Raw genomic sequence first — 72,089 nt, 5'->3', positions numbered from 1 at the left:
GAATTCCTGGAGTGACCTCTCCTACTCTACACCACTGATGTACCAAGAGTAGCACACAACATTTGATTGAGTTTAACAAATGTTTATAATCTCCTAATCAAGGGCTTAATGGCTCCAGGATGAAATACAACAATCTTCACACACTTTCCTCTAAGGAAATTTTATTGGACCATTTTTAGCAGATTATTCATAACAAGCAATACAAAATTAATTGTTTTGGTTCTGCTTTGGGGGGTATAGTTTGAGATTTGGAGTGGAAACATTTGAAATATGGTGGTGAAAAGGTGAAATGGTGGTGGGATTGGTGTTTAAATATTGAATGTAATTAATTATTGTGTACAACTTCATAAAAATAAAATAAAAAATAAAAATGTAAAAAGCGCATCTTCTTCCTCCTCTTGTAATCAGCAAATCAACATCACCAAGTAGAGCATGCTGTGATGGAAATGTTGGAAATGTTCTAGAATCAAAGCTGTTCAACACAGTCGTTCTGAGCAACACCTTACCGCACCCTTAAAATATGCTTACTGCAGCTCACAAACTAACTTTCCATTTTATGTCATTTCAATTATTCTAATATAGAGTCCTATGCAGATAGAGGCTACCCTATGGAATGAAACATCAGCCTATTTTATTTTTCTCAGAGTGCTGACAACTCACTGAAGTTATTGTGCTCATTTCTTCCACAAGTTTTTTAAGAGATCTGATCTACCAATAAAAAGTGCTAGACACACAAAATGTATTATATAGATTATCTATGGCTGCTTACCAGTTTATCACTCAACAGCTTAGCACAACATTTGTTTATTATATTACAGGTCCTGTGAGTTAAGAACCCTGGGCGTGACTTAATTGGGTTACTGCCTCAAGGTCTCTCCCAGGTCTACAATCAAAGTATTGGCCAAGACTAGCGTGTCATCTGAGCACTTGACTGGGGAAAGCTATGCTTTCGGTTCATGTAGTGACTGGCAGGGTTCAAAGTTCTTCGAGGGCTTCCAGAGGGTAGCCTGTTCCTTGCTAGCTGTTACCTTCAGTTTCTAATTATGCAACATTTCCAACATGGCAGCTCACTGCATACCCATTTACTTTTTCCAAGCCTTCAAGTCAGGAAGGGAATAAAACTGGCTATCAGGACAAGATTCAACCTGAAGTAAGCTAATCTCAGAAGTAATATTTCATCACTTTGCCATATCCTATTGATTCAAAATAAGTCACAAGGTCAACATACATGCAGAGGAGAGGATCACTCAAGGGTATGAATACCAGAAGCCTAGATCATTAGGATCCATTTTTAGGAGTCTGCCTACCAGAGTAGGTTAATAAATGTTCTCTGAGTGGATGCTGAATGAATAATGACCCTCTTCAGGCTACTTTTATTGGTTGTAGCATTTTGGTTATTTAATACAAAAAGGAGTGTAAAAGTGTCCTCACTGCTCTCCTTTTTCATTAGAAATTATCAAGGGAAAATACAAGATATTTCTCTGAAGAGACCTAAGAGATAAAAAGAGCAATAGAACAGGAAACTTCTTGGCAAATTAGGCAGATCTCAGAGGCCCTGGAATCCAATTGCTCAGACTCAAAGCAATTTGTTCTTTTGTTGTTGTAGTTCTGCATGAAACTGCTGTCAGGAATCAATGAGTTAATAAAGTTAGCAAACTTAGGACAATGGGGACAAACACTCAAAAAATATTAGCTAGTATTGTTATTACTGCAGTTGAATTCTGTGTTGAAAACAAAATTTCTGCTTCTATTGCTAAAGTTAATAATCATATCACTTGGGGTTCTTAGTTAAAGGCAATAAAAACCAACTCCAACTAACCTAAGCAGAAATTATATTGATTTAAAACAGAGCCTGCACGACCAGGGGTATGGCTTACAGGGCTGGGATGCAGACTTTGCCCTTGGTTCAGTCTCTGGCATTATATGGTATCCCAAGCACCACGAAAAGCAACCTCCACACTAAACCAGGAGTAGTTCCCAAGCACCAAAAGATGTGGCTCAAAAACGAATTAAAAATATAACAAGTAACTCTCAGGATCACTAGGGAACTGGTGTGGGACTGTGTAGCTGATAACAATAGCCCCAAATCACAAAGGTAGAAAGTATCTGGCAAGGCCCTCCTTTGATCTCTGTCTTTTGCTACTGTCACCTCTGAAGCCTGCCCGCCTTGAATACACCACCAACAGTTCTTGTTCCAGATATATATGACTAACAATTTAAAGAAACCTGGTCTTCTTTCACCTGTACAACCACAGTTGCAAGCCCAAAAGCTACCCCCATCACTGGACCACTTAATCGGTACCAGCCAACTGATAGAGATAAATCTCAAAGAGATATGGAAGAGTAAAAATTTGACATTTTTCTCCTATGGTGAAAGAGATGTCTTATTAATCCCAAGATTCATTAAAGAGGGAATTTTTCAAAACATAAAATAAATATTCCAATACTGAATGGCCAAAACAGTTCTTAGGGGCAAGTGTCCACTAAAGTAGTCATTAATTATTTTTCCAAACACTAAATGCATAATTTTAAGCCAGATATTAAAAATTCAATACAATGCTGCCAGCAAGGTCACTCACATATTTACGGTCTCGTTACATTTTCACCTACATCAAAATGGTAAGCCCAGAGAGATAATGAACATAGTCAAACAATTAGTAGTTTGGTTTGTTACGATTTACTGTTTTGTTTTTCCTAGTAGATTTTTCTTCACCATAAAATAATTGATTGTAGATTATATTTATTCAGAAGCTGTGATGTTACAAGATATATGTATATCTGTAAAAAATGTATATTTCCCTCTGTGCGGTGATCTTGGAGTATGAGTAGTGGTTTGAAGTGTCCAGGAATAGATTCGTTCATGGGTGATGCTCGGCTGAGCATTGTGTAGAGTGGCTGTGACTGGGGGCTGGAAGTTTTGGGCTGCCAGGGCTGAGTCCCTTAGGGCATAGTTATGGCGAGCATCATGTTCTGCTCCCTTCTGGGAGAGAAAGACGTGCAATCTCTGGGGCTGTACTTTAACAAACTCCGTGTTCTACTACACTGGATGTCTGAGGCCCCAGTTCTTCCACAGTCCTAAAATCCATGAACATGCAGTTTCTCTCCCTAGAGCCAACTCAGCTTTTGAAAATCTTGAATCTAATCCCCAATTCAGTTCCACACATAATAAAACTACTTTTCAGGGCAAAGTAGTTTGACCATCAGAACAAATAATGCCACTTTTAAATAAAGCATTTGATGATGTACAAAATAATAGAATGGTTATTCTTACCTTATTATTCTTTTTCTTCCCAATTTCTTTCTGTGGTTAAAATGGTTGGGCCTCAAGGTGGGAGAAAATACAGCAGATAAAACACTTGCTTTGCTATTCCAGGTTTGATCCCAGGTATCAAATATTGTCCCCCAAACCCACCAGAAGTGGTCCCTGAGCACAGAGCCAGGAGTAAACCCTGAGCACCACTGGATGAGGCCCCCAAAAAACAAAATAAATAAATTGTTGAACCCCTCCTGATCAGGATGTCACATAGCACTGCATATATTAGGCATTTGCTACAACATGTATTGTGTGTTACACTTGCTCCTACATGCATAAACAGTAAATCTACAGAGACATTTCTGAGGAGTAGAGATGGGTTATACTACAATTGGACTCTCCCCAAATTTAATAGGAAAAGAATTATTACAGATGATTCATTTCATTACAAGAGTCCTGGATTTAGAAAATAAAACGAATCATCATGAAATACTATATTTTTCTCATAATAACATTGTATTTGGTTGAAAGAAATATGACATCAAACCAACCAAAGCATAAACACTAATCAACAAACCTCTATTATCTTAAAACTTCAAAACACACTCCAACCCCATGTAAGATAAATATTAATGTGTTGTACTTATTAATACATTTTTGTTAGTCTTAACATTTAGACTAATTTTTCTATTGATGATTTCGTTGGTCTGTTTTATGAAAACACTGCTCGTGAAAATTTGAATTGTGGTTGTCTTTTTTTCCCTTAATAGACTTCCCTAAACTTAGCAAAAATAACCAAACTCTTTACCTCTGCTTTGGACAGCCTTGCAGCACTGAGATCATTATTCACAGTCCTCGCCGGACCTAAACACTTCAAGTGTTCCCAAAGAACAACATTTCTTCCTCACCTCTATGCTCTAGTCTTGGATAAGAAGACAAACCACAGAGAGAAGGCTAAAAAAATGAGTGGCACTCGTGTGTGGTCTATAGAGAAAACAAACAGATGAACTAAATATGGCAAAAAGACTTTGAGACTGTTAAGACCAATTAATAGTTACCAGAAGGGAAAGAGGAGAGGAGTGGGTAGATGAACAAAAAGAGGTCTATTGTACGATGAAAGATAAAACTGAACTTCTAGGGCCGGAGCGATAGCACAGCGGGTAGGGCGTTTGCCTTGCACGCAGCCGACCTGGGTTCAATCCCCAGCATCCCATATGGTCCCCCAAGCACTGCCAGGAGTAATTCCTGAGTGCAAAGCCAGCAGTAACCCCTGAGCATCGCTGGGTGTGACCCAAAAAGCAAAAAAAAAAAAACCTGAACTTCTAGTGGTAAACGTAAAATAGCATATACACCCCACATCCCACAACCACCACTATGTAAGTGTATCCCCTCTTTACAGACTCACAATTAAATCTTTTAAATTTTTTTTATTTTATGTTAGTTCATAATATTTTATTGGTGTTTAATATTCAAACACCAATCCCACCACCATTACACCTTCCCACCACCAAATTCGGGAATGTTTCCATCCCAAGCCCCAATTCCTGTCCCAAAACACAACCGATATAATATATTTCATATTGTCTGTTGTGAAGAACTGCTGAACATGCTTACAAAAAAGTGTTCATATGGGAAACAGTGTGAAGACTGTTCTACTTTGGCAGGAGCCATTAAGACATTCTATAGGATATCACTAACATATTGTTAAAGCTTGGGTGATGTAAGCTTTTGTATATGTATCTGGAAATATGTCTATTTGCATATGTATGTATTTCCGTCTATGATTTGTTGCCTACTATCTGAACCCCATTAAATGTGGTGTGGTAATTATGGAGAATGGGTAGGGAGTGTCTTATGATGTGTCCAGGAATATGTTTACTCATGTGTGAGGCTCGGCCAGAGCATGTGGGGAATGGCCTTGAGTGTGGTGGCAGTCGGGTTGTGGAGTTTTTTGACTGCCGGATCTGGGTCCCTTGGGGCGGGGAGAGTTCTCACCTGCCCCCCTCTGGGGCACCCTGTGTGAAACAGCCTGGTGTGGAGTTTGATGGCATGGCTATGGGAGCCTCTTGTTATGCTCTCTTCCAGGACAAGTAGCCATGGGATCTGGTGGTCACCAATGACAAGATTATTTGTTGCTGGCAGGAGGTGGCTTATGGGTGTGACCCCTGGGTCGCCGGACACTAGGAGAAGTGGGCAGAGGATCTCTGCTCCTGGTCCCGTTGAGCCCAGAGTCCAAGGTCACAAAGTTCTACCTTACCTGGATTCCATAAGACTTCACTCATGCATGAGGCTCGGCCCGAGCATGTGGGGAACAGCCTTGAATGTGGCGGCAGTTGGATTGTGGAGTTTCTTGGTTGCCAGAGCTGGGTCCCTTGGGGCAGGGTGGGCTTTCACCCACACCCCTCTTGGGCGCCCTGTGTGAAACAGCCTGGCGCAGAGTCCAGTGGCACAGCTATGGGGGCCTCATGTTATGCTCCCTTCCGGGAGAAGTAGCCGTGGGATCTCATCATTAAATCTTGAATAGATGGATCAGCCAGAAAAAAAAATTCATGAGCACATCTGTCTGCCAGCTGAAAACACTGGGATACCGTCAGGAAAGGTGTTGCCCAGTCCCTGCCCTACCAAAACAAGGGCAGACACACTCACACTTTATTGCTGCCACTATGCCAATGGCCCAACTCAACTGCCTCAAGACTGAGCTCCTCAGAGATGTTGAACTGCCAAAATTCCCAGCTACACCACTCTTCTGGCTGAGAATTCTGGGGTCTTTTCAGAGTATGGTCACGCAGCCTCCCTCCAGACCCTGTACTTCTGGAATTCCTGGCTGCTACACCCCATACCCAAAAACTGCCCATATAGACTCAAGACCCAGTTAAATAGTCTGGTGTTTCTGGAGTATGGCCATTGCACCTCCAAATTCTACAATACTGGCATTCTGGTAGGAGCATGCCAAATTATATGGGAAAGTAACATAGAAGCCAACTAAACTCAACTAAAAAAAATTCTATAGAAGTCTCAACTAGCAACAACAGCTTAGTAAACCCTCAGACAAAGAGTTAATGGCCCTATTGTGAGATATAACAATTTTCACAATTTTTTCTTTACTGAAGAAATTTCATTAGCCAGTAAAGTAAAAATTCTTTACTGAAGAATTTTCTGATAATTCCATTAGCCATTTAGTTGTAACAAATAATATAAAATAAATTATTTTATACCTGCTAAGTGGGCAAGCTTGGAAAGTGGTTGGGAAAATGATTAGGGACAATGGTAGAGGGAAGGTAACAGTGGGAGTGGGATTGGTGTTGGAACATTGAATGCCTGCAATAAATGCATCACGAGCAACTTTGTAAAGCACCATTTTTAAATAAAGGGAAAATAAATTAACTTAAATAGCATACACCTATTGCCTTTCAATGATTCATACCTAAAATCTACATAACAGTACCACTCAATGCTTTTGTTTTCTTTGTTTTTGGCTTGGGGGCCACACCTGGCAATTGTTCAAGATTAATTCTGACTCTGCACTCAAAAATTACTCTTGGCAGTTCTTGGGAAATCATATGGGATCCTAGGTATCAAGCATGGGTCAGACACATGCAAGGCAAGCACCCTACCTGCTTACTATCTCTCAAGCCCCAGAAATGTGACTTCAATAAAAATTACATAGAAATATATGGAAAATATGTAACTATGTAAATCTACTTAATATATAAAATTATGTTTGTAGACATCTATATATGTGTACATACATATATAGATATTTTATCAGTAGATATGTTATCAGTAACCCCAATCAGAGGTTTTATCCAACAGAAATAAAAGCATGGTTTGTCAAAAAAAAGAATGAAAAATAAATGAGTGGCACAAAATACTCAGAGTCCTTTAGCACAGACTCTTTTTATGAGGGCATGGAGCATACCCCCTGATCTCCTTACACTGCTGCTCCGAGTGACTGTGCAGGGCTCACACTATTTTCAGTGTAATGGTGCAATGAAATAGAGGGATCCTCCACAATGAAGCGGAATAGAGTTATTAGTTGCCCAGTGATACACATTAGTATTTGTCTTTACTTACTAGTCACCCACCTTTTTATTTCACAAAGTATGCCTTCCCTCTTCATGTTCTTTAGTGGGTATATAAAAAAGCAAGGTATTTTAGAACAGTTACAGTCAGGAATACTCCGAATGAGACATGTCTGATGTGTACATCATGAGTACACAATCAATCCCCATTATAGTTTGTTTTCAGAAGTTGTTCCTGATGGTATGATCAGATTCCTTACTGTCTCCATCTTGCTAATGCACTCAGCACTGTTCATTTACAAAAGCCTGTTCTTGAACAGATGGTGGTTAAATAGTCCAGTGAGATGTTTGTTCTTCCTTTAAGAGGACTTTGGTTGTGTTAGGAACTCTACTCAATAGGGCAGACTTTCAGGTTAAATAAACCCATTTTTGCAGGGGTCCTGGCATACATAGCAGTGCTCAGGGGCCACTCTAGGCTTTGTGCTCTAGCTTGGGGAATAATTTCTGATGCTATAGCCTGGGTAAGTCCTAGATGCCACACCCACATCCCACATCTGCCCCTATAAACTCATGACCCAGTTAGATATTCTGGTATTTCTGGAGCACAGCCATTATATCTCCAAATTATAGAGGGATTTCAGTCAAGATTAGGGGATCAAACCCAGATTGCCTGCAAGCCAAAGCATGCTCTCCTGTTCAGTAAGCTATCTCTCCAGCACCCAAATCTGTCTTATAATCTATATGGCATAATATTAATTCTCAAGGGAACTTTTCAGCAATTGCTGTCATTTTCTGCCATGAGACTTTTGCCTTTTCTCTGATTGGTTAACTCTTCTGTGACGATTCATCTCAACTCAGAAATGTGCCCTAAAATTCAGGTACTATCAAATACTATGAGGAGAACCCACATAGATATGGGTTCACAAAAAGTCAAAATGAATAGCATACTTTCCAGTTGACACATTGGTTTTCTTCAACCACAGCAGTAACTTGAACCTGCCTCCTGGTCATTAAGTATAATAATGACACATAATTCAGACATTTCCGTCAACTCTGCTCCCAAATAAACAGTTTTTAAAAGTCATGCAATACTCTACCTTGCAACATGCATACATGACATGCATAGTCTCTTAGACTATTACTTAGTAACTCAGAGCAGTCACTGCCCAGAACTCAGTGCTGACACCATGTATTACTTTAGAATTTTCACCAGGGCCTGAGGAAGAAAACAATTCCTCAAATCATCCTCTTTAAATTCATTGTAAGGGTCTTATTCATTCCTGACACTGAGTCGACCTGAGCTGCATAATCTGAACCAGAACCTAGGAGAAGCAAATGAAACAGGATACAGAATTTTATGTTCATGCATCTCTCTATTCTTTTCCATTTAGTGCTGCATTGTTCTTACCATACTTGAAAAGTTTGTCAGTGGTAGTTCACACTTTATTCTCACCCAAAAATATCTCTATAACACATTTAACGGAGAGACCTCACTGTCAGGTTTCGTTCTGACTTTTCATTTACTCTTTCCTACTTGCAAAGTATAACTAAACCCTGGTTCCACCAAACCTGTAACTCCTTTGGCCATTGTAATTCTTATTTCTTCTGCCTGGAATGCTGTGCCCCTTAAAAAGGTTAAGACTGGTTTGTTCTCATTCAAGTCTCAGCTCAAACATTCTGCTCTCAGAGAAGCTGCCTTTCAACCACACTAGGTAGTTCTCAGAGCTCACTCATGGCTCAACACCATATATGGGACCGTATGGGATGCTGAAGATTGAACCTGGGTTGGGTGCATGCAAGGCAAACTCCCTAACCACTGTACTATCTCCAGACCCAAATAAAATCCTCATCTCTGTCTACACGCTGAGAATTCTGGGAGAGTCCCTGAGTGCAATTGCATAACCTGGCAATTTTCTTTATCTATGATAGGGGAAACATCAAATATCTGCTGATTTTTGCAAACAATGAGATCAAACCGGGGTTGGCAACATGCAACGTAAGAGCTTTTAACCCTATTCTGTCTCTCAACCCTTCTGGTCATTTTGATCATAGTCATCCTAATAGGTGTGAGGGAATATCCTTTTGTAGTTTCGTTCTTTTGCATGTGGTTGTCTATTCAACATAATTTAGGAAAGAAATTTCCCTTTCTTCACAACTGACTGCTCAGAAGTATGCTGTTTAATTTTTATATATTTGTGAATTTCCTAACTTCCTTATCTTTCTTCCTTCATACCTCTGTGGTTAGAAAAAATATATGATATAATTTATAGCTTATTGAATTTGGACTAGAGCAATAGCACAGCGGGTAGGGGTTTGCCTTGCACGGGTTTGATTCCTTCATCCCTCTGGGAGAGCCCGGCAAGCTACCAAGAGTATCCTATCCACTGCAGAGCCTGGCAAGCTACCTGTGGCATATTTGATATGCCAAATACAGTAACAACCAGTCTCATTATGGAGACGTTACTGGTGCCCGCTTGAGCAAATCGATGAACAACGGGACAACAATGCTACAGTGCAGTGCTATTGAATTTAATGTTTTGTGGCCTGACTTATAAACTATTCTTTAATACATTTGTGTGTTCTTGAGAAGAATACTATTGCTAGTGGACAGAATATTCTGATAGGAGCACAGTGGGTAGTGGTAACTATTGATTATGTACAACAGAAAAAGATACATCAGAAATGATTTGTGGCACCACATATGGTCTACCACAAGGAGTGACCCCTGAGCACAACTGGGTGTGGCCCAAACCACACTCTCAAAGAAGACAAGAGGTAAAAGGATCAAGAGCAAAAAGGAACGATGTGTGCTATTGGTAAGGGTGCCTTGACTACTATGAAAAACAGTATAAGGTTCCTCAGAACAATTAACACAAGATGATGCAGTAATCCTCCTCTGGGTATCTAAATAAAGCAAGGAAAATACCACATACAAGCTACGACTGTATAAACCAATGCAGCATTATTTACAATATCCAAGTCACAGAAACAACCTGTGTGCCTATTACCAACTGAATGGATAAAGAAAAATTGTGTAGATGATTATATGTAGATATACATGTACACACACAAAGTAAATATTATTCGTCCTTAGAAGAAGAATTTCTTGTCAATTGTGGCAACCTGGATGGACAGTAAGGCAATTGATTCTCAGTGAAATAAATCAGGAAAGATATGATGTGGAATCAGAAAAAAAAATCAAACTCATAGAAACAGAGAGTGGATTGGTGAGAAGTAGGGAAGGATGAAGGTGGGTGAAGAGTGCAAAATTCTACTAAAAGGTGAAAACTTCAAGGGATCTAATGTCCAGTATAGTGACCAAGCTTACTAATACTTGAAATATTCAGGCACAGCATAGTTTGTTCTATAAAAGACTGAATTTATGTATGTACAAAATATGTACATGGCTGCAAATCCATATGGATGAGACAAACCAGGAACCTAACAGGATAGGAATCTGGGGTTTGAAGGAGAGAGGAAGGTTCTCATGTGACAAGGAGGGGATGCCTGCGTATGACAAAGCCTTACCTCTGGATGTTGGCCCCACTTCAAGAGAGTCTCTTCATAAAAAATTTATTTCTGGAGATGTGAATTAAGGTAATCTGCATTCCTTAAGATTATAGTTATAGTTTCCCCTGAGGTCTAGAAAGCTTCAATTAGCATTAGCTCCATACACCTGTATCACTGTCATCCCGTTGCTCATCGATTTTTTTCGAGCGGGCACCAGTAACATCTCCATTGTGAGACTTGTTACTGTTTTTGGCATATCCAATGCCACAGGTAGCTTGCCAGGCTCTGTCGTGCGGGTGAGATACTCTCAGTAGTTTGCTGGGCTCTCCGAGAGGGGTGGAGGAATCGAACCTGGGTCGGCCGCATGCAGGGCAAACGCCCTACCCCCTGTGCTATCGCTCCAGCCCAACGTGGCATATACTAGACAAAGCCTGCTTTGGGGTTTGCCTTGCACAAGGTCAACTCGGGTTCTATCACTGGCACCACATACAATCCCGACTACTGCCAGGAGTGTTCCATGACACAGAGCCAGGAGAAAGCACTGCCCATCACCAGGTGTGGCTTAAAGCAGAAAAAGAGAAAAAAATAAAAAGCCTCACCAGACAGTATGGAGGAGACCAGCCCTAAGGATACAGATTCAGTTTTGATTTTTGCTTTAGGTTTACAGCAGCTCCCATAAAAAGCAACTGTGTGAGGTGACAAATGTGCTTACTAACCTGATAGAGGTAATCACATCACTCTATACATATATCAGATCTTCACTGTGTAAAACCTGACGTCTACCAGTGCTCTATTTCAGTGACATAAAGCTGAGGAAAAGTAAAAACCTGTCGTTTGTTATAGGGTAGGTGACGTGGATGAGCAGGAAGTGAGGGAGGAACTGGCTTTGAGAGAGAGAATGTGTCCATCTCACTGCCCAGCCCGTATGGTCTACCTTGGGAGTTCCGAAGGGAGTTCAGATTGCCAAGTGCTTCCGTGTGATGTGGGTATCCCTCCAACCCCACTGGGCAGCATCAAGTTGCACCTGAGATCCCCTAGGTCTTCACCGTGTGGGAAAGTGTCGGACATGGAGAGAGGCAGGAGAGACTCCATCTCGCCTGACTCCTGCTCCACGTCTTGTTTTACTTAAACCTTTTTGTTTTTCTTAAAATCCCAGTTCTCCCCCCCCCTCCCCACTCCCCTGCCATCTGTGAGGGAAGGTCATTTGGGCTGAAAATCGGCCTTGGCACATAGTTTCATAACCGATCTTCACTGTCTATAGAAGCCACCCAGACACAAGCAGGGTGGGTAGCTGCCAGAATGTTCTGAAAACATGTCTAGATCACCTGTCTGTAACTGCTTGTTTGTACTATTTGAAAGTATGCTTTTCTCTGAATTATGAAACTTGCATTTTCACTTACGCTTTTGTTAAAATTCATAAGCGCAAGCTATGATGTAAGCACTGACTATAAAAATTGCAGCTTTTTTCTTGTTCGGGGTCTTGCTGGGGTCTGCGTACCTAGAAGCTTGACCCCAGCTAGCTGGCTTAATAAACTCCACTTGTGTATTACATTACTGGTTGAACTCTTTGTGCGGGTTAGGAGAGGGGGGAAATTATCGACACCGGACCCTAACAAAAGTAGTTTCCACCATCTAAGATCTCACAAGTAGCCGTCTCAGGTGAGAGGAGGAAAAGAAAAATCAGTCTTTGCTCCAAACAGGTTTCTGGGTCTGCCTTTTGTCCTCACAGAATTTCACAGAAAAAAAATATATTTCAGGAGGAGATGAATAGTAAATTTCTTGAAATAAAGTATTTTTATTTGGAGACTATGAGGAGATAGGCAGAGAGAACGCTTCTCCAGAGGAGGCTTCTCTGAGGGGAGAGTGCCCAGAGCACATAACCCAAGTTGAGGTGTGGGAGATGAAACTGAGAGAGGGCGTGTGCCCACTTGCCTCTGTAAAGTTGGGTTTATAGTTTTATTCCAAAATGCCCCCACTTGGGGCTTTCTGTGTAGATGAGAATCTGTTGCTAGGGTGTTGTCAAGAGGAGGAGCTTGAAACTTTTGGTGGTCCTCCACCATATCCTTTTGTTCCTGCTGAAGCTTCTCCGCTCAGGGGAACCAGCCTTTTCTAGGCTAATGCTGACTTTATATCTTAGAGGGTTTCTGACCCTCATGCTTTAGGGAATGATGCCAGAGTAGCACTGTATATAGAGCACTGTCGTCCCATTGTTCATCGATTTGCTCAAGCGGGCACCAGTAAAGTCTCCATTGTGAGACTTGTTGTTACTGTTTTTGGCATATCAAATATGCCACAAGTAGCTTGCCAGGCTCTGCCATGCAGGCGGGATACTCTCGGTAGCTTGACGGGGTCTCTGAGAGGGACAGAGGAATTGAACCCAGTCGGCCGCATGCAAGGCAAATGCCCTACCCACTGTGCTATCACTCCAGCCCAGAGTAACTTTATTTTATTTTATTTTATTTTATTTTATTTCTATTGAGTCACCATGAGATACACAGTTACAGAGTTGTTCATGACTAGGTTTCAGTAGTCATAAGATGTTCTACCATCTATCCCTTCACCAGTGCACATTTCCCACCACCAGTGTCCCAGTTTCCCTCCCACCACCACCTCCCTCAGCCTGCACCTTCCTCCTCCTCTTTCTGTTTCTCTGTCTCTGTCTTTGTCTCTTTCTCTGTCTCTGTCTCTCTCTGTCTCTTTCTCTCTTTCTCTCTCTGTCTCTGTTGTCTCTGTCTCTCTGTCTCATTCTGTCTCTCTGTTTGTCTCTGTCTCCCTGTCTCTGTTTCTCTGTTTCTGTCTATCTGTCTGTCTGTATCAGTCTCTCTATCTGTCTCTGTCTCTCTATCTCTCTGTATCTTTCTCTATCTCTGTCTCTTTCTCTCTCTCCTTCTTGTTATTATGTTTTGCAATACAGGTACCAAAAAGTTATTATGTATAGCCCTTTACCTCCTTTCAGCACTCAGTTCTTTTCCAGAATGATCATTTCCTTTTTTTGGTGGGGGGTGTCACACCTGGAAATGCACAGGGATTACTCCTGGCTCTGCACTCAGGAACTACTCCTAGCTGTGTTCAGGGGACCATATAGGATGCTGGGAATTGAACCTGGGTCGGCCGCCTACAAGGCAAATGCCCTACCCGCTGTGCTATTGCTCCAGCCCCCAGAATGATCATTTCCAATGATCATTGTCATAGTGGTCCCTTCTCTGTTCTAACTGTCCTCCACCTTCACCTGTGCTCCCACCTACACCTGTGGCAAGTTTCTAACCATGGACCAGTCCTCCTGGCTCACCAGGTAACTTTCATCCAGATAGATCTTGGAACTCATTTCCAGGGCCCGTCCAATCTACTTGCCTGCTTCAGTGCCTTCTCTCCAAAAATAGTTACCAATACATGCCACCAGATTGCCATTTTTTCCAGCCCTTTCCACTAGAGCTACAAGTTTACAGGGTGTTATCTGCTTTCCTGATGTCATCTCAATGTCATCATGTCATAGGAGTGATTTCACCCAGTGACTCACTCCTATGAATATGAATCACCATAGTTTTAGTTTTGCAATGCTTCCTTGCACCTGAGCCAATGCCATCTACTGCTGACTTTTGTCTAGTTCCATGTCCCTTCTGACAACAATTACCGTATTAGTCACAACTAGCTTGGTGTGGCTGCAGTAAGGAGCACCAACGACTCAGAGAAACAACAACAGTTTAATTTTTATGTACCCTGCAAGTTAATCAGGGGATGGCAGGTCAGTCACTGTAGTTCCTAAGGATCCCAGACTCTCTATGTAGCCACAGTCTCACTAGTTTCTGGAGCAAAGGAAACAACACACTCTGAGAAGTCTCACACTGGGAAGCTTAGAAGTGAGTCATATTACTTCTTAATACTAATAGGCCAAAATTAGTTCATGACATTACTCAACCACAAGGAAGCCAGGAAGAGCAGTTCTTTCTTGTGTTCAGGAGGGCAGAAAAGCAAAAGAGAGAAATGTTTATTGAACCACACTGAATATCTGCCACCAGAGGCAAAGAAGGAAAAGGATTAATAATTCAAATATCTGTGAAAAGTAGGATGAAAAAAAGCCAGACTTCATGGTCACTGCAACCGAGAGGTCTATTTTAAATGCAGGTTGGTCTGGGAAGTCTGTTGGAGGAAGTAACATTTGCATTGAGATCTCAGAGATCAGAAGGTGTTAGCAAGAGTTGAAAATATATTTCAGATAGTAAACAATAAGCATAAGGAGGGTGGAACAAACCTGGGTTTTCCTGAAACCACAGACTTTGGAAACTAAAAAAGATCAGGGGTGGGAGTTGGGGGAGACAGTGGGATTGAGGAGGTGCTGTGCATGGGGGATACGATCGGGCTCATCACCCATTACAGGTGGGTGAAAGTCTTAGCAAACAATTAGAATTTTATTTTAAAAGCAATAGGAGTCATTGAAAGATCTGTAGACAAGAAACGTATGCTTGATTTACGTTTTTGAAGACCCATATCGTTCCTTGTATGGAATGGACTAATGGCGAAGGGTGAGAGTGAACATGAAGAGGCCAGTTGGGTAGCAATTAAAGTAATGCAGATAAAGATGACAAAGGTTGAAAACAGGTGTTACCAAAGGGTTGTGTATTTAAGGGGTGATGGATTTAGTAATGAGGATGACAAAAAGTAAATCAGATCTATTCTGAAGGTGTTATTCTATAGTAAGAGAGCAGCAGTCAGTTAACCGTAAGTCAAAAGCCTTTGTTTGAGAGTGGCAAAGAACTGAGCCTTAGGAGCACAAGTTCAGGTTTGATACCCAAAATGGCTCTCAAGGAGAGTGTGGTGGACAAAGTACTGCTGGGGACTAAGACAGATGATGGAGAAGGGCAGGATGGGCATTTATGGGCCACTCAGCCCAGAATGTTGGCATCTGAGGTGTGATTCTGCCATGGCAAGGGTCCTATGACAGTTTCATCTCTGCTCTTTCTCTGAGAACAATCTCCCCTTGAGGAAACCCATGACAAAGATGTTTGTCTATAAATACAAATGGTTGCCCTTGTGTTTGTAAAAGTCTAGCCCATATAAATTAAGATAGACGTCTGATCAAAGAATGCTGATGATTACTTCTTCTAAGAAGTAAGTTACACAGAGGATAGTTGGGGCTTTCAGTCTATTAGCAGACCCCATGACTTTTCTCTCACATTTCTGTGTCTTTTCTTTTTTTGCTTTTTTTGGGTCACACCCAGCGATTCTCGGGGGTTACTCCTGGCTTTGCACTCAGGAATTACTCCTGGCGTGCTTGGGGGACCATATGGGATGTCGGGGATCAAACCAGGGTCGGCCGCGTGCAAGGCAAACACCCTACCCGCTGTGCTATTGCTCCGGCCCCTGTGTCTTTTCTTCTTCCTCTTGACATCCCTACTTCAGACCTACTCACCCAATGCCAATCCCTGGCAAAGTACAGCATGAAATAATGAGGGGCAGGTCAGGTATAACCAAAAGACAGCCATGGGATTTTTAATAAAAATTAACAAAAACATATTTTAAAAAAAGGAGAGCGTGGTGGAGGAGGAGAGTGTTCTTACAGAAAGGGGGAAATGGAGGAAGTAATGGGATATGACTAATGGATGAGATAATGATCAGATAAAGGAGTTACAAGTTGAAAATGGTCAGGTAGAAGGTTCACAGGGCAAAGTAGGCAAAGGTTCTTTTTATCAGGCCTATCATACAGGACATTACTATTGGCTTCTTAGAATGTGGTGGTTGTGCTCTGTGTAAGAGTTCGATTCAGTTTAAAGAGGACAGTAAAAAGGCACTTTTCTCTGATGGCTGTCTCCCAACCCTATTTTAATATGCTCCATGATGTCATGTTTTGCAGACAACCTACTGAAGAATGGCATTAGAGAGACAGGTTAGGAAAGGTAAGAGTTAATTATGACTCCCCATTAAGAAAGATAAACAAAGTGAGTTAAAATGAAATACTAAAGTGGTGAGGAAAACTTTTGGTCAGTAATAACTACTAGAATAGCAAAATTGTCCAGCATGTATAAATTCAACTTGGATTTAGACAAGGTGAGTGATGGTCTTTAGACAAGGAAGAACGGGTACCTAGGGAAGGGATGCAAGGGTGTCCCTATAGAGTCAGGGAAGTGAAAAATTACATTTTTGGCAAGCGGTGTGTGTGGGTTAGTCAGTAGAAATGTGATTGGACCAGCAGGGTCTGCTGACTGGCGATGATCTAAGTTAGGACTCTAGCCTCCCACAGGAAAATGGACACGATCATCCGAAGATGAAAGAAAATGCGAGAAACGAGAAGTCTTGGTTTTTCTCAAGCAAGCATATTAAGTGAGGCTAGGATCATCTTAGCAATGTGACCTTCAGTGGTGAGAACTAAGTTGGTGTTTGCTCTGTAGACGGAGACAGAGGCCTAGTCAAGACAAGGAGTCAGAGAAGCCTGGCCAGCTTTGGGCCAAGCACATTTGGCTCTGTCACCACATTTCTGGTTTTAGACCCAGGGTGGTTGCTGGTGTCATTCGCTGAGAGAGAGTGGGGGTGTCTAGGAGACAACTAGGTTTAGAATCCAGAGGAACACGGATCCTATTTTAGACATGGTACTTTTGAAACACTCAAATTGGATAGAACTTAAATATAGGAGTGGATCACATAAGAGAAATTTGGGGTAAGAGATAAATCAGGAGCTGTCAGTGTGACGTTACTTCAAGATCACACAAGTGCAAGTGGGAGTTAGACAAGAAACAGGGCTCCAAGATTTGGGTAATGAATTCCTCCTGGAGATTTTCTCAGAAATGTCTTTGCTAGAAATATGGATTGCATTTCCAGTGGCCCAAAAGTAAATTGAACAGACAACAATTGGAGTAGCTGTCAAGTATTTGAATGCTATTTTCTTTTAATTTGAAAACCTCTATTTTCTATTGCTAATGATACTATTTGCATGTCTCAAATTATATTTCTTGAACACGATTTTGTTCCAATTTAACTCTCAGAAAACTGAGGAGAGGGGGTGTAACAATCCATGGTGACAAAATTAGTGTTGGGTCCTCTTTTCAAAATTAAACAACCTGGTTGTATAGTCTCTGTTCTGAACCTCTAAACTGAATGGCAGGAATCATTAGCTTGCCTTGTTTTCTTATTGTGTGCCAAAGTTAGGTACATATTAGGTACATATGGTAGTTCTAATAAGAGTTCTTACTGAACTTCTCTACCTCATGTGTGCATGTTTGAATCATTAAGCTTGGGGCACCAGGTAGCAATGCCCCAAGACATTATAGAAAAGTCCTAGGAAGGGCAGAATTCGCTTTGTTAGAATGATCATAAAACTGCAAACCATTTAAAAGAATGAACACAAAATTTAATACAAGCACATTGGATAGGACAGTTAGCTTTGCATTGCCCCATGGCATCAAATTCAATGATCAGCTTGGAACATCATGTGGCAGTCAGTGAGATGTGCTCAAAACTTTCCGCCCACCAACTCAAGTTGTTCCCTACAAAATATCAGACTGAGGCACTAAGTCCACACGGGAGTCTTTGGAAAGAACACTTGGGAAACAGGAACTGTTTTGTTATTTTTTCTTTTTCTTTATTTTAATTATATATATCCTCAGTTTCTAGCAGAATCTGGTAGGTACAAGACAACTCTCGAAAAAAGAAGGGAAGGGCGGGAGGGCGGTGGGACAAGGAGGGAGAGTGGGAGCTGTCAGAGAGGACCAAAGAGAGGAGAAGGAAGCCAGAAGGAAGGGGAAAGGAAGAAATTCACATCAAACACTCTTACGGGACAAACTTTCATCAGAAAAAACAAATGCCGATTCTGCTTTAAAGAAAAGAAGAGGCTCGTGTTTGGGGAAGATGTGCAGAAAAGCCCTCATCCCACTTTCCACGCCCGTGCGGCTCAGCCCCCTCTAAATCACTCGCCCATCATCCCCCCGCCGGAGCCTCCGGGTCCCGCCCCCTCTCCCCCACCCCGCCCACCCAGCCCTCCGCGCCTGCGCACAGCAGGCCCCGGGGGAAGAGGAAGAGGAAGTCGGGGGCGGGGCCTGGCGGGGAGTGAACCGGAAGTGCAAGCGCTCCGGCTTCTCCTCGCCCAGGCGGAACCCGCTCTCCCGGCCCGCTCGAGAACTTTTCTCCCCGCTGCCGCCCCGACGGCGCTCGCGGCGGCCCCGAGCCTCGCCCCGCGGCCTCCTCCGCCTCCGCCTCCGCCCGCCCCGCCCCGCCCCGCCGCGGCGTCGTCGTCGCCGTCGTCTCCGGCCCGGTTCGGCGCGGCCCGGTCTCCCTCGCGGCCCCGCGCTGCCCGCCCGCCCCGCTGCAGAGATGTGCGACAAGGAGTTCATGTGGGCCCTGAAGAACGGAGACCTGGACGAGGTGAAGGACTACGTGGCCAAGGTGAGCGGGGCGGGGGGCGGGGCGGGGAGGGGGCGGCCCGCTCCCCACCTCCTCTTTGGGGGGAGGGGAGGGCCCCTTCTGCGCTTCTCTGGTCACCTGGAGCCGGGGACCCCCCTCCCCCCACCTCCACGTGGAGGCCGGGGATGCGGAGAGCTTTGAATCCGGCACGTCTCCATCCCCGGGTTATTCTGAGCCGGGGGAGTGGGGGGTAGGGGGTGGGGGGAGGTGATTTCCAGTCCAGAAAGCGTTTTCTGGAGCCTTGGGATCTGCCTGCTGTGCGTTTGGGGCCTGCACGGATCGTGGGAGCGAAAGCAAATTGGAGCCCCTTTTCCCTCCCCCACCCCTCCCCAACCTCCAAAATGAAATGAAATAAGCAAGAGTTTGGAAAATCATCTCCCCGTCCTTGAAATACTGAAACTTGGTAGCACTTGGCCCGGGAAGTTGTTGCTTGTGTCGCTTTGGGTGTGGCTCTTGCCTTCCCCTCCACTGGCCTGGAGCCCGCTGCTGGTGTGGACCAGCCTGGGGGTATGGGGTGGGGGGCGTGTGTCTCAGATGCCCACCCCCACCCCCGCGAGCCTGCACACGCCGCCGCTGGTGAGCTTCCTCCTTGGGTTGATATACCCTGGTCGGGGGTGGGGGGGGGGAGAGCAATAATAAACAGTAATGCGTTTGGGGGTAAAATCCTGGTGGAAGACAGGGCGTCTCGGACGTGAGCCCAGAATACAAATCTCAGCCCAAGCGGTGGCGGAGCGTTAAACTTGACATTCCAAGCTGGCCCTGCTTTTGGACATGGATTCAGGGCCTTCTGTGAAATACAGGAGAGCACTGGGGTTGTGGTGATGGCGATGCTCTCTTAAAAAGTGTGTGTGTGTGTTTTTTTCGGGGGGGGGGCTGTCTTTGAAACTAAAAGGACAACTTTTTTTTTTATTTAAAGAACTGTCCGTGATTTACAAAATTATTGACGGTTGAGTGTTAGGCATAGAATATTTCAACACCAAACCCACCACCAGTGTCAGCTTCCCTCCACCAGTGCTCCCATACAAAGGCTGCTGGTTGCTGCCTAGATCTTTGGTATTGCTGAGTGTGTGTTGAATATGTAACTAGACCACTCTCCGGTATCCTCAGTATAGCCAGGGCCGCGACTCTGCTCCCCCATAACTTCCCTCTCTCATCTTGCTTTCTTGCATTCATTCCTTCATTCCTTCACTGAAAAGGACAACTTTTTGAGGACTCTGGAGGGCATCTTGCATCTCAGTTGATTAAATTTGACTTAACCGTGGCGGGCACCTTGCTCTTAATTCTGAAAGCTAGAGGGCTGGAACTGGATTTTAGTGTTGTAAAAGGTAGAACCGCTGCTGTGGTGTTTTTTGCCTCAGATCTGTGTTAGCAGATGAAGAGTTTCTGGGCTTTTTGAGCGGGAGAAGGGGGAGCCACGCCCTGCAGTGTCCAAGAGCTATTCCTGGTTTTGTACTGGAGTCACTCCTGGCAGCGCCCAGAATCAAACCTGGTCCACTGCCTGCAAGGCAGCAATAGAAATGCCCTATCCATTGTTCTCTCTCTCTCTCCCTCCCTCTCCCTCTCCCTCTCCCCCTCCCCCATTGATGCAGAGTTTCTTAATGCAGGACCCATGAGAGGCAAGTTCCTGGTAGTTTTTGCTCTGATTATACCAGAACACTGTAGGCTTACTAGATGCAGATTATCTGCTTAGCTGTTGGCAATGGATTTTCCAGACACCATTCACTGCCTTGTCCGCGAGTGGCACTCAGAATCCTGACTGCACTCTATGTTCCGTGGAAGATTGAAGGGAAGACATAGCTCACTCGGGACCCTTCCATCTAGGATACGCTTACTTCTCTGAAAGTGAGCCCCTTAGGATTTTGTGTCCTGGTGGAACCTGGGTTTTTCTAAACTTGAAATAGAAGAAGTGGGCCGGAAAGGTAATACAGCAGGTAAGGCCCCCCGAGCCCTGCTTGTAGGCCCTGAGCACCGCCAGGTGTGGACCAGAAACCAAAAAAAGAAAAGAAACAAAATGCAGAAAGAAGCAGTAAGTATGAAGCTTACAGCTACAAAAATAACAATGTGTGCGAATATTTCATATTCTTGTCAGTCTTGTGAGATACTTCATTAGTCCCATTTTACAGATAAGATTACTGAGATGCTTGCTACTTGAGAACAAATTCCAGTTATAGAGATAGCAAATGATGTTGAAGCTAGAACTGTTGATCTCCAGACTCCAGACTGTTGCTCTGCATAGGTCTGAGGATCTAAAAGTCATTGTGAAACGCACAGTACAGGATTTCTGGTGTTGAGTGTTCCCGGAGTCACTTGCACCGAGTTCTAAGTCTCACAAAAGGTTTATATACAGATCTGCGCCTGTAATGATGGATGTATTTATTTTCAGATGTCATTTCAATCAGGTTATGTTGTGACTGCTGAACTGTTTCCTTGCCTTTTGCTTTATTGGTAAAAAGTAATAAACCAAAATAACCCAAGACCGACACTCCAGCTCTCACTGATGGGGCTCCTGCACTGTACCTGTTGGTGCTCTTTAGGGCCTCAGCAGTGTCTTTACTCAGCAGCCATCTTCCTGCTTACTCTTGGGCTTCTCTCATTTTCAGTTAGTAGCTGAACTTTTCTACCTGTTCCTAACCGTCTCTACAGAAGTCTAAGGCGTGGATAGGAATGCATTGTCGCTGGAATAGGAATGCAAGTTGCTGAAAACCTCATATAGTTCTCAGGATCACTGAAATTGTAGTTTTCTAAATAAATTACCTTTGTCATAAATTTTTTACATTTGTCAAATTACATTAAAATATCACAAACTGTTTGGTTTATTGACCTAAAAATCATTTTTATTTAATCCATCCATTTTCAGTAGGCAGCTTTTAGACCCTAAGCATTTTGCTAACGCCTAGCACGACCACATATTGGATACGACATTTACAAAGCTCAGGCATCTCTGTTGAGCAGAACTGTATGAAAACACTTCCATACTTTTAAATAGTATGCAAATTATAAGTAGCTTCCACTTGCATAAAGTTTGGTGTGTCCAATTGGAAAATAAATGAAATCCAGAAAGTAAGATACTCGTGAGCAATGATCCTGGATGGTCTTAACTCAGTTTTCCATCACTTTGCTTCCTCTGGATAACACTGTTTTTGCTGGCATCTTCCAATTCTACCTTTATGTTACTTTCTCCCGTTGGGTTAATTTTATACTATTTTATCCTCAGCTGAACCTTCTACTTAGTAAAATTCCAGTTGAGCTCTCCATTTTCTTCTCAAGAACAGTCTTCTTTCTGTTGTCTCCGGTGGGGTGGAGGTAGGGTGGGGAGGGGGGTGCATACAGAGAGGACACGCAGAGGTTGGGGCCAGCTAGGAACGCTGGGGGACTTCTGCCCACCAGCCCTTTGAGCATTCCTGGCCCTGTTGTCCTCCTTTGGATGAAGGATCTGACTCAGTCATTTGCCAAGACTAGAAAAGGGGGATGGGGAAGGTGTCCCTGGATTTCTCAGTATAATCAAGACTTCCTTTTAGGTCTTTCATTCTTTTTTCTCCAATCTAACCATTTGCTGATTTAAATTAGCTGCTCATTCTTTCTTGTCTGCACTGTATCTGTGTGTCTTTCTGGTCAACTTGGACTCTTTCACTAGAGGAATCGTTCTCTAATGCGGGTCATAATCTGAGCATGCTGTCTTTTCCAGCTAACCTCCTTCAGTGTCCTTAAAATACACTTGTGATTTCCATTATTTACTTTTAAAAATGATCATTCATCCTTGGTTGGACAGACTAGGCCATTAGGCCTACCTTCTATATTCAGCTCTCTCCAACCTCTGATCCTGACCCTGCGGTGCTCTTTCTTATAGAACTATATGTACTCTTTAATCTGCTTGGCCAAATTTGCTTACCTCATTCCATCCCTGATTTCCTGCTTACTCTCTTAGCTTAAATAGCTCCTCTTCTAGAAAGATTCTGATTTCAAGTGAAGTGCTGCTTTTAATGTTTCACTTATCAGGGGTTACGGCACAGTTTATTCCCTCAAGCACTTCCAGATGTCCCTAAGCACCACAGAATGTGGCTCCCCCAAAAAACAGAACCAGAAAGAAAAAAAAATACATTGAATTTCATTTTACTGTTAACTCTACTTGGAAATAACATCTCTCTCAATATGTTGGAAGAGTAATATTCACGGCCAGGGAAAACAGGCTAGCAGGACTGGTTAATGTTAGAACCAACCACAAGTGTGTGGGGGGTTGAGGGTAGTTTAGATAGAGAAGGGAACAGCACAGCAGTGAGAGCTGAAAGTGAGCACGTTGGACAAGAACTGAGTGTTGGAAGTCAGTAAAGGGATATACACAACCTTTCAGTGTGTGTATTGCAAACCCCAGTGCCTAAAAGGGAGGGAGAGAGGGAGGGGGTGGGGGGAGGGAGGGAGAGAGGCAGGGTTGGGGGCATGATAGGGCACCTGGGGACAGTGGTGCTGGGAAATGTATACTGGGGGAGAGATGAGTGTTGGAACACTGTATGACTGAAACCTAATCATGAACAGCTTTGTAAGGGTCTGTGTCTCCGTGACATAAATTTTTTTTAATTAAATAAATAAAAAATTGATCCCTCTTTTCTCATGTTGTGTCCATAAAGGAATTAATAGTTTGTGGGAACTTTTTTTATAATTGTAGTTGTATTTAATCATGTATAACTTATATTTGTAATTATGATTCTATACAGTACAGATAAAAGTTAAATTTGTTAGTATGCCTTAAGATACTAAAGTAGCCATTCTATTCAGATCAGTGGTTATTTCTATTCGGAATGGTTTCAGATGGCGTGTACAGGTGTAATTACTAGCTCTATCAACCCTGGAGCTATGGTCAGTCCCATTTTAGATAATTTAGGAATACTGAGGCTAAGACCAAATAGCTTGCCTGAGGTCAGAGATACGGAGATTTTTATCTCAGTTTCTTTGATTCCAAAGCTTAATACCTCAAGCACTAAGGGCACTGTGTTACTGAGCATATAAATGTTGGAAACTAATCACAGCAGGACGGTAGTTACCCTGAGACTACTTGGAGGTGGGCTTGGTTGTTTGACGATCCAGCCCTCTTGGCGGTTAGAGCCCGTGAGCTGTATTAGTAAGCATCCCTTTATAGTCCCCAGGGCGCTGATGCTTGGCCTGCTGTTTACCAGGCCTTCTGTTTCACTTGCTCTGAAATGGTATGTACCAGCTCTCCAACTTCCCTTTCTGTGGTTTCCTTCTCTTCACCAGCCCCCACCCTCCTCTCAGTGCCCTTGACACTCTGGCAGGTCCAAAACCCAGTCTGTGTGCACCCCGTGAGTGAGGAGGGTCTCTGGGCCTTCTGGGAAGTGCCACCTCTATTCTTACACCGTGTGACTAATCGCTAATAATTAAGAGGGGGCCCAGATCCCCTCGGGAACAGAGGTCGTTAAGGTTGTGGAGAAGACCACCAAGGCTCCGAGGCTCTTCACCTTGAGCTCCTCCAGGAACAAAACCCCAGGTGGGCTGTTTTAAAACTATTATAAGACCACCCTTCGAAAGCTTTGTGGGGCCATTCTCTACCCTGGAGATCGGCCAGCATCTCAGTCCGAGATGTGCTCCTTCTCCTGGGAAGTTTTATTGGTCACTCTCCCCCTACCGCCACCGGGAGCCGTAAGATTGACAGCTTTTTTGCTCTTTGAGTAGGGATACATTGCTTATTCAATTGCATTTCTTTAATGAGGAAATAAAACATTAATTAGTTAACAATTGTATTCTTTTCCCTGGATTTCTAGTGTAGTTTTTGTTCATTTACCTACTAGGTATTTGGCCTGAGTTTTATTAATTTGTGTGAACTCTTTTATAAATCAAGAAACTTCAGTTGTTATCATGTATTTTGCAGATATTTTCCCTGTTTGTCTCTTGACTTTTTATCTCTTTTATTGCTCTGTTTTTAATGTGGTTAGTGGATCACTTTTTATTTTGTGACATAGATTTTATGTCCTGTATACAGAGACCTATTTCTTCACCACTTAAGATTATAAATAAATTTCATCTTCTAAAACTATTTTTTCACTATTTGCATTTGATTTGGGGCTTTTGATCCTTTTATTACTTATTTTGAATTAAGGCATTGATTAGGAATGTAGTTTATTCCTCTATCTGCATTCTTAACAGTTCGCACACCATTGTATAATTACTATTTTTCTGCTGATCTGAAATATTTCTATCACAGGATCCCAGTATGTTTGGATTTTTTCCAAGCTTTTATATAGGTATGGCAGCCTGCCTGGCTATGCCCAGGTCTTATTCCTCGCTCTGTGCTCATGGATCACTCCTGGCCGAGCTTGGGGGACCTTATGAGATGCTGGGGATCGAACCCTGGTTGGTCGCACGTAAGGCAAGCATCTGTCCCTGACATTATATTTTAACAAGGTAAAGCCACTTTACTACTTTACCACTTTTACATCTTCTGTCCTTGGCACGTTGTTCTTTAAAGTTTTTTCTTAATTTCCCCGAACCAGAATATACACTAAGATTGCTTGAACCTATCTGCATTTAAATCATAAGCTCTAAGAAGCATTAGGTTATTTTGTTCTTTTTCTGGAATGCTGGTACGTGATCTCAGAAACATAATGCTTTGTTTTTTTAATTGTTAATGATTTGTATACGGATAGGAAGATAAGCCGCAACATGGTCTCTACCTAAGTTTTTGTTATTTGGGGAGGAGGTATGTGACCATAGCCGGCTGTGCTTAGGTCACACAGTTTACTCCTGGCTGTGTGACCAGGGATTCCTCCTGGCCCCTCCGGAAGTGCCAGAGACTGAACCCAGTCAGTCACCTGCGAGGATAGTGCCCTGCCTGCCACACTGTCGCTCCCGCCCGCCATAACGCCTAAGTATTTAAAACAATAAAATTTCGTTTAGAAAACCACATCACAGAAAATCAAAACTGAAATTAAGCATAATATTATGGTTTTACAACAAAGGCCACCTTGTCATGTGGAAAATAGGACTCTGTGATTTTTCTTTTTCGCAGGTGTATCTTTATGAATACTTGTGATAAATTTGGCTCATTGATTAGTTTTTTCCCATAAATCATTTCAAGGGTGGAGAGGATCTATGCTTACTAGCAACAGTGATAAGAAATAAAAATATTAGTTAACCAAGAATTACTAACTATAATAAGAAGTTAAAACATAAATTGATCAAGAAAGTGAAGGGACAACTATATTACCGTAAAGATGCAGAGACCTTAACAATACTTATTATAAGTGCAGCATTAGACTTCAAGTTCATTTTGGTCTACTATTCTCTCATTTAAGTAGTCAGAGATGGATGAAGGAGTTAGCTCAGAGGCCTAGAAAATTCCAGCACCCAACCAACAGTAACCTCCAAGCAACACTGGTTATGGGCACTCCTTCCCCACCCAAGTCCCCCAAAAATCCAGAGACATGCATTTTGTGTGTGTGTGTGTGTGTGTGTGTGTGTGTGTGTGTGTGTGTGTGTACAGATATATATACACAATGTGTGTATATATGTATATAGATATATACAGATACACAGTGCTCAGGGCTTAACTCTTGGTAGTGCTTGGTGACTGTGTGAGGTGCTGGAATTAATCTGGGTTCACTGCATACAAGCAAGTAGTGTGCCCACTGTACTCTTACTCCAGATATTATATATATTACAAGGATTTTTATTTGAAATATTATAGAAAATTACATTTTGAGGGGCCAGAGCAATAGTAGAGCAGGTAAGACTTGGCTTTGCACACAGTCAACCGGGTTTGATCCCTGGCATTTCATATGATTCCCTGAGCACTGCCAGTAATGATTCCTGAGGGCAGAGCTAGGAGCTCTTAGCATTGCCAGTTGTGGAACCCCCCCCCAAAAAAAAATAGGAAAAAGAAAACACTTTGATAATATGGACACTTATCAAAAAAATAAAAATTGAGCTGCCATTTAACCCAGCAATAACTGCTTCTGGGAATATACCCTGGGGGCCCAAAAATGACAGAAACAACATCTGAAAAAGTAAATGTAAGTACTAAACATTATGCCCACAAGTAGAAGTTAAAGCACTGTCCTTTGGAAGTTTGGAAATGAATTATTATTGAAACCACAGTATAGAGCTTGAGTATGTTGGCTTTGAATCTAACCAGCTCTTTGAGTGAGTGAGTTAATTGTTTAAAACTCACCAACTGGAGTTAAAATAGCCTAATACCTAAATAACATAAGTTGTATTATTTTTTTATTATACATAGTGTCAATGAGTGTTAACCGTTGTTATGGATAGTAACAAATTGGTTTAGAAGGAAACTACTTAAGATCTAGTTCGCCTCTAATTTTGTAAATGGGGGACATGAGATGATAAAGGACTTGATCAAAATTATGCTTCTAATTAAGATTCAGAATTCATTTTCTTAGTGTTCTGCAGTTTTCTCTTGTCCACCCATCTACCTGGTTAAATTTTTGCTTGGATTTTAAGTTTTAATAGTATTCCTGTGGGAGGGGGGGTGTGGCCACATTCACAGTGGTACTCAGGGCTGCTCCCAGCTTTCCCCTGGGCTTCTAGTGGCGGGGAGCTGGCCATTGAGCTGCCTCTCCAGCCCCAGTAGCGTCCTTGACTGCAGCTGATGCCCCCTGGTACCTAGTGGAAGAGTTCCTCTCGCTGTGTTCTGTGTGCTGCTAGTATAGTGTTTCTTAAACTTGAAGACTATGGGTTCCTGGCTTGACTGACAAGTTCCTCATTTGAACAGAGGCTTAAAAATCTTGCCCCATGGAACACGGGTGTTTATGTTCAGAGTGTTCAAAATTAGTTTTATTTTAGTGACTGGTTTTTAAAAACAAAGGTGCAGACCCACATAGGTGTGGATCACTTGTTACCGTTGGATATCAAAATAGTGCCTCGAACTTCAGAATTTAAACACACTTCTACCTCCCAAATATTTCTGCATATGTTGATTTAAGTTAGTGTGAATAATGGCACACTCACTGGGGGTTGAGGGGAAGTCCAAATTTTGAAGTCCCTTCCGATGTTTCTGGAGTTCCCTATTATGTATGATTCTTATTGAAATAAATGCAAGACCTGACTCTGACCACCACCAAAACCAATGAAGATAATTTTTTTCATGCCCACATTTAGATTATGGCCCTATAAGCCAAACATGGCAGGTTGAATGCATTTATCTGCAGCTGACTCAAAAGACTTACAGGCACAGTGAAAGAACTGAATAAAAGAATAGAATGTAGCAGTAAACTAGTTTCTAAAAAACAAAAGTAGTGGTGGGTCCTTGGGGCATATCTTCTGGGCCAGGTGGTGATTATGACAAATTTTCGTTTGATTTCTTGGTTTTAAGCTTTCTTAGTTCCTGCTCATTTTTTGTGCTAGGATCTATAACCTTCGCAGCAATTCTTTCAATATCTATAATGTTTTGCATTTGTTAATCAATATGTATCAATTTCTGTTGCTTGTAGGTAAGAACTTTGTGTTAACTCTTCCTTGTAGTGTTGTGACCTTTCTGGGGATGGAAATTTCCTTTGTAGTTTTAGGATTTTATCCTCTTGGCTCTTATTTGTGGTTTAGTTATATTTGGGTTGAATTGGTATTTATAGGAACGAATCCTTCCTTTGTTTTTCAAGTTTTTTTTTTACCTTCCCAACTATAATATGTTCTTAGTGTTGGTGATGTTTTCTTTTTCCTCTCAGAATTAAATAGTTCTAAATTTACCCTGTGTAGCTTTAAAGCCAGTGCATTTCTCACACTTTCCCACATCATAGTTGTGAAATACAATAGTGATGATAGCTGTACATAACTAACTTATCATGGCCATCCATTTAGAACTTCAGTTTGTTTTGCCTCCCAAGCAGTGCTCAGGTGAGCCTGGTGTCACACTCAGAGTCTCTCACCTGAGCAGGACTCTGATGCAAGGATTCTGGGCCCTGCAGTTCTTCGGGCCGCTAAGGCCGTACTGGCAGTGCTGGCAGCTAAGGGTGAATACCTAGACCCTGTCCTAGCTCCCCAGGCCACAATTAAGATTTTTAAGACCATAATCTTAAAAGAATGAAGGTAGTTGGGCCAAAGATGTAGCTTGAGTTGACTGCCGTGGCCTCTTGGTGCAGGAGGACCCAGGTTTATTTGCGGGCTCAGCTGGTCCTCCACCCACCACTAAGAGTAGCTCCCCACATCCCCTGGTATGGCCCAAAAATAAAAAGATGATTTTTTTTATGCGTATGCTGTTTCCTTACAAGAATCAGAACCACCAGTGCCTTTTCATTAATATTTAGGAACATTGAAATTTGCACTTAATGCCACATTATTTACACAAATCAATAAAATTGAAAGCCTTCTAATTGCAAACTAAGTCCTTTGAAAGCACTTTGCTTTATTTTATTTTTGGTTTGGGGGCCACCGTTGGCTGTTGTCAAGGTTACTCCTGACTATGCACAGGGATCACTCCTGGTGATTCTTGGGGGACCGTGTGTAGCACTGGAGATTGAACTCGGGTTGACCACCTGCAAAGCTAGTACCTTGTCCTCTGTTCTGTCTGTGGGGCCAGTTTTGTTTTAGGTAAAGGCCACACCTCAAGGGGTGGGGCAGTGCTCTGCTCGGTGGTGTGGACCTGATGTTGTAGTACTCGGGCCCAGCGTGCTCAGGTGCTGCTCCGGGGCTGTGAGGGCTGCCCCAGCACTGCTGTGTGCTGCCTGGGACTTATGGCCTTGAACTCTGGGCCTCTACCTACCACTTGAGCTATCCCCCCAACCTAGTGTTTGTGATTTTAAAGCACTTTGTTAGAAGAGTAACTATACTTTCCCTTTGGATTCTCGCACGCCTGCCTTTGACTTTCACCCTGTCACTTAACTAATCTTGACCACGTTTATTTAGTTGCATCAAACCTCAACTTTTGGGGTTGAGCAACTAGCTCAGAGACCTAGAGTACATGCTCTGCATGCTCAGTGCATGCTTTGTTCTTTCCTCAGTCACTGCTCAGCATTGCCTTAGAGTCCCCTTGGTACCTCTGGGATTGACCTTGATAAAACTGTCCCAGTGGTTAAACTGTCCAGTGCCTGTTGACTCTGGCCAGAAGTATCCCCCATGTCCCCTGAGCATTGCACAGGATACCTGGGAAAACACTGAAAATCTTCTGCTCTTCCGTCTGTAGGTGGAAATTACAATAATACCTGAGTCATGTTTTCTTTTTCTTTTTTCTTTTTTTTTTCTTTTTTGGCTTTTTTGGGTCACACCTGGTGATACTCAGGAATTACTCCTAGCAGTGCTCAGGGGACCATATGGGATGCTGGGAATCAAACCCGGGTCAGCCTCGTGCATGGCAAACGCCCTACTCACTGTGCTACTGCTCCAGCCCCTGTTTTCTTGAGCTGGTGAACGTTAGCAGTGCCTAGCACATTGTTACTGTACAATGAGTATTTGTGGTGCTCTCTGCATGTAGATCTTTTTCTGAGAGCCTTAAAGAAATCCAGGCTTTCAGGGCTGGAGCGATAGCACAGCAAGTAGGGTGTTTGCCTTGCACGAAGCCGACCTGGGTTCAATTCCCAGCATCCCATATGGTCCCCTGAGCACCATCAGGGGTAATTCCTGAGTGCAGAGCCAGGAGTAACCCCTGCGCATCGCCAGGTGTGACCCCCCCAAAAAAGCACACAAACACAAAAAAGAAATCCAGGCTTTCTTAGACTTGTGTGCTATAGTCTCTTGCTCAATTATTCATCTCTGCAGTTGTACAAAAGCAGCCATAGATGATCACTAAACTAGTGAGCATGTCTATAATTCTAAATTTCTTCACAAAAACAGACAGCAGGTGGGCTGGAGAGTTAAGGCACTTGTCTTGCGCACAGCCAACCGTGGTTCGATTTCGGCACCAAATTTGGGCTCCCTGCTAAGAGTGGCCTAAAAAAAAAGAACCAAAAAAAGATTTTTTTTCCTTCCCTTTTGAATTTTTTGAGATGTAAAACTATTGAAATGCATGCTCAAATATCAAACATCCTTTGGAGAGCAGCATTTCCAAAAATATGATTTCAACATCTTAGTGGTTGAAACATACTGAACAGCGAAAGGCAGGGCTTTGAAAAGCCACGTGTAGGAAAGGGACTTGAAAGGAAGGGGTTAATGAAATTCTCACAAAAAGCAGCATAAAAGCATCACAGTAAGTTTGAAACTTCGAAGGCCTAGGACTATTCTGGAATATTGAGAATTATTACTTACAAAAGCAAAATGAGAGCTAATTTTAATCTGTATGTTTAAACAAAGGGAGATCTGCAAAATTGTTTCAACTATCAACAGACATCCTTCACCAGAAATGTTCCAGAATTCTCTCTAGCTGTGATGCCAGTCTTGTGACCTGGCTTGATTTCCAACTCCAGCTAGCAGTGTCACTGACTCATTCATAATTCATTCAGTAAATATCATTTGAGAACCTACAGTGCTGCAACTGTTTGCAATAGCCATGTGGCAACAATAGTGAGTAACTCTTAAGAGGATGAGTTTTCTTCCGTAGGTTCTATTAACAAGGTATGCAACAAAGATGCTTGTACGGGTTCTGAATCATTTATTTCCCTCTTTATTGAATGAAGCTTAGCAGCTATATAATTTACTAAGAAAGTGAGTGTACAGCTGTACAAAAAGAGACTACGTTAAGAGTCAAAAAAAGTCATTTTGGATTGCAGTACAGGGAATCAACAGGATTCAACATCTAATTCAAAGTGCAGGACAATGGAAACAATATATTCTCCTTTAGTTTTTACAGGTGTCGGGTATGATCTTACATAATAAACATCTATTTAGATCTAATTTAGCTCTATTTAAATATGCACACTTAATCCTCAGAATATTCCATGTAGGCTTTGTGTACTTGTTATAATTAGTATAATGGAAATTAACTTCTCTGAGATCCCCCTGCTAATGAGTGGAGGCGGCACAGGGCTAGACCTGATCCCAAGATCTGACTGAATCTTGTGATAGCACTGAAATCTTTCAGAACAACCTCAGAAATACAGAGAAGGGGAAACAGAAGATTTAAGTATGGAGGTAGAATACAGAGCACATACAAGTTTGAATTAAGAAACAAGTTTTCAAAACTGTGAAGACAAAGATTGGAAATAGAAGGCCTCTAACATTTCAAAATAAACGTATATGGTTGTGATGTATATACTGTGTTTGGAGTGTGTGGGGGGGGGTGTTAATCTGTAAGTTTCTGAACAGAATATGAAGGGGTCTAGTCAGCTGACCTCTAGGTTATTTTCTGTGATAGTTTTGAAAGTCCCTGAAACGAGCAGTTCTGTCATGAATAAAAGTTGTGAAGAAGTAAACTAGAGCTCTTATTCACATCTGACAGCAACAAAAACCCTAAGAAAATATCACCCTGTCCCAGAACCCGATGGTTTCTGGAGCTCATTCCTGAAGAATTTAGGGATTGAATTTTCCTTTGCTTCCCTGTCCTGCCATCTTCTTCCTCCCTCTCTTCTTCCCCATCATAGGTTTATTTACCTCTGCATCCTTCGGGCCTTAACAGTGTCATCCAGTGGATCAGGACACAGATAATTCCCACACAACAAAATATTTGGGGCATATGTTCAGTGGTGAAACTATCAATTATTTTCTTGAAAGCGAGGCAACATTTTTATCATATTAATCTTTTTTCCAGATCGAGATACTATTTGAACGGGTTTTCTTGATTTTATAGTCATTGAAAAAATTCTACTTTTAAACCACCAGTAAATTTTTTCATGTTTGCTTTTAAATTTTCCAAAGAATAAATACGGAGTCATAGTTCATAAGTAAATGGGATATATAAAATCAGTCTAAATGACTGAAGTAGAAAGCAGTGCCTTGATCAGAAGTTCTGTTTCAATATATGGAGGAATATGCAAGAAGATTTGGAGCCTTAACTATTGTAAACTCTTGTTAGTAACATGGAAGCACTTTTCATTGCCTGAAAACCCTTCAGTATGTCTGTGCTAATTCACATTTTAGTTATTTATTTATGGGTTAGGGGTCACATCCGGTGATGATCGGGCTTACTTGTGGTAGTACACTCAGGAATTACTCCTGGGGGACCAGGTGGGATGACTGGAATCAGACCTGGGTCTGCTGCATGCAAGGCAAGGCCCTACCTGCTGTACTCTCTCTCCAGCCCCTAACTCACATTTCATTTCTTTGACTTCCATTTAGTACTGATAAAGTAATTTAATGCACATAAGCCTACAATTTAAACCAGCACTCCTGGCGGGCTCGGGCTACCCTTGGCTCTGCACTCCAGAACTCCTGGCGGGCTCGGCAAACCATTTGGGGTACCGGGGAATCAAGCCTAGATTAGCTACATGAAAGGCCATCACCTTATCCCCTGTACTGCATTGCTGCAGCCCTGAACATACACTTTCATGACCTTAAATAATCCTAGCTTAAGAATCTCAGAGACAGAAATAGATATTTATATAACTAGCATGGAGAACACAAAATTTTGCTTTTAGTTCTTACTCTTAAGGTATATTCTATTTTTTCCTGTGAGATTTGTTTTTTCTTTTTTCTCTTCCAGAATCTCAGCCATCATTGCCGTTGAAGTGTATCATATAATAGTCTTGTCAGTAAAAACATCTCTCAGTAAATAACATGGCTGAAGTAATGGATCTGTTAGATATTAGAAGATGATCACCTGTATAGGATCAGTCTAATGTAGATTTTGACTAATAATTAGAAACTTACTCAGAGCCCAACGAAGAGTTTCATGAGGTTGCATTGCTATATACTTCCTGAAGAGGTATCCGTCAGTAATTACTTATTACGGGTATTACTGCTTCTTTGAAGTAAGTTCATATTGAAATTTTGATGCATTTAATACAGCCTTCCCATTAACATTTTAGAAATGCAATAGCACAGTGGGTAGGGCTTTTGCCTTGTGTGCAGCCAACCTGGGTTCGATTCCTCCGTCCCTCTTGGAGAGCCCAGCAAGCTACCGAGAGTATCCCTCCCTAACAGCAGAGCCTGGCAAGCTACCCGTGGCGTATTCAATACGCCAAAAACAGTAACAACAAGTCTCACAATGGAGGCATTACTGGTGCCTGCTTGAGGAAAATCGATGAACAATGGGACAACAATGCTGCAGTAGAGTAAGTAAATTTTATCCTTTTTTTTTTTTTTTTTGCTTTTTGGGTCACACCCAGCGATGCTCAGGGGTTACTCCTGACTCTGCACTCAGGAATTACTCCTGGCAGTGCTTGGGGGACCATATGGGATGCCAGGGATTGAACCCAGGTCCACCGCATGTAAGGCAAACAGCCTACCCGCTGTACTATTGCTCCAGCCCCAGATTTATCCTTTCAAACCTTCTCCCTTGCATGCCCTCTCTTTTTTCCTGTGCTGTAAAGTTCCAGATATTTTTATTGCTACCTTTTTAAATTTTGTGTGTTCCACCCCCCATTGTAGAATATGGATATGCATTTTAATCTACTGCAGTATTCTTCAGGCTTAGTGGCAGAACTTACAGCCTAAGGTGATGTCTTTTAATCTTGAGGGGTAGGGAAAGGAGAGCAGGACATCGAAGCGAATTAGGGAATGGGGGAACATAACATTTATCCAGTTTCAGATCTCTGCCACTTCCAGAGTAATAAACCGGCACAGCCCTAAAGAAATTGGGAGTTCTAAGTAGGGATAGCTTATACTTCGCTGAAACTAGATTGTTGGGGATATTGATTCGGTTACATAGAATTTGTTAAATTTAATACTTTACCTGCCTTCTACTCAAGCATCTAATACTAATTTTACTTGCTGTGCCTTAAAATGATCACACAAACACTAACTTAGTCTACTGCTTGTAAAGCAGCTTTTGAGGACACTGGTTTCTTGTGACAGTACAGTACGTACTTATGCCTTAGAATTCAGTTGCAGCAAAGTGTACATTATCTTGGAGATCAAAGAAGAGACTTTAATTTGGGGTTTTTTTTTTCACCTGCCTGAAGGCCTAAAAAGAAAAAAAAAGAAATGCAGGAGTCAGATGACTCTTTTAGAAATAAGATAAAGAATGCTGTCCTATTACTGCTTTTGTTGGTTAGTTTGGGGGCTGTACTGGCTATGTTCTGGACTTACTCCTGGATCTGTGCTCAGGGATCTTTCCTGGCAGTGCTCAGAGGACCATGTGGAGTGCCAGGGATTGAACCCAGGATCCAGGTCCTCTGCCTGCTAAAGCAAGCACGCTGCCCGCTCTACCATCTCTCCTAGTCCCTGCTGTTTATTTGAGTGTTTATTATTCAGACGAACTTGAAACTGTCATAGAGAAATGCAAGAAGTATTGGCACCTTTTAAGTTTGGTTATTAAAATTTCAGTCTTGTGATTTCAGTGTTGTTGACTCTGTGGTTTGGGTATTTAGCACTCTCATTACTTAACACCAACCTGTGTACCTGAATCCTCTTGACCTCTGTCCCCGTTGTCTCATCATTTCTCCCCTTCCCCTTCACTCTTGCTTCTTTCCTTCACTTTCCTATACTCTGGGCCAAGGATGGTTTAGGTATCCCCCTTTAGACCATTGTTTTCCTCATCCAGTTACTCTTAGACAGCATATAGGTGGTATCACGTAGGGCCAGGTGGGGGGGCTGGAGGAGAGAGATTGACACTGGTGGAGGGGTCAGTGATGGAACATCTTATGCCAAAACTTCAACTGTGAATAACTTTGTAACTCATGGTGTTTTAATAAAATAAAATTTGAAGGAGTAAAGTACTGGATATAGTGAATACCACTAAATTACACACTGAGATGCGTGGAAAAAGAATTATACCACTAAGAACACAAAAATCTGAAACTATTACCATATATCATATGGTACCATAAGTCTTCATTTAATAAATCGAGGAAGGCAAAGGTTGAAAAGAACTGGGCAAACTGAGTGAAAGGAAGTGAGATGCAGAAAAGAAATACCACGCGAACTATTAGTTCAGTTTGCTCTGACTTCTGTGTTTGACTTTGTTTAGAGACATAATACAAACCCCTGAAGTCGTTTTTTTGTTGTTGTTGGTTTTGTTTTTTTGGGGGGTACGGGGGGGGGGGGCATACCTACCAGTAATCAGAGCTGGGCTTTTTCCTGGCCCTGCAGTCACGGATCACCCCTAGTGGGGCTCAGGGAGCCATAAGGGTTGCTGGAGATTAAGCCCGGATCTGCAAAGGCAAGCACCCTGCCTGCTGTACTGTGACGCAGGCCCTGCAGTCAGTTTCCTTCGTTACTGTGTCTAAGCTGTTGCCCTGTGTCTTGAGCTTCCGGAAGCTATACTTAAAAGTAGTGATTGCATTCAGTCAGAACGAAATTTGTTCTCCTTTGCTGCTTTCTCCGTTGTTAACGAAATTGATTGGTCTACCCGGGAAGAACTCTGGGGCCTTCTGGAAATGGGGGTGGGCGGGTTCCCTTTACCACCTGACGGTCCAGCTCCACAGCTCAGCCTCGTCAAACTGAGAAGCCACCAAATTGTCCCAGATTTATAGCTCGTGGACCACGCAGCCACATACCTCAAATTTTCACAGTGCTCTCAGCCTCGTAGGATCGAAGCAAACACGATTGGAAGGTTGTATAGACCGCTAAACTCGCTGAGCCTAAACAGCTACACAGAAGGCTCAGCTGGCATTAACCATGAGCACAGTAGACCTGTGACTTGAGTGACATCATTGGGAAATGGAACAGTTATCACAAATTGGTCTTACCGATGCAAGATTTCGTAACTCCATTTGCCTTTGTGTTGTGATCAGGCAGTCTGAAGTAAGTTTGATTGTGCCTGCAGGGAGGCAGGCAGGGGTGGTGGGTGGGACACGAGGGACATTGGTGGGGGGATTGGTGTTGGGACATCTAATACCCAAAACATTGCATTGTGAACAATTTGTTAAATCACGGAGTTATAATTTTTTAATTCTTTTCAAATTGATTTGGGGGTGGGGGGAGTGTTGGGCCTCACTCACCCAGCCTTCCTCTGCTCAGGAGTCACTCCCATATGTGTTTTGGCATATCAAATATGCCACGGGGAGCTTGCCAGGCTCTGCCCTGCAGGCGATAGCTTGCCGGGCTCTCCAACCCGGTCAGTTGAGTGCAAGGCAAATACCCTACCCGCTGAGCTATGGCTCCAGTCCAGTCAGAATCAGTATGCTTTAAAAATGTCTCACTCGGGGGCCAGAGCAGTACTGCAGCAGGTTCAGTCCACTGGTGACCCCCCGCCCTCCCGGAGTGGATCCCCGAGCAGAGTCAGGAGTAAGCCCTGAGACAGCCTAGTTCGAAAACAACACAACAAATTTATTTTTGCTTCAAGATTATAAATGTTTGTAAAGTCTAATGTGAAACAAAAGAACTGTGGCTAACTTAAGGTCTCGTAATTAGCATCAATTATCCGTCTCTCATAAAAGCTCAGTTGGTGTTTCAGTCGATTTTAGATCTATGCATAGCTTTGCTATTACATTGAATATAATAATTGACCATTAAAGCTTTCTTTTCCGAATAGTCTAATTCTAATATCAAGTTCCTGTTTGCTTCAGTACTTTAGGCTACTTAATATTGGGTGGCTGTGTGCTGTGTTATTTTTGGTGTTCCTTTATTTTTCTGTTCTGTTTATAATGGTGCTAAAGTTTTGGTTTTGCTTTTGCGTGGCATTTAGAGAAAGGGTTCTATAGGGTTTTCAACTTCTGAGTGTGCTGAGGTTATACTATAACCAAGTTTCGTTGAGATTCAGAAGTAGAAGATGTAATTTACAGAGTCCCAAGTTCGGTACATACTAATTCAGTCTCATTAATTATTAATAATGTCTGCTATGTGCTTACCTGCCAGAGACTTGGATGATTATGATGATCGATCACTGCGGTGCTATTTTTGTCATTCGTTTCTTGCTCTTCTTCAGACAAAGATTCATAACTTGCTTGTACCCTTTATTGCCCGAGAGACCCTGCAGTGCCCTCGCCGTGGCCTGCTGCACTCTCTCCTGAGGCTCCGTCTGTATCTTGGACATTTCTTAAATGTAAAATGAAAATCCTTTTCCCATTTATTTTTTGCTCTGAGTTAGTATTTCTTTATATTTTGTCCATTCCTTTATGTTTCACATTTTCTCACATCACTTTGTTTTCAGTGTCTCAGTAGCAGTCTCTAGTTGAATTTTTGTTTTTAAAGAAAATCTGAGCTTCACTGTTTTCAAGTTTGACAGTTGAATCTATTCCCATAGCTGATCAATTTAAATTTTTGGCATTTTAGACTTCGAATTTACTTTTTCTCAGCTGTGGGAATTTATTTTCTTGACTCGTTACATGACTAGAAAGGTATTATAAGGTATTTTTAGACCTACTAGAATGTAAATTTCATCAGAAAAAGGTATTAGAGTCTAAATTTTGTTGCATTTGATTTTATAGTTTTTTTGAAGCAAAAATATCTTTTGTTGCTTTACTTAAGTTCACAAATAGAATATTGAAATTCATCCTACATAAAAATAAAATAAAATGAGATTATCCTTATTCTGTTCTCTAAAGATAACTACAAATAAAATTGTTGTACATATATTCTCGAAACTTCATGAACTATATATGGACGTAAACATGTTTTGAAGTAAACAGAATTAATCCTGCTTGCTTTATTTACTCAGTAAATAAAATGGTCTTTCTATCCTGTGTGCTGTGCAGAAGAGCGGGGAGATAGCACTTGGGTAAGGTGCTCGCCTTGCACTTGACTGACTCAGGTTCCATCCGCACCGACACAGACCATCCCGGGCCAGCCAGCAGTGCCCTGAGCACCCTGGGTGTGCCCTCACCTACCCCCCCCCCAAAAAAAAAAACAACCAAATGAGCAAAATTTAGAACGTGGGTGAGTTCCTTTCTCTGTGCCTCCGTTTCCTTAAACTGGACTAGTATTACTGGCACGTGATAAGCATTTGGGGAGGAAAAAATACTTTTGTTTTCATTTAATGTGTTTCTCCATAGTGCTTCATGGAGGAAATATTTATTTTTAAATTCCCAGGTACAACATTCAGTTTCTCTCTGAAGACTAATTTTTAGCATCTACCACTTGTTTGTATTTTCTTAAGGATCACTTTTGATTATCCTGTGCCTCAGTTCCACATGCTTACAATTTTCAGTTCTTCTGTTTGCTAGAACAACACTTGGCAAAGTGCTATAGATCCCTGAGGCCTTTTCAGAAGGTTCACAGGATGGAAATGATTTTCACAATATACTGACTTCATTAACTCCCTTCACTGTGAAGACATGTTTACTGATGTTGTAAAAGCAAAGGAGAGTAGAACTGCTGTTGTGAACCACAACCAGAGGAGCAAACTATAAAACTGATGGTCATTGGGAGCTTGACATCTCACACACACACACACACACACACACACACACACACCTGCTCTTATGTGCAGTGCTCTTCGTGAAGCACTAAACACTTTCATTAAAATGGGAAGTGTTCATAAAGTGCCACTTCAGTTCCCGGAGTTACAAGATTGCCTAGCTGCCTTTTTAAAAATGGAATGCCATTTTTATTGGGAAAACTGACATTATAAATTTTGCTTTTCAAACTTGGATATTTGACAGTCATTTTCTTAAAAATAATTGAGTAGATCTGTCATTTCTAGGAAAATAACAGCTTTTATTGCCAATGGTAAGATTTGACTTTTAAGATAAAATTCAAATTTGGGAACACTTATTTATATCTGGACTCATGGTCTTGAATTAAAGATTTTTGTTCAGAGGTTGGAAATAAAACTAAAAGTAATTGTTTTCATATTGTATTTGTGAATATTTGGAAGACCTGTGTAACTCAGTAAGCAAATATTTTCTAAATGACTGGTACATGACATTATAAAGTCATGCATGCATAAAAAATTCAGAGTGTAGGTAGAATGATGGGTCTAGAGTAACAATGTGAAGTTCTTTGATATAGTTTCACATTCCACATGGTGAATAATTTGAAATAGTTGAATTTTTAGTGTTGTGTGAAAGAATATTCATAACTAACTTTAAAAGGCTGTTTAAAATGTTTTGCTTAACTGCATTACCTGTGTATGGCCAAATTTTCTATTAAAAGATTGAATATGGATTCTGTATATCTAAGAATCTAGCTTTAGAGTTCTGCTGTTTACTAAAACTTCAAAAGATACAAAAAATAAAGTGTCTCTTTAACCTTTTAAAAATTATTCTTATTTTTTAAAAATTGGGGCTGGCGAGAAGTACAGCTGGTAGGGCACTTGCCTTGCATGCAGCCCAGCTGAGTTCGGTACTCAGCACCCTACACGGCCTCCCAGGCCCAGCCAGGAGTCAGCCGTGAGCACAGCTGGGGATGGCTCAGTGCTCACCCCATCTCACTTATGGCATTTATCCTCATTATATAAGGTTTTTAGTTAAGTATTTTAACTATTTAAGGCTTGCCTTGAACACAGCCAACCCAGGTTCAATCCCCCACATTGCATATGAGTCCCCAGAACCCTGTGCAGAGGGGTGCCTTAGCACGGAGTGAGAAGTAAGCCTGGAGTGGCCCGGGAGTGACCCAACCCTGCACCACCATCCCCCCCCCCCCAAAAAAAAATATCAGTTGATCAAGAGATGAATGGAAGTGGGGCCACCACACCAGAAATAATAAGCGATTTCCCGGACTGGGGAGACACTGTTCGCCGGCAGGAGGGCGTGTGTGGCAGTGAAACGGGTCAGGCTAAGTGGGATTACGTGAAAAATGACGTGGAGTCATGATGAGAATATTAACATTCAGCAGAAAGGAGCAGGTGAAATTTGGGGGTGAAGTATTAGTGTGGGTGTGACCAGTGCTACACTTCGGGAACACTGACTGACATGTTGGATTCTGAAAGATTGATAAATTGGGTTGAAAATGAACCAAAAATTCTTGAAGCTTGTAGTGATGTTAATATCGAGTGCTTACATCTGTCAGGTACCTTACAGTATTTCAGTGAAGCGTCACAGCACTGTGTGGTAGCCACTTTCCAAGTTAGAATTTCGTATGTCCAGCTGACCTGTTTCATACAGCTTGATTCAGTCCCTTTTCTAGGCACATTTCCCAACATACACATGTGCACATAGTCTTCAAATCAGTAGGTACCTCATGAATGCAGTACTAATTCGGCGTTTCATAATGCTATCAATTAGCAATCATAAAATTTTAGTGAGGCCTAAAAGTATCATGTTTGGTGTTGTGATAAAGTATTAAATATGATTTCTCACCCCAGGGGCCTTTACATATCAATTAACACAAGATGCAAGTGCCTGAAAAGTTAAATTGCAATAAAAGAAAATTACCAGTGAACTAAGTATTAATTATTCATTGTGGCTTCATTGTGTCTTGGTACTCAGCTAAAGGACATTTGCAGGTTTGCTTCTGAAGGAGGCAACAAGCTGTTTGAGAGCCAGACCCACTTGTTCTATCTCAAGAGAATAGTACAGTAGCTCAGTCTGCTGAATGGGATCTAATTGTGCTGTCTTTTCTAGCAGAAAGTTCCTTCACTATTTTAAGTCCATACGTACTCCCATGAGTAAAAATTCTCTAATAATAGTTTTAAAAGAAGAAATCATGAGTTTGAAATACATGATTTTTACATTGTTTATTTTATATTCAACCTTTTATCCAACTTGTATGTAAAAATAAAATTGTATCATGGTAGACATTCTCTGTCTCCAGTCTCTTTAAATTGTTATCACAGCCCAAAGTACAGATTCCAGAGGGAAGGGGATTGTCGATTGATGGGAGCACCAGATGCCCGTATCCCCGTAAAACGAAAGAGCACAAAGACTACAAAGACTGTAGAGTTAGTCTGCCCAGCACTCGTTTACAGTAAGGGAACAAAGGTCTGCCAGGCAGCTACTTCCCCAGTATGGGTTGCAGAGATAAGGAGAACAGATTCTTTCTGGTATTCCATTCACTCCTTAATACTACTTCTCTCCATAAAAATACAGGTCAGTAAGTAGGCAGTGAAAGATAAGGTTCCCTTCTAATGGAAGGGGTTCGACTTGGTATGTTAGCAGTAGAAGTGGTTTTTGTGAGAGGTCATGGCCCCCTTTGAGAATCAGATGAAAAGTGACATGGACTCTTCCTGGAAAATTGTATATATGCAGAATAAATTCTAGACTTATAAAAAGCCTGTTCATGACTTACCTACCAATCTGAACATCACAAGAGGAAAGGTTACTGAAAAATCAGTAATTGCCATACCATACCTGTGGCAGCAAAGAGATGAAAAACTAAATTAGAATTTGGAGTGTTGGGTATGTTCTTTAAACAGTCCCTTCAACAGTCGAAGGAACTGTAGGTACCTTTCTCTATACTGTTGAGTAGATAAGGCCAGGATTCTAAAGTAGCTGTAGGCAATGAGGGACAGGGAACAGCAACTGTGGTTTGGGGTTGTAGGTTCTTTTATAAAGACAAATAACAGTGCATAAGTGTGTATAATACGTGCATATGCGGGCATAATTTATATGAACGTTCAGTTTGTTGAGACTCGGGGAAGCATGTATTTGACTTCTTCGCTATTTGCAGTACCTCAGTGGAAAAGTTTGAGTAGTGCAGGGCTGATGGAGCATGCTGATTTTTATGCAAGTGAGTATTGTATGTGTCTTTAGCAGTTGGTACATGTTTCCTAAAATGAATCGGTAAAAAATTGTTATTAAGGGCAGAGGTCCACAATTCTTTTTTGTATGCTTTCATGCTAACTTAAGGTTAGGACCATTCTAACTACTAATTATTGATACAATACCAACTATTATCACTAAATCGATATTGGTGTGTAGATGATAGATAGATAGATAGATAGATAGATAGATAGATAGATAGATAGATAGATGAGAATGAAGCCTTTTTTTAAGCACTTACTCAAATGACAATCTCATTGAATTTTCAAAAGTTGAAAAACCTGCCCTGCGTCCAGCCCTACAGTGTCATGCTTTCACCCTGGAATGTTATAATAATTGTTTTCCTCCCCAAACAGAACTCCTCAACTTGGTTATATAAACTACTCAGGCATAAATCACTCACCAAAAAATAGAAAGAAGTAGTATTTCATACCCACAATATTACATATATCGTGAATACTTACCTGGTATGTGCTACCGAGACTGTAATAGCTTTTAAAATGTAAAAATATACATAATAATCTATGTTGTGTTTCTGACGACCAGTAGGCTTCATTTTGCGGTGAAAGAGTAAAATGTAGTCAAATGCCAAAACCTAGGATAGTCAGTCAGTGGACAGGGTGCATTGTTTTCTTTTTTTTTGGGGGGGGGGGTGTTGTTTTGGTTTTGGAGCCATACCCAACAATTCACAGTGTTTACTCCTGGTTCTGCACTCAGTAATCACTCCTGGCAGCACTCTGGGGACCATATGTGTGCCCAGGATCAAACCCAGGTTGGCCACATGCCAGAGAAGCACCCTCCCCTCTGCGCTATCACTCAAACCCCTTGAGAGAATAGTTGTATTTGTTAACTGTGAATTCTCAGTGAATGGAAAGGACTCTGAGGCCGTCAGAAGCTCATTTTAATGATACTGTAGCCTCGCCCCCTCAATCCATCACCTTCTAAGTATTTGTATTTTTTTTCTTCATAGCTGTTTTATCTTAAAATGATGTTTAATCATGTGGTTATGTGATTAATATTGGCTTCCTTCATATATAAGAGCCTCCATGCAATCAGGAGCCATGTCTGATTCTGCGCCCCAGTGTTCCCTCTGTGCATTGGGGCCTGCCAGGCTGTCGAATGAGGGAGCAAATTCTTAATAGCTAATTATATGATTACCTTGTGGTAAGGATGTCTGCTTCATCTGTTAGGGAAGTGGTGCGAATTAAATTCTGTGCCCTACCATCTGCAAAAAAATCTTAATCTTTGAACCCACCAGTCTTACTTACATTGACATACTGATTGTGTGCCTTAGAAATAAGTGCACAGTGATAGATTCCATTATGTTTAGTACCATTATGTATTGTTTTTAATGGGACTAAAATTTCGTGATTTGAATTAGTCATACTGTTTGTTACCCACTGTGTAGAATTTCAAATATTTGACCATTTGTTTGACTTTGCGAGAAATTTTTATTGTTTTCATAGAATTGTTACAGTTGCCTCATTTCCTTTCCGTAATTTAGCACCCAGATAAATGTTATTTTCATTTGACTTATCTTAAAAGGGAGAAGACGTCAACCGGACACTAGAAGGTGGAAGGAAGCCTCTTCATTATGCAGCAGATTGCGGGCAGCTGGAAATCCTGGAATTTCTGCTGCTGAAAGGAGCAGATATTAATGTATGTAAACATTGTTCTCGAAAAAGATTCCTATTGTATGTTTCGGGTAATTGTTTCCTATAAAAATAGTTACTTGTGGAACACTCACTTGAAATGAAAGCAATCTGAAATTACACCAAATGTTCCCTACTTGGGGATATATAGTAGGGACATTTAAAAGTTGTGAACTTTTGCAAACGGTAAAAATTGAAAATTAGGCTATTTCCTCTTGGCTTTGGAATTTCAGGTTCTGAAGCAGCTTGAGAGTTAGTACTCTCTGTAGGTAGCAAATGGCTTGGCCCTGCAGTCATCTGGTCACATTTGAGTCTGAGCTGATGGACAAAAGTCAGTAGGAAAGAGGTCAGAGAGAAGCAGCCATATTCAGGCTCTTACCTTTTGTATCTTCCTTATCTCAGGGCTTGGGGGAAAGTGTAATAGTGACAGCGAGTGAGACAAAGCATTGACATTTCAGGTGACACCATCTCACCTGGCACGGTTGTATTGATCTTGCTTCCTTGTTGACTGTGTTCTTCTATCTCTTCTCTTCCTGGACCCCACTAGCATTTTTGTAATAGTGGGGAATCGAGGGAGAAGTAACTAGTGGCATCGTGGCAAGATGCCCGCTGTGGTTGAAATCCTGCTCACTCCACTTCCTGGACTCCTAAGGAGAAGGCGCTGAGCTTGGGCCTCAGGTGCCATCCAGGAGGGTAGAAACAATAGGAAGGCAAACGGCAGCAATGGTTTCAGGGATTCCCCAACTAACTTTAGAACTGGAAAATGGTAAGGTGGTTAATCTCTGTATTATATATCCTCAGGCTCCAGATAAACATCATATTACTCCTCTTCTGTCTGCCGTGTATGAAGGTCATGTTTCCTGCGTGAAATTGCTTCTGTCAAAGGTGAGCTCAATGGCCAATTTTTTGTTGTATTTTTGTATTACTTGTACGATATCAGGGACAAAAAAACTAGAGGTAAGATCCAGAATTGGAATTTAAAAGTGCTAACTGAAAAGAATTGGTTCATAAGCCATTTACTGTTGGTGATGTTTGGCCAGACTCTCATTTCTCAACCGTGGGCCATATGACGCCTTGTGGAGCCTGAAGATCTTCCAAGGGGCCATGGTCAGAAGAAGGGCAAGAAAAATGGATTAGAATAGAAGTGAGAAGTTTCCTTTCTCAAGAGTATCTTTCTATGACAAAGAAATCAGCTGAACTAAGCGTTGTATGATTGTCATTATGAACTTGAAACAGTTTTCAGACTAGGGACCCCAGAGATACTGCAGGGGTAAAGGTGTTTGGCTTGCATACGGCCAGCCTCAGCTCCACCTCTGACACCTCCTGACCCCCTAGCATTGCTGGGTGTTGCCCAGAATTTATATCCTTCCGTTTTCCTTAGTACCTACTGAGCAAGATTATCAGAGATGGTTCACAGTCATACTGTTTCTTGATGCAATTGAGACTGTGGCAAATTTAAACTATTTTGTGTTTGTTATTATAAAGGTTACATGGACTTTAAAAATCCAACCTTATACATTAACTTTTCAGTTCTAAGCATTGTAGTGTACATGGGATCAACTGGTTGGCACATAAATTACCTTCATAAAATGAGGCACCAGCGTTAATCCCAAGCTTACCATCTCACAGCCATTCACTGTTCAGTCCTTCCCCACACCAATGAAAAGCTTTCAAAGTCACCTTTGAGAGGCGGCAGACATAGTACAGGACTGGTAGGGTGCTTGCCTTGCAAAGTGGCCAACCCAGTTTGGTCCCCCCAGGTACCTCCTGTAGTCCCCAGCACCACCAAGTATGGCCCAAAACAAATAACAGTTCTCTGTTTGTGTGTGTTTGTGTCCTTGAAAAGCATTTATCCAGCAGTTCATGAGAGAAGTGTGCAATTCTAACAGTACTGCAGGTGACTGACCACGGTTCAGCCAGGTCCTCCCGACTTCTGTCGCTCTGGCACACACTGCTGAGGAAGCAGGTCAGCCCAGACCGGGTTCTGACTTCTCTGGGATTTCTCAGTGGTTGGACCTTGATGGACCCCATTTTGGTTGGACCCCATTTTCTTAACTCAACCTCTCTGCGATATATAAAATGAAAGATCTAGTTAATAATACTATATTGAGTATTTGAGAGTTAGTAAATGGCTATTTCTTACCAGGTGTTTTTTCTTATGATGAGACTATTTAACCACGTGAGATGATGGTATAGGTTAACTTAATTATAACAGACATTCACAACAGAAAGATATGCTTTCACATGAAACTCTATGTACTTGTATTCTCATAATCCTAATATTTGAATACCTTGGCGACAGTATGAAAAGTCATTTATATTTTACCTCATACCCTCATATTCAGGAATTTTTCTCTGAAATCTTAACATGATCTTTTATTCCTGCTAGAACATGATTTTAACAACAACTCTAAGACCATTGTCTTGTCTATGAACTGAAAATTAACTATAGTTAGTTTTCTATTATTTATATCCAAATAATGAAATGCAGACTAGATTGGGAGGCTTCTGTTGTTCAAGAGTTAAGTGCAGGCTTTTCAAGTTTTATTCTTTTAAGAGATGGAAACAATAACAGCAACACTTAGCCCACCTGGTTGGTGAAGTTAAACGTTCTTAGCAGATGCTGCTGTGTGCATGTGCCATTCCCTAGAGCATAATTAGTGCTTCCTTTGGACAAGCCAAAGTATACAATAGAGTAGCTTGGCAAGTAAGTTCAGAAAATAAAGTTTAAGTTCTGGTCCTATAGTTTAATGGCCACTAATTTACCTAACATCTGAAGCCACTGGAATTAGTTGATGTCTCCGAATTATTCTGAAATTTTAAGATGGTGCTAAATCCCCATCTTGACTACTACCCACACTGAATTCTACCAGTCTACATAAGCAGAATGCCAGTTCCTCTGTTGTTGTTGTTGTTGTTGTTAAGCTACACAAGCAGTGCTCAGGGGTCACTCCTGATAGGCCTGGGGAACCATATGTGTCACTGGGGGTTGAAACTGGGTCGGCTCTGTGCAAGGCAAGCGCCCTCCCTGCCATATGGTCTCATTCTTATGTCCCTTAAGGCTCTAGTTTAAATTTCTTACAAACTTGGGGCAAGTCTCTGAGCTTAGCAGTTATATTTCTGCTGTTGTGAGGACAGATTGATGTGACTTGTTCACAGTATTATGTTAAAAATGGAAAACTGCTAGGAAAGGGAAGGAACATGCTAACATTCACCATATTGACTAATAGATGCCATGTATGGGGTCTCCACATACTCTTTACTCCATCTCCTGTTTCAGTACATTGAGAATGAAATTAAATGCTTTTTGCATGTATTCGAATCATATTTTAAATGAGTGTTTTTAGTGGACTCCAAAATTAAATTGTACTAGTAAGTTTTGTGGTTATAATACAGTGTAAGTGTATGTTCATACAGTTAAAAATTCTCAGGGTCAGGCCAGAGAAATAATACAGGGGTGAGGTGCTTACTTCTAATCCAGTTTCCATCCCAGGAAGCACCAAGCACCAGCAGGAATGATCCCTGAGCACTCAAAAAGAGAACAAACAAAAATCCTCAGTTCTCAAAAGCTGTCAGACTATCTTGAAATTTTAAACAAATGGCTCAGATCACAAGGTAATGGAGTTCTTTGGGAGCAGTTTCTGCTAAAATGTTCACGAGCGCATTCAAAAGAAATATTTTATAGCACTTCTAATACAGTGATAAATCATAGTATATACATACAGTAGTTAACAGTTTCCGTGAGGCAGACATTACCCTGATTCCACCCGCATGATAGTAGTAAGAAGGTGTTTGCTTTTCGTGAGGGCACTTAAATGGCACAGTGCCAAGTATCTGTAATATGATGCAATTGCAAATTTATTTTCACCTGCTTAACAAGCGTTCACTGAACATTTGCTGTTCATCAGGCATTGTCCGGGGGGGTGAGTACAGCAAGGCGTTTGCCCTGGGAACAAGTCTGTGCTGTAAGAAAAAGCAGTCTTTCATAATAGAAAAAAAAAACTCCTACTAGAGTGATTTACTAAGGAAAATACTTATAGGTATCTGAAGGCAAACAAACAAACAAAAAATGGCTCTGCATTAAACTAAAGAAACTACTGCATACCAAAACAACGCGGGGGGTGGGGGGGGGAATGCAGGACAAGGCATATACCTTACCTGTTTCAGGACCTGGGATCAAGTCTTACCTCCACCCAAAAAAAAAAAAAAATAGTTGTTCTCTTGGGTCTGATAAGATAGCTCAGGGGCCTGGAGTCCATGCCAGAATCCCTGATTTCATTCCTGGTGCTGCATGATCCTCCACGCACTGCCGGGAACAAGCCCAGATCCCAGTGTGGCTCCTGGGCATTAAGAGGTGTGGCCCAAAAAAGGAGGGGGGGGCGTGGGAGAAGAAATTTGCAAGCCGTATATCTGCTAGAAGCAGTTAGTGTCCAGAATATATAAATGAGTCATAGCTTAGTGTCCAGCATTTTTTTGAAGCCTGACAGTTAAGAGCTACGGAGCACAAATGCTGCTGTTCTGTCTGGGAAACATAGTGTAGTTCCGAGTTCAGATCCCCAGTCTGGCATGCAGCAAGCATGATCCTCTATGGGATCCTGAGGACTACAGGCGCTTTCTGCCCACCCAGCCCCTGCAGCCAGGTGTGTATAAACACCACGAAAAGGGATGTGGATCCCCCCAGCACCTCCCTGGTGAGCACCGTAGCCAGAGGTGTTGCTTCTGCCAAAGGTGTGAGCTCTGCTGAGACCCCTGGCGACAGCACAGCAAACCACGTCATTGTAGCATCAAAACCAGAGGGAAGCCGGGAGTGAATGGTACAGATATGTGGACAGGTAAAGGGCCCTGGGAGGCAGGGAGCAGAATTTTCTTTTTTCTTTTTTTTTTTTTCAAAGAAGATACATACAAGGCCAAGAAGTATATGAAAAGGTGCCCAAATAGCTAATGAGAGAAATGCAGATTTAGAGCTGCATCCGCAGACAGGAAGTAGCAGAGGCTTGCCTGAGGGTGGAAGGAAAAGGAGCTCCAGGCTCTGTAACAAACTGCCCACTAAGGTAGCAAGTAGGCTCCTTCAGGGGTTACAGAGAAATAGAATGTTAGTTTGTAATTGGGAGTGTATAGAATCCCGTAGCAGGACTGGAGTAAACAAGCCTTTCTCCCTCTGGCAGAGGGCAGCCGTAAGCGCCAGGAGTGAACACCGTGCTCGGTGCCAAGGGCTGAGGAATCGCTGCACTGCCAGTTTAGCTATGGTCAGCGCCTTCGCCACAAGCAGCCTTTGTCAAGACAATCTCTTAACCAGTTACAGGTTTCAGAGTTCCCGTCTTAAAAATGTTACTAATCTAGTTGCCTATTTGTGTATTTTAAGAACTGGTGATAGTAACAGAATTGGGATGAGTGAAATGAGAAATAGATCAAGGCAACAGAGCCAATGAAGCCACAAGAATGTAGTCATATCTTTTTAGCTACATTGTAAATTATCCAAGGGCAGGGGAAACTTGGCTTTAAATATTAACATTCTTTAATATTTTACAATTTATCAAATAAGAGTGGATGAAAATGTCTGCCTGCTAAATAGAAAGTTTAGAAACAAGTGTTGGATGTGGAGAAAAGGCGCCCTTCTGTGTTGGGGGATGAAAACTGTTTCAGGGATGACACTCGAAATGTGGCAGAAACCAGTGTTGGGTTTTCCACACAGTGACTGTGAACATCAAGAAGTTACTGGTGAAGCCTCTGGAATAGTAAGGGACCGATATTAATCTGTTCGAGCCGTTTGACTTGGCCCCATCCTCTGCCAGGAAACTATCACCTGAATCAGATTCTAAATATAGAGAGATGAGCCTGCCAGTGCTGAGTCAACTCAGATGTCGGAACAAAAGGTCTTTTATCTAGAAACTACCTGAAAATATTGTGTTTGTTTGCTAAGGGGCAGCCTGTCCACGTGGCAGTGTTATGTTCATCTTAGTGATTTGTCTTCAGTGAGCTGTTTCGTCCAGTTCTCTGTCAGGTGTGTCCAGCCCCTACCTCAGTACTGTTTCATTAGATACACGTTGCTGACTGCCTGTTACCGGTGCTGTGCAAGGCCTGCGGAATCCAAAGATGAAGAGCTCGGATCCTGCTAGTCACATGCTTAGTCAGTAGGAAGTCAGGTGTCTGAAACAACAAGTGCATGAAAGTGTTCAGATTGCTGTGACTGGACGTTGCAAAAGAGCAGAGATGTGAAGGGGGAAGTTGAGGTGAAAGAGTCCAGGGGGTAGGGTCTCCATAAGGATGGTGGTACAGCTTCCATGACCAGAAATACAGCTTTTTAAGACAGTTGACATTAGTGCTAACTCTTGGGAACTTGGTTTCTAAAAATCCAGTAAGGTCTTGAGACAGCATCCCAAGCTGAAGCGGCACATATCAGTGTCACAGGGGGGAAACAGGACACAGTGCTTTGGGGCAAGGTAAATTGTTTAGCATAGCCATGGAACAACATAGTCTGGAAAGGATTAGCAGGAAATAAAACTCTCAGATGGTGAGCAAGCAGACTGTGTGTTTTTATCTTTAGTTTCCGGGATGCCATCACAGCTTTACAGGTAGACGAGTAATGTCAGTCTTGTGTTTTCAAAAGTCACTGTGGTCTGAAATTGATTTATGTAAGAGGTAGGGCAAAGAATAAAAAAACTATTGCATTAGAATCTTTATGTGAACATTCTAGACTAAAGAAAACTGGGAACGCACAGGAAGGTGAGAAATGTTGAAAAGAGTAAAGTCGAGAGACTTGGTAACTGAGTATGAAGAGTAAAGAAGGAAAACTACACTCTGTCTCTACATATAAGGGAAAATGGTGTATTTGTCATCATGATAGGATAACTGGGAAAGCGGCAGGTTAGGGGGGAAAATCATTCTAACGACGGGGCAGGAGTAGCATGGTGGTCTTCGAGATCATCGAGCGGTAGAGCACTTTCCCAGCATGTGAGTTCAGCCCTCAGTGTTTCACGGTCTCCCAGCATTGCCGTGCTTGGCCCCTACAGTGGAAAGCATTTTAGAAAGGGTTGGGTGTTAGGTATTTATGGAACTTAATTAAGCCTCAGAGGCAGAATTCATACACAAGGGTTTAGAGTTCTAGATAGATGTTCAGGGTGAGGGTAAAGATGGAGCATTATTATGGATGAGATGGTCAAAGGGGGAGCTGGCGCAATAACACAGTGGGTAGGGCTTGCCTTGCACACGGCCAACCCGGGTTCATTTCCCAACATCCTATATGGTCCCCCGAGCACCGCCAGGAGTAATTCCTGAGACCATGAGCCAGGAGTAACCTTTGAACATTGCCCAAAAAAGCAAAAAAAAAAAAAAAAGAAGAAGAAGAAGAAGATGAAAGCATGTAGAACAAGTGGGAAGGCTGGGACACCAGAAGACAGGAGCCAAAGACCAGAGCCCTGGAGAGAGCCCACACAGTCTGCCTGAGAAAGGGGCAAGGGAAGTGCGGGGGGGAGGGGGGGGGGAGAAAGGAGAGGCAAGGGGTAGACATACAAGAAAATTTGAAGAGCACGTTTTGTTAAAGATATGGCTACAGTGAATTCAGAGTAAAGCTGCGATCATTATTCAAGTGTGATTTTGATTGAAGTCAGGCATTAGTGGCTGTTCCGAAATACTTTCCAAATAGGATAGATGAGGCTCTAAATTGTTTCCCATGTGCATTTTTCCATCTGCCTTTTAGAAAGAGGACGTTTGTTGGGCAAGTTTTGGTTTCCTGTGCAATAGCTATGACCATGAGTCTGAATTGTGCACAGTTGCAGTATGCCACTTGGAGTTCAATCGGAAATATGATAAAGCCAGTTACTGTATGTGTTTTACCCGAATCAGCAGGCCATATATTTTAAGGAGAAGCTGCTTCAACCAAATATGAGGACAAGTACCCTGGGAGAAATGACCTTACAGCACAGACAAGCCTGTCAACCTTCATACACTTATTTTATGAGGGGGGAAATTAACTCAGTTCATTGTTCCTTTAGGTTCCCTTTGCTATGGCAGTTCAACCATTAAAAGTAAGGTCGAATGTCTTGTTATTTATAAATTAATGAATAGGGCTGAGTTGTTGATTTCCTGTTTCTTTCTTTTGGGAGCATTACAGAAATTAATAGATCAATAGAGAGAAAACTAATCATAGATGCCCCCATTAAGGGTTTCCCGAAAAGTGATTGAAGTGTTATGTATTTTCACCCTTAAGAATCACTGTCCAGGGGCTGGAGCGATAGCACAGTGGGTAGGGCGTTTGCCTTGCATGTGGCCGACCCAGGTTCGATTCCCAGCATCCCATGTGGTCCCCCGACCACCGCCAGGAGTAATTCCTGAGTGCAGAGCCAAGAGTGATGCCTGAGCATTGCTGGGTGTGACTCAAAAAGAAAAAAAAAATCACTGCCCAGTACCAAATGACTTCACTTGTAAGTTTAGTCATTCTCATACTTTTCCAAAATAGTGAAGAGAATACTCCCAAACTCATTATAAGAAGTTAATATTATCCAAAGGTCAAAACCAGATAAGGATTTTACCAGGGAAACAAAATAACAAGCCAATATCCCTCATGAACATGAATGTGGAAGTTCTCAGCAGAAAGCCCACAAACTGAATTCACCATTAAATTCTGCACAGACATCAAGTGGGATTCATTTCTGGGATGCAAGAAGGGTTCAACATACTCAATCAGTAAATACGTCACGTTAGTAGAATGGAGATAAAATTCATGATCCTCTTAATAGCAGAAATAATATTTAACAAAATTCAACATTCTTCCATAGTAAATGCTAAACGGTTTGGGATAAAGGATTATATTTCAACATAAGGATGTCATTCAGGATAAGCCCGTAGCTGACATACTCAAGAGTGAAAAATTGAAATGTTTTCCTCTAAAATCAGGAACAAGATCACTCCTGTTCAGCTATTAGATAAAACAGAAAGATGTAAAATTGTCTGTTGTTTGAGGATGACATGATCCTATAGGTCTTACAGACAGAAAGCCCTAAAGTCAACATACTCTCACTATATAGCATACTTAGAACGGCTGTAGGGTACAAAATCACTTGCATTCCTGTCTACTGACAATAAGCTAAAAACTATTATTGCATGCAGGAAGCTACCCCATATATCACCACACATACACTTACTCTCTCATTTTGTGCTGCATATTTATATAAAGCAGTTTTCTCATCATTGATGAGTATCAAATTAAAGTATCAACTCTGAAAAACATCCCTTAAATGCTATACTTTCTTTGGCCGGAATTTGGTTTGTGTGTGTTGGGGTCGTGAAATTGGGGGTTGATAAAAGTGTTGGTTTTTGTAATAGGGGAACATTTCCTAGACTGTCATTTTCCATGCTGGTTTACAGTCAACTTGTCTCTGCTCATCAGGACTCAGCCTGAGTATTATCGCATGCAGGAAGACTTACCCCACAGCCAGCACACCCCAGTCTGGTTTATGGGCACGTCTGTGTGCGCAATATTATTTTTCACACCCCACTGTGTCGTACTGGTTAATTTGACTTGCCCGCACTAGCCAGTCTGGCAGACTGGCTTGTTTTTCCCTGATTCTCCAACCCTGGTGCAGTGTCTATGTAGCAACCATTCAGTAAATATCGTCAAATGGGTTGAATGGGTTTGCCAGATAAATGGGGTGAGACATTCATTCCATATGGAGCCCTTGAGTGTACAGATCTGACACAGTATTTCAGAAGTGAGGAGAAATTCCCTAGGATTCAAGAAAGATTAATAAAAAAAAATGGGTGATATTTTTGACTAGACTTGGTCTCTCAAGGATTTGTGATATCAAGTTTAGATTATTCTATAGTCCTCACATGAGCCAGAGAACTACAAAACACTAGAGACTTTTACTTTTTTTTTTTTTTTTTTGGTCACGTCCAACGATGCTCAGGGGTTATTTCTGGTTCTGCACTCAGGAATTACTCCTGGCGGTGCTTGGGAGAACCATATGGGATGCCAGGACCGAACCCGGGTCGGCCATGTGCAAGACAAACACCCTAGCCATTGTGCTAGTCCTCCGGTCCCCACTGGATGCTTTTTGGTGACTGAACCCTGGGTGGGATGGGAACGAACACAGATCACTCAAATTGCGCTCGAGGAATTCGGTCGTGATCTGGGAGTAGGTACCTCGGGGCACCAACCACCTTTCTAGGGACAGGGGACAGTTAGGAACACAGACAAGATTCCTGTTCTGGGGCTTTCCTTCTGGTAAGGGAATTCCCATCAAAGCCATGGGCACCAAGGCTTATGCGCACATTCTCAAAGCTGAAAGGCTGTGTTGTATGTGAGTTGTTCCGAACAGCTGCCCGCCAGCCCCAGCAGCTTCGCAGAGTCCAGCAGGGAACCTCCTTGTCACGTCCTAATCTTTCGCTGCTGCATTTCATGACTCTTACAGCCAGCGTCAGAGTTGTTCTCTAGGAACTTGTCTAAAAGAAAGTTCATAGTTAAAAAGCAAAGAGTAAATTTCGCCACCTAATGCCTTCTCAACAAAAGCAGTCGTTTTTCCTATTTTATACAACACATAAAGACATTGACTTTCTTTAAAGATTCCTTAATTAGGGTTGATAATGTAAAGTAAAGCTATTCATTGCTCACGTTACTGGCAAGTTGTAAGCCACAAAGCTGTGTCTGTAGCTTAGAGTGTTTAGTGCCTGAAATAACAATGCGGCTTATTTAAAGCTAATCCATAACCTTGCCAACTGTTTGGGGGTTCTTGGCCCCCTTCCGTAGAATGGGCTCCATTAGTAAAGGAATTTTTTAATTCCCCATACAAGCATTAGCCTATGTCGAATAATTAGCCTTTCTTTCTCCCCTTTGCGGGGCTCATATGGTGATGAAGGCTCTCTCCTCTCTCTTCCAGGGTGCTGATAAGACTGTGAAAGGTCCAGATGGACTAACTGCCTTCGAAGCCACTGACAACCAGGCAATCAAAGCTCTTCTTCAGTGATGGACAGATGGGCTGACAGCTCTCGAAGAATGACTCTCCTGTGGCCTCACACTGCTGCCTGTCTGTCTGTCACTCTATCTGCCAGCTTCTTCAGCTCAGTTCTTCTAGAGGGGTGAGGGGAGAGAGAAATTCATTTACCAATCAGACTTCCAGAAAACAAATGTGGAGGAGGGGAGAAACCCTGATCGGGCTCTGACTGGGATCCTGGCCAAGGCGGCCTCTTTGCCCTGCCCAGTCACATGCACAGCCAGTGCCCCAGGGAGAGCCACGGCAAAACACCAGTTATCATTTGACCTTTTTTTAGCTCCCCAGCTAACTTAACTAGGTTGTGTCAAGAGTCTGCTGACACAAAGGCCAACTCGACAGATTCGGTAGCCACAGCTGCCAGCAGGGGAGGCTGCCGCCATGTAAACTTAGGGTGCTGAGATAAGCAATTAGCTCTAGCCTTCTGCCTTAAGATGCACTCTATTGGGGATCCCCCGGCATCTCGGGGCGCTGCCTGTGGTTGGTGACCAAATCTTCCCTCGGTGACATTCAGCTTTATGTGGAAGCTCAGTTACAGCGAGCAGGGCACGGCCCAGAATCGCTGGTAACTGAACGTTGGATTTCCTCTCCTCTTTCACATGAGTTTCACCAGTCTTGACCTAGAACTGACTTATTTATACAAATCTTAACTTTTGGAAGTCAAAAGGAAAAATCATTCCAGTGTGTGTCTTTTTCCCCCCCCTCCCTCTCTAGATTTAAGATATTTCTATAACATTGATACACTTTCAAACTCCTGCTGGTAGTAAAGGAGATGTTAAAAGAAAAAAAAAATAGAATCATAGCCATAAGCCTGTTTGTATCATAAATGGAGTAAACAGTTGTCTCAGTAACCAGTGGGTTTTCTTGATTTGCGGTGTGAATGGACTGGCTTCGGTTCCATTTGGAGGTTTAAGTGATGTTCTTTGGAATGCCTTTCTCAGACCCCTCTTGGATGCGGATGATTTAATTGCACCAAAGCTGCCACTGGGGTGAGAGTTACTGTTTGAACAGATTGAACCCCATCCCCTCAGAACTCTGCGTGTTTCCAAGTTCCTCTTGACTGTGGCTGGGCTTCTGCTCAACACTGGCCGTCCCACCCACGCACGCTCCCTAATCACGCAGCCCCTCGAGCAGAGTCTGTCCGGAAAGACAGTGCCCCTGAGTCATGGTCTCTGGCCCGCGGAGATACTTAGCTATTTGGATACATCTTCACATCTATCTCATCAGGCCGTACAACTTCAGGCATAGAACCTTAATTTTGCTATCTGACATTAAAACTATTTGAATTTCTTTGACTTGCCATCCATATGATAACTAAAAATATTAGGGTTTTTCCTTACCGAATCATGCAATAATTGAATGTACCTCAAATTTTTAAAAAGTGGGGGTGGGGGGCGGGTTTGGGACTTGTACTCTGATTGTGGATAGTCATTATTTTTTAAAGGCAGTGTAGCATTCTACAGCAGGGTTAACCAATACCAAGGCCAATCAGCCTGGTTAATAAGTTTTACTGGCCAGTTGCTGATTGGTGATTGTGTGTGTGCATGTGTGTGTGTGCGCGCGAGTGTGATTTGCCCTGTGTATCCTTTTTTAATCCTATGACTTTTTCACTTATAAATAATTTCGCCTTGTGATTTTCCCACGACAAGAAAACAATCACAGAATGGTGATTTAAGTACTTGGGTGTGTTTGGCTAACGCTGCTGTGTTAGTGCAGCCTCCGAGAGTCGATTAAAGTCAGTACAACGTGCTCGACAGCGTCACTGAGCTGAAACGTGAAGCTCTCCTCGTTGGGGAGGGGGGCACTCTGTCGGTTTCACAGTGTGCTGATAAGGTGTGGGAGGTCTCCACCTTCGCCTCTTGACACATGCTATTGGGAGATGTGGATTTCCCCCTCAACACGGTTCTTTTCCCTTTCCTTTCAGATTGGTTTGTCATAGTTGGCAGAGAGTGCACTGTCCTATCCTACCTGAACCTGGTCTGCTTTCTCTGGTCACTGACCGGGACACCACGTGATTCTTTGTATAGTTTCTCCCGATGTCCTTGTAAAGCAGTAGAGGCTACTTCGCCTTCCCCGATCTTTCTTAGCCATTTTGTAAACCCCACAATTACAGAGCAATTGCTTAAGAAGATAACGTATAAACATAGAGTAGGCTGACCAAGTTGGTTTACAGTTTCTTCTTACAGTTTTTTTTTTTAAACTCAGTTATTTATAATGTATTTCAGAACCACTTGGCAGAGATTCACAACACTTAATGTTCATGTTTTGAGTAAAGGAAACTAAAATCATGTCTGCTTTTTTGGTACCACGTGCATTAATGAAAGATTAAGTAGTTTTGTTCTCCACTGACTATTTAACATCTCAGAAAAAAAAAAAAGCTTGCATGTTCTGTAGTTTTGTATTAAGTCATTTCATATGCACTATTATCAAGTAAAAACAGGTGACATACCTGTTGACATCAGTGTACTAACAGATGCCCCCTCGCAGCTTCAGACTGGTCTCTGTAGATTCAAAGGCAGCACCTGAGCCTTGCCAAGCAGTTCTATGCACTGCCCACCGTCCAAATCCAGGGGCACCCAGGAGACAGAGGTGGGTGCGGTGTGTAGACCCTGCTAGCAAATGGGCCCCTTATGCATTTATTTTTCCCAAATAATGAGTTTTAAGTCGATATGTATCTGTTTGATTTTCTTCCCTAAAACTCCAACTGAGCTGCTGTTTTCTTTCCCGCAATACTGTATACTCGACCGTGTGTAGCAGAAGCTGGTGAGAGTGCCCTCCTACATAAGCAACTGCAGTGTTTTGCATGCAAAATTTTAAAAATTTAATTCTATTTTGTAAATGGAGAAACAATCATATCTTTCTAAGCAGTAATGGAGGAAGACTAGTACTTTGTGCATTTTGATATATATTTGAGTTTATTTTTTCCACAATGTAATACTTTGGATAGGTTTCTCATAATTTTCCTTGCTCATGTATATCTGAATGCTAAATAATACTGTGTTTTAAGTTTTGTGTTGCAAGAACAAATGGAATAAACTTGAATTGTGCTACAGCAGATGTGTCGGTGGCACTTCTCCCCCGCCCCCCCCACTCCCAGCTACTGTTGCCTTCCTTTTCTAGTCTTCTCTCCAGGTATACCAGGTTTTTGGTTGACTCTTAATATTTAACGACTCTAAAGCTTCCCCCTGTTCCTCCTCTTAAAAAAAAAAAAAAAAAGCTAGGAAGAAAATAGGAGCTTTGAAAGATTTCATGGAAATGAACCATGTTGGCTCAGATCTCAGGAGACTGGTAAAGAACATTCTAGTGATTTAATAAATTTCTGTAATCCTCCTTGTTTACTAGTAATACGGGTGGCGAGCATGGCTAGGAGCATCTTAATGCTAAAGGGAAAAGGTCACGGTGAATCCCCTTCTGTACTTCCATGTGTTCATGTTTTGCACGTTTCTTCCGAGTTCACATTTCCGAAACTCGCCTCTTTGCATTTTTTTAAGATACGCATTCAAGATAAACATTTTGATTTCACACTAAATTACTTGAACTTGGAAACTGAACAAGATTCTGTATGAGGTTTATTCCACCTGAATCTTGTCAACAGCACTAAGATGACTCTGAAGTTTCCTTCTGAAATGGTTAATAATCCCCAAAACAGTGTGCAGATGCTAAAATACAAACCAGAGTTTCAGAACTTTGATGTTGCCAGCAAGTCTAGACGTGGGGATGGCGTGTGTGCCTGTTTTTGGGGTGATCACAGGAAAAAACAGTCATGTTGAGAATGAATGTCTTTAAAAGGGTCTGGTGCGTTTCAACAGAGCAGAACCACCTGATAGAATGATTGATGAGCAGCCCAGCCTGGTGTCGAAGGAAGCCACCCAGCAAGCTTGCTTTCAGCTCCCAGAATGCTTGCTGTGAGGTGGTTTTGTGACTGGAGAAGCACTGTATAGTCGACCATGGCTACGGTCTCAGCTCTATGATTTTTTATTTTTCTTTTTCTGCATCACCAGTGATGTTCCTGGGCTCGCAACATCCCCCTGGCCTGAGGGAATCTGCTAGAAAGTCCTTGTGCGGGGCTGCTGAATCAAATTGGGGCTGTGGTAACCAGCCCTCCGAGTGAGTCAACGTGCTCACATTTACAGACCCAAATTCATTCCCGAAGGGAAAGTGCATGGGAACCTTGAACACGTGACACAGCAAAACTCTCCAAGTCCTGAAAAACCCTCAGACTTGCCCAGCTGGGTTCTAGGCAGAGAGTCATAGTGAGATGGAGTAAGATGAAAATGGGACACTGGTGAGAAGGGTCAGCGTTCTTTAGTATGCAGAGGGTGTTTGCCCGGAAGCTTGTCCTGTCACCAACTCGAGACAGTGCTTCGTAGTCCACCGCAGCCTAGGGTGAAGAAAACGTGCAAGAAAGTGGGGGGATGGGCTGGGTGTCCTGGGGCCAGCTGCACCTCACAGGGGTTGCTCCTCACTCACCTATGTCTTCACTGCCTCCTGCCAGTTCAGTAGTCCAGTTGCCACTGTGGAGAACTGCCCTCTTGGTACCACCTAATCAGTTCTGGTATCGGATCTGTTGTCTTCCTGACATCACACATCAGCCATCATCCATAAATGATTTCCAGGTGAGAATAAAATTTAGTCGCTCTGGTAGCATTTGACTTCTTTATTCTTTGTCCTGAACTGCTGAGGTCAAATCAGTATACAGTCAAATGGGAGATAAACTTCTGATTTTGTAAATCCTGTTTCAGTGCTTGACTCACTGGCTATGAGGACCCTGCAGTGGGATGTGGGGCCGGGGGGGTACACCAAAGTGTCCTTGTACCCAGATGACTGGCCAAACATCTCCATAAGGATTGCTCATACCAGGGAGCCAGGGGTACAACTCATGGTAAAGTGTACATTTTTTTTTCTTTTTAAATTTTATTGAGTCACCATGAGATAGTTACAAGCTTTCATGTTTGGGTTACAATCTCACAATGATCAAACACCCATCCCTCCACCAGTGCACATTCCCCACCACCAATATCCCCGGTATACCCCCCCTTTCCTACCCTCCCCCTGCCCCCATGGCAGATAATATTCCCCATACTCTCTCTACTTTTGGGCATTATGGCTTGCAACACAGACATTGAGCGGTCATCATGTTTGGTCCATTATCTACTTTGGGCACGCATCTCCCATCCCAACTGGTTCCTCCAGCCATCGTTTTCTTAGTGATCCCTTCTCTACTCCATCTGGCTTCTCCCCTCCTCTCATAAAGCAGGCTTTCAGCTATAGGTCTGTCCTCCTGACCCTTGTATCTACTGTCCTTGGGTGTTGGCCTCATGTGATGTTATTCTATACAAATGAGTGCAGTCCCTCTATGTCTGTCCCTGTCTCTGACTCTTCACTTAGCATGATACTCTCCATGTCTATCCATTTATAAGCAAAAGGTACATGAAAAAATGCTCCACATCACTAGTCATTAGGGAGATGCAAATCAAAACAATGAGATACCATCTCACACCACAAAGACTGGCACACATTCAAAAGAATAAAAGCAACCAGTGCTGGTGTGGGTGTGGGAAAAAGGGACGCTCTTTCACTGTTGGTGGGAATGCCGACTGGTCCAGCCTTTCTGGAAAACAATATGGACAGTCCTTCAAACACTAGAGATTGAGCTTCCATATGACCCTGCAATACCACTTCTGGGAATATATCCTGAGGATACAAAAAAGCACAGCAGAAATGACATCTGTATCTATATATTCATTGCAGCACTCTTCACAATAGCCAAAATCTGGAAACAACCCAAGTGCCCTAAAACAGATGTCTGGTTAAAGAAACTTTGGTACATCTACACAATGGAATATTATGCAGCTGTTAGGAGAGATGAAGTCATGAAATTTGCTTATAAAAGTGTACATTTCACACAGATTAAAATCCCTAGCACCAAAAAGTAAGAAGTCTTGCTGATCGATTGCAAACACACATTAACATGGAAAGACAAATACCAGGCTCACTGATCCCGTGAGAGAATGTGGACCAGGGGAGGTGAAATGGAGGTGATGGGGCAACTGTGGCCTCTCCTGAAACCAGCTTACAAGCAGCAAAGTGAAGATGTGTCCAGCCACCTGCCACTTCTGTGCACTCAGCAGCTTCAGCGCTGACTGGCAGCCCCAAGTACCACAGCCTCATCACAAAACAGCACTGAGATGTTTCTAGCTCCTGGAGGCCGGCTGGTCGGGCGTACTGCTAGTGATCTCTTCGGCTGTTTGATTCTTAAGAACTTTCCACCACCCCCCTACCCTGACTCCCTGTGGTTTGCCATCAAGTCTAGAATTGTATTTTATCTCTGTATGCCTTCTTCCTGATCCTCCCCCTAACCAATGTGATCTAGTCATGGTGACACTGTTGTTATATCAGGCAACCTACCCAGCTAACTGTGTTGCCTTCCCTTGTGCTCTGCTAGTCACACTTCAGAAAGCCAGAAAGCACTAGATCAATGCGAACTTGTCAGCCTTCCACTGAAAGAAGATTGGAAGTATTGAAAAAGATTCCTTGGATGACAACTAAGGGTGGGCACTGTGCTGAGAGCTTTTCATATTGCCTTGGTCAATTTTCTCAATGATAACCTTAGATATGGACAAAGAGAGGTTAATGAACTTGCTCGTAGCCAGCAAACATCATAAACTGGGGCCGAAGTGATAGTACAGGAGTCAGGGCACTTGCCTTCACCTGAAAAGAAAGAAAAAAAAAGAAAGAAAAAGAAAGAAAGAAAGAAAGAAAGAAAGAAAGAAAGAAAGAAAGAAAGAAAGAAAGAAAGAAAGAAAGAAAGAAAGAAAGAAAGAGAAAGAAGGAAGGAAGGAAGGAAGGAAGGAAGGAAGGAAGGAAGGAAGGAAGGAAGGAAAGAAAAAAGAAAGAAGAGAGAGAGAGAGATTGTGAACAATAAAATTCAGTTCTGGTTGATTTTAGACCAACAGTCTTTGAAGCCCTCACCCAGACATTCAAAATCACGCTTATAGCCTCAAGAGAGTTCTGGTAATTCCTTTATTCTTTTTCTTTTTGGGTCACACCCAGCGATGCACTGGGGTTACTCCTGGCTCTGCACTCAGGAATTACTCCATAGCAATTACTATGCTCAGGGGACCATATGGAATGCTGAGAATCGAACCCGGGTCAGCCGCGTGTGCAAAGCCAATGCCCTACCTGCTGTGCTATTGCTCCGGCCCTCCACCTCCACCAATTTTTATTTGAATGAAAACCTCTGGCCTCAGGTACATTGCACTCATTGTCCACATCTGACATGGGCCCCCAGGAGCCAGAGCCCAGGGAGGGAGAGCACAGCTGGCGAGCATCTTACTGGACAAAGGGCCCCGTTCGCGCGAGCCCTCAAGACTCCAAACGCTTGTGCCTCTCAGGGCCTGGCACAAGCATTGGGCAGTGACGCCAGCTCCTCATCCTCACCCTACGCCTCCCCCTGGTCTTTGAAGGGACGATTACCCTGGTCCTGTCGTTCGCCTCATGCCAGTCGCTGTGAGCTCAAGTCTTGTTCCGTGTTGTTATTGGCCACTCTTTTCATCAGCATGCTCCATATCAAAATAAATAAATAAGGCCGGACATCTGCCACGTAGCCACAGGTAACCCTTCCACTCGGGACACCTTGCCGTGGCCTCATGATGCAGGGATCAGAACGGAATGCTTTGCACCCGGGGATATTTATTTGTCGGTGGGTGGGCGAGCAGCTGCCTTGCAGACAGATGGTGATTCCACTCCCACCCCACAACCTGGCGAGTGACTCCCAGACATGGCAACAACAACAGAAAAAGGGATTTTTTTTTATTAGAAAAAGTACATTGAGGTGTGTGTGTAGGGAGTGGGGGGCATTTTGGTTGGGTTATATGAGCCAACGGAATTATCTTAAAAGCTGAACTCTCAAATTTCGATTCAAAGGGGTCGCACTTTAAGATGAGGTCTCAAGTCTATCCCCAACACACACAAACGTGCATTCCAAACAGGCTCACCCGTGTGCACTGTTGCATTTAGCACAGTATGCCCCTTGCTCAACTTTACTTTCACCGCCCCCTCCCCCCCGTGCTGCTCAGTGGGCCTCAGAGTTTTCATTAAGGTGCCCAAAGCCGCTACAGACCAGATCTGCACAGGTGGGTCGACTTAGCCTAAACTCACCAGTGGGCTCAGAAATGCTAATGGCTGCACAGGCAAGATGAACGCAGCCAGAACCCCGATTTAACATTGATTCTGTGCACAAAATGGATAGAAATGACCCAAGGTGCTTAAAAACTATGCTTTGAGAACGCAGTCCTTCTAGGTTCAAAGGAATCTGCAAACATCCATATACAATCCCAACAAGTTTCCAATAATGTGTGTGTGTGTGTGTGTGTGTGTGTGAGAGATGATGGAAAATGTGTGAGAATATTAAGAAATACTCAAGCATTTCAGGCCTGCTTGACACTGTTTTCAGTGTCAAGAAACCTTGATTTCATTCACAAGTGGAAGGGCTGCCTGTGGCTAAGTGGCAGATGTCTGGATTTATTTATTTATTTATTTATTTATTTATTTATTTATTTTGACATGGAGCATCCTGATGAAAAGAGTGGCTAATAATAACATGGATCAAGACTTGAGCTCACAGAAGGTGTATTAAATCCTGTTTAGAAGCAAGCGCAATGACCTTCTTGCAGTAACAGGAATCTCAGGGGTGAGCCAGGGCGATGACACCCAGTGTTGGTGAGCACCCAGGCTCCCCAGCACGACACGGTCCACCCTGGCAGGTAGAGAGGCCCAGGAAGTACACCTCACCCAGCCCGACCTCCAGCACCTTTTCTGAAGAATGGCTTCCAAATCCACACCTCCTGGGGCTGGAGCGACAGCACAGCAGTTAGGGCATTTGCCTTGCATGGGGCCGACCCAGGTTCGATCCCCAGCATCCCATATCATCCCCCAAGCACCGCCAGGAGTAATTCCTGAGTGCAAAGCCCGGAGTAACCCCTATGCATCGCCAGGTGTGACCCCCCCCCAAAAAAAAATCCACACCTCCCTTGAACTCTCCCCCAAGCTCTGCTGAGCAGCATACAGACACTTTTTCCCCTTGATTTTTGCAGTGCTGGGAACATAACCCAACTCTCCTGCACGGAAGGAGGCATTTTGCCTCTATTTGGGGTGAAACGAGGTGGGCACACCCAGGGACCACTCCCAGCAATTCTTGGCCAGCTGAACAAGGTGATTCAATATTAAGAGACCCCAAAAGGAGGTGCTGCTCTGTCCCTGTGGTTCCAGGGTAGGGTGTGGCGGGGGTGGGTAGTTGCCTATCGTGCTGGCGATCAAACTGGGGTCCCACGCATGTGAAACTCCGCAGATACCCTGTACGAGCTCCCTCTCCCCTCAGTTTTTTTAAATTTCCCCCCTGAGCACACGAATACTCGAAACATACCCAGAGTACTGGCTGTGAATTACATGCCAGCACCACTGTTTAATCTCTACTGGAACCTCACACAAAGATGGAATTTTGTCCACACCAATGAATAGTTGGGAGCATTCATTTCAGAAACCCAGTTCCAGGTGTTCTTTCCAAAAAAGACTTCTCACTCCTGAAGCACCTTAAAGTTCTTCCCACAGAGGAAGCCAAAGAGCACACAAGAATGTGATTCCGCCTCACTGATAAATCAGTAGAAGGAGCAGACGAGTCCCCTATGGCCCACCCAGCCCCAGTGCTCAGCCCTCCTCAGATGAGAGACACGTGAGATCGTGTTACCTGTGTTTGCAGGGTCCTCCGAAACAACGGTGGTCTCGTCTCCTTTCCTCGGGACTGTGTCGCCGTTGAGAATCCTGGCCGTGGCTTGGAAATCATGTGGAAAACGCCTTCCTCCTCCAGCAGACGAGCTGCCTCTGGCCTCCGTGCTTAGAAACACCTGAGCCTGCAGCTTCAGGGCCTGGCAGGGGCAGGCAAGTCATTCGGAGTTTACCGACCCGGGGAGCGTGCAGGAGTCATGGTGTGACTCGGGGGGCAGAGCCACGGAGAAAGGTCATAGCTGCTGCCACTCCTTACCTCACCCCACGATCTCCGAAGAAGCGAATGAACCAGGACCCTCCGAAAACACTCACTCCGCCCATCCACTCGACGTTTCCACATTAGGTCTGACCTGGGAACATGAGCAGAGGTCAAAGAAGGTAGGGTGGGCGGGCGGGGGAGACTTTGATCCCCGGTTCCACACCCAGTTTCCACAGACTGGAAGATCAACAGCCGTCCTGGGGTCTGTAACAGAGGGGAGGCTACCAGGCAAGCAACGCCCCCCCAGAAATGAGAGCGGAAAGAAAGGGAGTCCAGGGAGAAGCAGATGGAGGAGCAGAAAATGCTTCTTAGGAAAGTCTGAAGGGCAGCTGAAGCCACTGAGGACCTGCTCCTCCCAGTCAGGGGAGAGTAGCCACAAGAGCGAGAGATTTACCAACAGAACTTCCCACAGCAAATATCCAAGAAATATCCTCTCTGGCTTCTGGCAGGGAGAGGACAAACGACCCCTCTTGAATCATACCCAGGCACCTGTATTGTTCTTCTCCACAGGGACCACCATCAGGAGAAAGGAGCTCACCAGAGCCTACCCTGCTGGCGTTATTAAAGGCTGCCCAGAGTAAGAGAGCCTGCGCCAACACAGTCCCACAGGAAGAGGCTGGGCACCGCCGAGAGCCGCGTGTGAGGAGGCACGGGCCGCCTGAAAGACAGAGCTCATCCTAAGGAGACAGTTCCTTCCCGCCCACCACCACACTGGCAAGGCCTACTTACTGCAGTTCCTCCTCTCTGGCTGTCAAGGAATCAACGACAAGGCATGTCAAGAGGGAAAAAAGAAAAAAAATCACAACTTGAAGAGACAGAGCAAGTCTCAGAATCTGACATGGCTAGGGAAGAATTGGACTGATCAGATCGGAAATTTAAAACAACCATCGTGAGTAAGTTATAATAAGCTTTACCCACTGGATAAAGTGGATGGCAGAAAAAAAGAACAGGTGGGCAATGTGATCAGAGAGATGAAAATCAAAGGAAGAACCAAAGGAACACTAGGGATCACAAACAGCATTCCAGAAGGAAGAAGACCCTTGCTGGGTTCATTAACAGATGGGATGCAGCTGAGGAGAGAATGTCTGTGCTAGCGGGTAATCAGTAGAATCACTGGAAAGCGAACAGCCAAGAAGGGGGGGGAAAAGCGACTAAGCAAAGGAGAATAGAACATTTAAGGTCTGTGGAGCAACTCAAAATGTTTAATATATGCATAATGGAATAGCAGAGCATTAGAGAAGATCAGAACAAATATTTAAAGAAATAATGATAGAGAATTTCCCCCAATATTAATATCAGAGAACAAAGCACAGTTCTAGGAAGTTCAGAGGAAAATTTTCCTCAGTTTCAAGCAAGAAAAATGTAAACCTGGGGCTGGAGAGATAGCACAGCACAGCAGGTAGGGTGTTTGCCTTGCACGAGGCCAACCTGGGTTCAATTCCCAGGAGTAATTCTTGAGCGCAGAGCCAGGAGTAACCCTGTGCATCACCGGATGTGACCCAAAAAGAAAAAGAAAAAAAAGCAAACCTAAGCATATCACTTTCAAATTATAGAAAACCAAAGATGGAAAGGAAATTCTGAAAGATCTAGGGGTGAAAGGGACAAAAATTTTATCTATTTCAGAACAAAGATAAAGATTTCATGCAACTTCTTAGAAGCTACGCAAGCAAAAAGAGAATGAAATCACATATTTCCAAGTGCTCTCTCTCTCTCTCTCTCACACACACACACACACACACACACACACAAGAGAAAAGAAACAGAAAAAGATCAACTTAAACTTCTCTACCCAAGGTGCAAAACTTCAGCTATGACGAAAGAAGAACTTTCTCAGGCAAACCTTGAAAAAGAATATATGAAGTTCTTTGAAGGAAGTAAAATAATAACAGAAATTTACATTACATAAAGGAAAGCTCTGAAGAAGGAACAGATGAAGATAAGAGAAAAATTTTGTTTTTCTTATTTTAATTGATGCAACTGACAACATTCCGCTCAAAATGATAATAGCAATAATATATTTGGTCATGTACATTTTGTGTGTATACATAACATAAGCATAGATGTATGTTAATGTGTGAAATGAATGACATCAATAATACAAGTATGAGAAGGAAATTAGAGTTAGTTTATTATTATTATTATTATAAGACATTCAACCTATCTATGAAGCGGTGTAAGGGTTTTGTTTCTCTAATCAATAAACTTAAAGAGAGAGAGAAAATGGTATTCTGTAAAGGTTCCATTAAAGTCCCAAAAGGCAGACGACAGAAATAGTAACAAAGAATAAGGACAAAAAATAGAAAGTAATAATAAACATGGTAGATATTAGTCCAATATATCAATTATCATTTAAATGTGTAGGGTATAAGTGCATTAATTAAAAGATAAAAGTTGTTAAGCAGATCAAAACACATGACCCAATTATGCTTTCCACATAAGCCCACTTTAATTATAAAAAACAGATAAAAATTCAAAGTATGTGGATGGAGAAAAATCATGCCAATGCAAGAAAAAAAATGGGTAGCTTATCAGCAGAATTTATATTAAACCAAATGCAATTGAGAACAAAAGAAAAGTCAAGATTAGTTAAAAGACCAATTTTATAATTATAATTATATAATTATTAATTATAATTAAATTGTATGAATACAAGAAATAAGATAGAATTTTGCAGGGAAATACATTTTAGGAAATAGATGTTGGATTCTAGAGTGGCTTGAAATAAGTTAGACAAAAAAAAAAAATAAGTTTTGTCCATTTCTCAGCATCTTTCTAATGTAAAATACTCAAATTGCTTTGCACATTCCCGAAGTCATCTCACCTTCTTTGGGAATGTGAACTGGCAGGGCTGAGTTTGCCTAAGAGCAGCCACAGGTCAACTCTCACATGCTCCCGCACCTCCCTCTCCTGGTCTCGGCCCCCTTCAGAACAGGGCTACTTCCTGTCTGTACCCTCATCACACAGCCCTGCGATCCAAGATGTCTGCTTTCTAACTAGGAATAAACAGCTCTCTAAGTCCAACTGATGTCAATGGGCCCCAAGGGTGGCTCATGTGAAGTGAGGAGGAGAAAGAAGGTCACTTTCTCCCGATCCGCCTCTGCCACCCAGGACCCAGAGTTACTGGGTTCTTGTCTCACCTCGAAAAAAGGAATTTCAGGAGTAGACAAGCATTGAAATTACAGTTTTTATTGGAGGTTTTGAAGGGAAGAAGGGAAAGTGGGAGAGAGCGGAGAGTAATGTGCTCAAGAGAGGAACCCGGGCTTCTTCAAGACTGGAGAGAACCCCTACACACATCTTAGCATTAGACATGAAAGCATGAAAGTACACATCTCAAGAGGGGAGATGTGGGTGACACAGGTGCTCAGGCACCCCATGTGCTTGGCCACGTGGACACAAGCAACACATGGGCTTGGGTGGCGTATGCACACCTTTTGTTCAAAGTGGCTTTGATAGAGTATCTTCTCAGGATGTCTTGGTCTGGAATGTTCTGATCTTCTCTGGGCTGAATCACTAAAGTAATCGGATTAAGGGAGAGTTCCCAGGGTACTCCAGGAATTTCCTCCATGGGCACTGTCCAATCTCCTCAGGCTCCGTTGCTAGGTGAGGATCTTATTAGGCCTTAGTTCCTGCTTTCTGCAAGGTTGGCAGAGCTATTTACTTCCCAGGAAATGTACTGCCATCGCCTGGGGAGGGGCCTTCCCTATCTGCCTGCCTGCCTACAGCACAACTATCCCCAGTGTATCTTGGCTGACTTGTCTTCATTCACACAAGTTCCTAAAAATCACAGAATTAAAAACATGATTGCAGATGGAAGCAAATTAAAATCAGAGGGAAAAGAATGCCTCCCTATCTTTGGCGTCCCATTGGCAACCAAAGAGAATCTAAGTATCATTCTCTACCAAAAGGAACCTCGAAGAAGAAATCACTGATTCCTATTCTGCACAAGAAAAACACAAGATTTAAAAGAGAGAGAGAGAGAAGGAAAGGAAAAATGAGAAAAAAAAAGAGAAAGAAGGGCTGGAATGATAGCACAGCGGGTAGGGCGTTTGCCTTGCACGCGGCCGACTCGGGTTTGATTCCCAGCATCCCATATGGTCCCCTGAGCACGGCCAGGGGTGATTCCTGAGTTCAGAGCCAGGAGTGACCCCTGAGTATTGCTGGGTGTGACAAAGGAAGAAAGAAAGAAAGAAAGAAAGAAAGAAAGAAAGAAAGAAAGAAAGAAAGAAAGAAAGAAAGAAAGAAAGAAAGAAAGGAAGGAAGGAAGGAAGGAAGGAAGGAAGGAAGGAAGGAAGGAAGGAAGGAAGGAAGGAAGGAAATGATTTTGGAACATGTGCCAAAGAGCAGGAACGTATCTTAAAGATATAAAAACCATTGAGAAACAGTTCCTGTTGGCCAGAGTCCCAATAACTTGAACCATAAAAATAAATTAATAATAATGCCTCATTGTAGTCTAAGAACAAAGCACCCATGCATAATTCTTTTCTAATATTTAAAATGTCATTGAACAAATAATTGTCGAGAAGACGTTAGCACTCCCTTATACAAAATAGTACCATTATTTAATGGAGAAGAAAAGAAGCAAATACAAAATCACTGCTACAGCAATCATATCTGTGGGTAAAAATTCGCCAATGGAAATAAATAAGCAAAGCAAGGGAATTGACAAGGTCCAGTTAAATCTTCAGATTCTGACCCTGGCACTCAAGGTAGCCAGCTGGGGACAGAGGTGACCAAAGTCAGCTTGCCTCCAGGCCCTCTGTAAGCTTTTTCTCTTTCTTTTTTCCTCACTCCCAAAGCCTCCTTCTAGGATCTTTCTTTGGCCATCAGGGTCTGAAGCCCCATAATATTATTGGTGGCACCCACCATTTTCATTCCTAATGCTGGGTTCTTTCTCAGACTTCTCAGCAATGGGAAATATTCTTAAGTATAATAATCATAGAGTATTCCATGGTCATGGAGAGTACCATTCTAAGTGAAATGAGTCAGAAAGAGAGGGACAGACATAGAAGGACTGCACTCATTTGTGGAATATAAAATAGTATAATATGAGACTGACACCCAAGGACAGTAGACAAAAGGGCCAGGAATATTTCCCCATAGTTGGAAGCCTGTCTCATAAGCTGGGGGAGAAAGAAGCTGGAATAGAGAAGGGATCAACGATGCTTGGAAGAATCATTCGGGATGGGAGATGTGTGCTCAAAGTAGATAAAGGAACAACTGTGATAGCCTCTCAGTATCTATATTGCAGACCATAATGCCCAAAAGGAGAGAGAGAGAGTATGGGGAAAATTGTCTGCCATAGAGGCAGGGGGAGAATTGGAAAGGGGGGTACACTGGGGACATTGATGGTGGAGAATGTGCACTGGTGGAGGGATGGGTGTTCGATCATTGTGTGACTGAAACTCAAACATGAAAGCTTTGTAATTGTATCTCACAGCAATTCAATAAAAACATCATCATCATCATCATCATGACACTTTTACTATGCTATTATATATTATTTTCTCATGATTATTCTTATTGATTATTATTTTGTTTCATCTCTTCAGCTTCTTTTTGGTCAGACATCTGTTCTTCTTATATAATAGATTCTCAATTTTTCTCTTTTCTTTTGTGTTTCATGTGTTTTCCTGTCCATTTTTTGGATCATTGACTCAACTTTAACACTTTTATTTATTGAGGATTTTTCTCTGACCTCATCTATTTAGCTTTCAAGAGCTCCAAAAAATGAAACTCTCAGAGTTATTTTATACAAATGGCATCTTTTTTCTTTTGTCTTAAGATATGCATTGCTTTTTCATCTTGCTGAATTTTGTTTAGATTTTGTTTACTTTAAACTGATTTTTTTCTCATTTTGTGTATTGTTTTCCATTACAAATGCCTGCCTGAAATGTCTAGGAAGCCTTAGTTGTCACTTTGTGATTACGAGTTAAAAAGCTAGCTCTCGTGGCAGAACCTATGCCTAGAGGCCTCCAAGTCTGATCCAAGGCATCACTGACCCTAACCACCTCCAGATATGCCCCTAAAATGTGTTTGATTATTAAAAGAAAAGAAGCAGGACTACTAAAAGAATTGAAAAGATGAACTGAATACCTGTATGTCAATATTCACTGTCACATTATTTACAATAAATAGCCAGAAGTTGCAACAATTTAAGTCTATGCACAGATGAATGGATAAGTAAAATGGATAAATAAAATGTGGTCTATCCTTACAATGGAATATTGCCCAGTTTTCAAAGGAAAAAAATTTCTGAGATATGCTGCAGCATGGTTGGATCTTGAAAGCATCTTGCTATGGGAAGTAAGCCAGACACAAAGAGAAAAATGTGGAAATGACTCCACCTCAATGAGAGATTTCAAATCAGCGACTGCACAGAGTAGAAGCTACTTGGGACTGGCCAGGGTGGGGGTGGGCGTTATTGCTTCATGGCAGTATCGTTTCTGTTGGAGCTGGTGAAAAATGTGGCAATAATGGGGGTGATTGCACAAGATTCTGAATATGCTCAGTGTCATGAACCTGTCAGCTCTAAAATGGTTTCTGTGACACATTCTCTGTTGTAGACATTTTACCACAATTGGGGCCAGATCGATAAGGCATTTGGTAGGGTATTTGCCTTCACGTGGCCAACCCAGCATCCCATATAATCCCCTAAGCCTCTCCAGGAGTA

The 72,089-nt window shown here is 42.6% G+C and overlaps 1 protein-coding gene across 1 annotated transcript; it reads left to right on the top strand.

The window, feature by feature from the left end:
- Positions 1-18,807: 18,807 nt before the first annotated feature.
- MTPN (myotrophin) lies at positions 18,808-58,429 on the top strand. Its single transcript, XM_004608237.2, has 4 exons — positions 18,808-19,155; positions 44,286-44,399; positions 45,194-45,277; positions 55,267-58,429. The coding sequence occupies exons 1-4, from the start codon at positions 19,084-19,086 to the stop codon at positions 55,351-55,353; spliced, it is 357 nt and encodes a 118-aa protein (XP_004608294.1). The 5' UTR covers positions 18,808-19,083; the 3' UTR covers positions 55,354-58,429.
- Positions 58,430-72,089: the final 13,660 nt, after the last annotated feature.

Source organism: Sorex araneus, chromosome 1 (genome assembly GCF_027595985.1).
Source record: "Sorex araneus isolate mSorAra2 chromosome 1, mSorAra2.pri, whole genome shotgun sequence".
NCBI classification, from domain to species: Eukaryota; Metazoa; Chordata; class Mammalia; order Eulipotyphla; family Soricidae; genus Sorex; species Sorex araneus.
This window is presented reverse-complemented; position numbering and strand designations above follow the sequence as displayed.

Bases quoted from the DNA above. Each gene is read 5' to 3' on its own strand.
- MTPN (XM_004608237.2), top strand. From the start codon at position 19,084: ATGTGCGACAAGGAGTTCATGTGGGCCCTGAAGAACGGAGACCTGGAC. The intron at 19,156-44,285 runs GTGAGCGGGGCG...TTATCTTAAAAG, and splicing joins TGAAGGACTACGTGGCCAAG to GGAGAAGACGTCAACCGGAC. The intron at 45,278-55,266 runs GTGAGCTCAATG...TCTCTCTTCCAG, and splicing joins TGAAATTGCTTCTGTCAAAG to GGTGCTGATAAGACTGTGAA.